This window comes from Lactuca saligna, chromosome 1 (genome assembly GCF_052625555.1).
Source record: "Lactuca saligna cultivar CGN05327 chromosome 1, ASM5262555v1, whole genome shotgun sequence".
Taxonomy (NCBI): domain Eukaryota; kingdom Viridiplantae; phylum Streptophyta; class Magnoliopsida; order Asterales; family Asteraceae; genus Lactuca; species Lactuca saligna.
Genome location: NC_136417.1, coordinates 11199890 through 11271978, shown reverse-complemented (window position 1 = coordinate 11271978; position 72089 = coordinate 11199890). Strand labels below are relative to the sequence as shown.

General features: G+C 32.5%; 3 protein-coding genes across 5 annotated transcripts; all 3 read left to right on the top strand.

Moving 5' to 3' along the window:
• Positions 1 to 25479: 25479 nt before the first annotated feature.
• LOC145004314 (replication protein A 70 kDa DNA-binding subunit B-like) lies at positions 25480 to 33926 on the top strand. 3 transcript variants are annotated; one of them, XM_078963377.1, is made up of 14 exons: positions 25480 to 25945; positions 26064 to 26172; positions 26399 to 26590; positions 31177 to 31328; positions 31449 to 31716; positions 31820 to 31913; positions 31986 to 32113; positions 32213 to 32297; positions 32389 to 32524; positions 32680 to 32888; positions 32970 to 33090; positions 33222 to 33406; positions 33495 to 33563; positions 33636 to 33926. In XM_078963377.1, the coding sequence occupies exons 4-13, from the start codon at positions 31182 to 31184 to the stop codon at positions 33517 to 33519; spliced, it is 1398 nt and encodes a 465-aa protein (XP_078819503.1). In that variant the 5' UTR covers positions 25480 to 25945; positions 26064 to 26172; positions 26399 to 26590; positions 31177 to 31181; the 3' UTR covers positions 33520 to 33563; positions 33636 to 33926. The 3 variants fall into 3 exon arrangements, with proteins under 3 accessions (XP_078819503.1, XP_078819365.1, XP_078819428.1); XM_078963239.1 differs by having other exon boundaries at positions 31820 to 32113; XM_078963302.1 differs by lacking the exon at positions 26399 to 26590 and having other exon boundaries at positions 31820 to 32113.
• A 3800-nt stretch (positions 33927 to 37726) lies between these two features.
• LOC145002594 (uncharacterized) lies at positions 37727 to 47234 on the top strand. The gene is made up of 15 exons (XM_078961838.1): positions 37727 to 37853; positions 37984 to 38145; positions 38235 to 38480; positions 38629 to 38778; positions 38942 to 39073; positions 39150 to 39407; positions 39511 to 39539; positions 39637 to 39944; positions 40037 to 40136; positions 40178 to 40964; positions 41082 to 41111; positions 41214 to 41395; positions 41509 to 42298; positions 42472 to 44021; positions 47118 to 47234. The coding sequence occupies exons 1-15, from the start codon at positions 37727 to 37729 to the stop codon at positions 47232 to 47234; spliced, it is 4968 nt and encodes a 1655-aa protein (XP_078817964.1).
• Positions 47235 to 53346: 6112 nt separating this feature from the next.
• On the top strand, positions 53347 to 55427 carry LOC145004218 (eukaryotic translation initiation factor 5A-like). Its single transcript, XM_078963141.1, has 5 exons — positions 53347 to 53612; positions 54481 to 54603; positions 54692 to 54748; positions 54833 to 54907; positions 55132 to 55427. The coding sequence occupies exons 1-5, from the start codon at positions 53490 to 53492 to the stop codon at positions 55231 to 55233; spliced, it is 480 nt and encodes a 159-aa protein (XP_078819267.1). The 5' UTR covers positions 53347 to 53489; the 3' UTR covers positions 55234 to 55427.
• The last annotated feature ends 16662 nt before the right edge of the window (positions 55428 to 72089 follow it).

Sequence of the window (72089 nt, the reverse complement as noted above, 5' to 3'; positions counted from 1 at the left end):
AACGATTAGGAATGCAATGAAAACTAATCTAATGACCCAATACACCACTGAAAAAAACCCATGTGAAACTAAAGATACAAAACTCTAAAGTTGATTTACCATTCAACAACTGTCCAACCTAGATCATGGATAGCAATTTATATAACGAGTTAACAAATCCCTCAATAACCTATACTCAACTTGAGCGACCCAAATGCCTGTTGACCTATTCATTGGCATTCCCAAAATGAACCACTGTCTACAACAAGCTCCTTGTCCACAGCCTCCTGTCATGAAGGCAACTTATGCATTCCTGAGCACATATATATGATAGCAACCTACTTTGTGTCCTCATATTCACCAAATCTTGAACCAAAAATGATGGGTTATTTGCATAACATCAATCCTATGGTGTACATGCAACCCTAATTGCTTTGATCTAGGTTTTTCTAAGTAACATACAACATTGAATACCAAAGCAATAAACCTAATTGACTAGCTTTCAAATCTGAAAAGCACATATGATTTAGGGTTTAGATCTTACCTTTGATTGTTATATAGCAATAACAATCACTATCCTTCTTGATCTTGACTATTGCAAGCTTAGTGCCCTAAGTGTTGCACCTCTAATGGAGTCACAAACATCATTAGCAACAAGGATGAACAAGAGAGAGAGGAGAGGCACCAAAATTCGTCCAAGGTATTCCAAGAAGAATTAGGGATGTTTTTGGAGGCCTAAGGGGTTCCTTTTATAGCTAGGCTTCTAGGGTTTTCAATTTGGAAACTCTAATCTAGTTGCTTAGTCCTTAAGCAGCCCAAATGATCTTCCAGAAGGCCCTTGGACGATTTCTATATGGACCCTCATATAGAATTCGTCCATTGCTTCCTTATGGATCCTAAGCCCAACTTTATAACTATCTTATAATTACAATATCAGTCCATTTTATTTAATTAATCTCTTTTAGCCACAAAATTAATTCTTAATTAAATCTTGACTAATATTAATTAAACAATATGATTTCTCTTTTAATATATTATTCATATAATATATTAATAAATCATAATTAATCCTCTTTTTCCTTAATCCATCCTATCAGTTGCTATGGTGAAGGCAACCTAAAAGGACCATCCTCATAATCAGGTCAAGTACATACCAAAATAGTTATGGGCTTGGACAGTGGACACCTAATCCAACAAAAACCTCACATACCCGAACCATAGATACTTTTGAGCCATCCTTTTGAAACCATAAACTCTAACATATCGATGATCCTCTAAGCAGAATACTCAGTTCTCCCCCACTTATGGTTCGAACTACCACCAACTGACATTGCAAACAAACCAAATCTTAAATCGGCTCAACCAGATACATAGCATCCTAAACCCTTGGAATATATAACATAACACAAGATGATCTTCTATATAAAGACCAATCAAACTCAAAGTGCTTCCGAATCTCATATGGAACCCTCAGAATCTCCCCAATCATAACTGACTCTAACATCAAGAATCTCATGCAGATGCACAAGCAATAATTATGTCCATTTATAACACTGATTATCTATCTAGAAACAAATGGACTACCACACACCTCGTCTACAATTCCCTAATCATCAATTCATTGTGAGAATCATTCCTAAATACAAGAAGCATCATTCTCGTAGTTGGGATACATCAGAGACAACAAAAGTTGTCGTTCCTGATTCACTTCCCAAATCACCTGAAACAATCAACTAGCACCGGACCTTGTTATACTCAAAGAAATCATGCCCTTGATCTCATCTCAAGGAAACCATACCATAATGATCCTCTTGTGCATTCCCACACTTCCATACTTGCTTCCTAAAAGAAGCCAACTATCTAGCCTACATTGGGTCAACATCCCAACACTGAAAATCACATGTCTGTTCTGTCTTTCCTCCGAACACAAAAATCTTGAAGAACATAACCCCCATCGTGGATAGTGACATCACAATCCATATGTCAATCACTCAACCTCCTTTTTAATCCTCGAGTCGATCATCACGATCACTTCCTTATTGAGTCTCACGACTTAACTGGCACTACCTCGAGCAAGGCCCTCGAGATCTCAAAGCGAACTAACTAACCTACGTACGCACCATTCAAACCCAAACTAATATGGCCAATAAGGCCCAAACAGTCACCAAACCCATCCTCAGCCTGAACAACCATACGTGATAAACCGAATCAGACAAGAACACATTACAAAGAATCATAGTGCCAAACCATACAATCTACCTTCGATCAGCTCCTTAGAATCCATGAAAGTTTTCATAGATTTGAGTATGGATCTAGTGCTTTCAGTTGTATGGTTCCAATACTACCTTCCATATATATCCATACTTTCATCAAAAATCATTTCAGATCCTCTAAGTAACTACTCATGTCTACTACCGTCTGATCCAATAACATATACCCACTTTCAAACGAATACACACCGCTAAACAATGCACCAATTCCTCCGAAGCACTTCCTAGGCTTTCCTAGGATTCCCACCTCACCCCGCCATCAGTTGTTGAAAACCCCCACTAATATCAGCTAAGTACTTCATGAATATAATTACATGCAACAAAACTTAAATAATCTTTTGAATAAAAGGCCCAACCCTACAACAATTGGACTCAGACAATATTTGTGCAATAGGGCCAAGTAAATCACTCAAAGATTATTTAACATTTACTGCATGTAACTTAACATATTCACTTAATAGTTAGATCACAACAATATGGGTCCGAAAATCATAAACCAAGCAACATTCGGGCAGTAACCCGCAAAAACATAAAGGCATCCTCCAACTCACTTGCTACTCTGATGCTAGGAACTTCCACTAACACTGTCAGGTGCCTTATGCATTTAAATTATACACAAAATGGGATCACATAGACTGACGAATGAATGATTCTACCCTAAGCTCACAACCAGATAAGGAACAGGAGATAAGGACAAATCAGTCCTTCTAGGGCTATATGATCCTAATCGTATACAATATTTAATGCATATACTTAGTAGTCCGTTCCACGAATATAGATTCCAAATCTAATATAGCATTCAATTCCTCATAGGCTACAAGGCATCATAAATCAGGACATTCTATCATGTAATTCCTAAAGGTAACCTTAGCTTTATCCTAGCATGCAAGCATTCCATATCATATAACATATCAACATATATGGGTATTCTGGGAATCACTTACTTGAGCTCAGCTGATTACATGCATCACACACCTTTTTCTTTATAAAAACCTTTTAGAAAACTTATTTTCTTTCAAAAACATTGCTAATTCTTCAGTTTGAGTTCAGACACACCTGATAGTGTGCCCAAATCCCTCAAACCATAGCTCTTATACCAACTTGTAACGTCCCAAAAATACCGAGTAAAATTTTCATTTTAATTAAGTAAAAACAATTCATTCATTATCCCAAAAGACGGTCAGAGTAAAAATATTCTTAAAACATCAGAGTAAATCTTAAACAATCATTGCGGAATAAATATTCAGGGGATGCAGTGAGTTCAAGTCAGACCCTTCCTTTTAAAATTAGAAGTACCTAAAACATTTTAAATATAAACCGTAAGCACAAAGCTTAGTGAGTTCCCAAAATACTACATACCATAAAAAATCAGTGGGACCAACCTTGGGGTATATTACAACCTAATATACAATCATAGGCCTAACCTTGGGGTGTATTTCATCCCAACATAAAATCATTGGCCCATGCCTGGGGTATGTTTCAACCAATACATATCAATAGTGGTTCCACACCACCAAACCAGAACGGCGGAAACGTTCGGGGGCGGAGGACGTCATGTACAGTATCACAACAATTTTATAATATGAATCAAACCAAACATAACTATTACATTAATAAAGTAGAATATTTACATATGTTTGATATATTGTTTGTATTAAATTAAAATGAGTAAAAAAATATAAAAGACGTGACTCTAGAAGGCTCCATCTTCTCAAAATCCTGCGGGTGTACCTGTCTTATCGATTCCCTAAGAATACAAGTGATTTTGAAAGTGTATTAACATTTAAGTTGGTGAGTTCATAAGTATGTTTTAGTGCTAGAAAAGTTATCTTTGTACTTTGAAAATACTAGTGTATTTCTCAAGAACATCCAATATTTTATATAGTGAAAGTACTGTTGTCATGTATGTTTCTTGTATTTGTGTATTGTACTAGTGTACTCTGTGTTAGAAAACAATGTATTGTATCTGTGTTTGTATGAAAAACCCTCGTATGTATTCCTGGATACCACTAGTTGTTGTAAAAGTAGTGTACTGTAATAGTGTATGTATAAAACCTTAGTATGAAGACATGGTATTTACCAATTGTAGAGTAAGGTAGTATACCATAGTAGTGTTTGCATGAAAACCATGTATGAATGCCTGGTTATTACCAGTTGTAGTGTAAAGTAGTGTAGCATAGTTTTATTAATGAAAATAAAACCATTGAAGTAGTGTTAATCCCGTAAACAAATGTTTTATTTATACTGTTGTGAGTTTCATATAACCATGCTAATATGACCTACGGGCCTCTACGACGTTCTTCAGGCGTCGGTATTATGACATATGTCACCCCCAGGCATGCCTGCCTAACTGTAGCTAGCAGTTTGGGTGTTGAATTGTCAGTCCCATATATATCTATACACAAACCTCATGCTCTCCATCCGGGAGACTCTGGTTATGATTTATAGGACTTGAACCTATACCCTGGTGGGTACCTGAAGTAGTGGCTCACAACCTTGTGTTAACTAGTTTACATATAGTGCAGTGTAGTGGTCCTTTTCTGGTATTGAATATGTATGTATAACCTTATAGTCATGTACGTGTAATATAAAATAATTATAATTAAATAATTGTTTAGTAGTATATTCTTGTACCAATTTGTTAGAGTAACGTTTCCCAAACTATATCTATTGTAGTTTGAATAAATGTTTTGATTATGTGTATTGTACTTAGCCCTACATAAGCTTCGTCCCTACATAAGATTCGTCCCTACAACCGTTAGACGGTTGTACCAACTAATCTAGTTTGGTTTTCGAAACATTGGTTTTAATTAGCTTATTAAAACTGATGAATATGTTATTCAATATTTTATATAATATTTTAGTACGTAATCCAACCTAAAGGTTCACCATGCAAAGCTTAATTTTTTTAGTAGTACCAATGGTACTGTCGGTACCTTTATCCCCACGATCTATAGTGTGGGTTCAGAATGGTGTGAGTTAGGTGGGTTCACTAAAATTTTAAATTGCTTCCTATTTCTCTCTATGTATGAATCAAAACTTGTAGCTTCATATGTTTTAGTATCATATATTAGAAAGATGAATTATTTGTGTTGTGAGTTGGAAAAGATAAAAATGAAAAATTAGAGAGAAAAACTAATGTAACACATGTGGAAAGAGTTTTGAGAGGGAATGACTGATCCGCTAGAATATAATTATTCTTCATTTATCTTGTCAAAACTTCTTGTAAATCCCATAATTTTTTCAAAAATATGTACATTTGTTTGAATATAAATTTTATCAAGAGGTTCAAGAATATTCTTCTACTAAATAGTTTTATTTATCATTCTATTCAATTGAACAATGATAAATATTATAATCAAAAGATGAGATGAGGGGAGAGAAATATTACATTGAACATGTCATTTATTAAATAGGTAGTTAGTTGAATAAAATAGAAAAAAAAAATTGTTTTCATTTAATCAAGCTACAAAGTTCTTTTTCTATCCCAAAAATATATCAACTTCTCAATTCTTTTATTAGAAGATAGTTATATTTTACGGGGAAACTGCAATAAAGTCCCTATGTATTGCCCGTATAATCGATTTAGCCCCTATATATATATTTTTTGCAATTAAGTCCTAAATACCTGTAAACGTAATCAAAACGGGAAATTTAATGGGTTAGCCGGTATCCCACCGGTACTATACGCATGTGGCACCTTACGTGTACAAGTGACTTTTACCCTTTCTACTGCATTTGACGTCTCGTAGATCGATTGAGAGAAAAATTTAGGGTTTTTACAGAGTGATACACGAAGGAAGTAGGGTTTTACTGAGAGAAACGAAGGTAAAACCCAATGGCTGTCGAATCAGAGGTTCACCATGAGTCATCTAAAGAATACGACTCTGAAGAATACGAAGATGATGAAGAGGTGCTCGATACTGAGCACATAGATGTGGAAATGGAAGAAGTTGATTTCAAGACACAAGGTAAAGAGAGATGCAAGGATGCTTTCCTTAACTTCAATTCTGATTATGAAGATAATGAAGCTGATGAAGACAATGACTTAGTTAATGAAGATGAAGAAGGGTTTGGTTCAGAAGAGGAAATCGATGACACTACAGGGGCTAATGATCTTGATTTGGGAGATGTGGTTGGTGCAGGCTTCCCCATTCACGACCCATCAGTTAAGTGGAATAAGATGAAGCCCCTTCTTGGTGAAGGGTATGAATCACCACATCAGTTGCAACAATGTCTCACTAATTATGCTATTAAGTCAGGGTATAACATTAAATTTGCGAAGTGTGACACTGTGAGATTAACTGCCAAATGTGGTTCTAAGATGAAGTCTCAACCCTGCCCATTCAGAGTTCATGCTTCCTGGATGACTCAAGAAAGGTCTTTTCAGATTAAAACCTTAGTGGATGAGCACAAATGTTTTAGAAATTTCAATATTTCAAATTTACTGAGTCCCAGATGGCTAGTAAGACACTTTTTGAAGGAGTTGATAATGAAACCTAACTTGAAGTGTAAGGAGATGCAATCAATAATTAGGACCAAATTTCATTGTGGTGTGTCTTGGTCTAAGGCTTACAGAACAAGGTGTAGAGCAATGACCATTATAGATGGTAAACTCACAGAACATTATGCTAGGGTGTGGGACTATTGTCATGAGTTACTAAGGTCAAATCCTGGTAGCACTGTCCAAGTTGGTGTCACTGTAAATCCAGATCAAACAACATACTTTCACAGGATGTATTTGTGTTTTAAAGCAATCAAGGAAGGTTGGAAAATAGGGTGTCGTAGGGTAATTGGTCTAGATGGATTTTTCTTGAAAGGGACATGTAAAGGAGAATTACTCACAACAATAGGGAGGGATGCAAACAACCAAGTTTATCCAATTGCTTGGGCAGTTGTTGACATTGAAAACAAAGCTAATTGGAAATGGTTTCTGGAACTGCTCACAGAGGATCTTAATCTGCTAGATGGAGGAGGGTTTACTGTAATTTCTGATCAACATAAGGTTTGTAATTTCTTAGCATATTTATGATTTTTCCTTAACATCATCTTATATGTTTATGTATTCATTAAATTGTAGGGATTGCTTGAAGCAACCAAGGAAGTCCTACCAAATGTGGAGCATAGACAGTGTGCAAGACACATATATGCTAACTTTAGGAAGACCTATTCTGGAGTGGAGTTCAAGAATATGTTCTGGGCAGCTTCCTTATCAACTGTAGAGAGTGAATTTCTAAGGAAAATGGATGATATAAAAGAGGTTAATCCAAATGCTTATGAACATTTGATTGCAAGACATCCTCACACATGGTGCAGGGCATTTTTTAGGACTGGTGTAGCATGTGAGGCAGTTGAAAATGGCATAGCAGAGTGCTTCAACGCCATCATATTGGATGCTAGAAAGAAACCCCTTCTAGAAATGTTTGAAGAAATTAGGTTGTACATGATGGATACAAAAGGCAGAAAAGTGGGAATCAGTGGTTTGTCCAGCTGCTATCAAGAAAATGAACAAGTTTGGAGAGGATTTGAGGTTTGTCTTAAAATTTTTATTGTTCCTTGTTATCATTAGTCTAATTTTATTGTTATGATTTCATTTAGTAATGCTATTGTAGGAATTGGAATGTGAATCCAAGTGGACCATCTATTTTTGAAGCCAAGAATGGATTAGAAGGGTACGTGGTTAACTTACAAAGCAGAGTGTGCAGTTGTAAGCTTTGGGATATCTCAGGAATTCCATGTGTACATGCACAGTGTGCAATACTATTCACTGGACAAGATCCTGTTCATTTCATAATTGAGTGGTTTAATGTGGATAGGTTCAAGGCCATATATGCAAACAATATACTGCCTGTGAATGGTAGAAATTTATGGCCCAGAACATCATACATAAAGCCTCTACCCCCTTTAGCTAGAAGAATGCCAGGGAGACCAACTCTGAAAAGAAAGAGGCATGTCACTGAATCTCAAGATAAATACTCCCAAAACAAGATGAAGGTTACTGGAATAGGAAGGACAATCCAATGCAAAAATTGTCTTCAAAGGGGTCATAACAAGGCATCCTGTAAGAATCCCAAGGTCACACCAGAACCCAAACCCAAGAAAAAAATGGGTAGACCAAGATTGGATCCTGATATCAGTCATTGGACTAGAGGTGGTGTAAGAGGTGGTGTCAGAGGTAGTAGAGGTGGTGCAATGGGTAGTAGAGGTGGTAGAGGGGGTAATAGAGGTGGTGTAGTGGGTAACATAGGTGGTGTAGTGGCTAACAGAGGTGGTAGGGGTAGTAAGAGAGGTGGTAGGGATAGTAAAAGAGGTGGTGGGGGCAGTAAGACATCTGTTAGAGTTGAAGGTGGTGGAGGTGTTGAAGTTGAAGGTGATACAATTGAAATTGAGGATGACACTATTCTTGAAAAATATTTAGTCCATTTATGGAAGTCAATGCAAGATTTGAAACAATCAGGGTATTCAATTGAAGAAATTAAAAATTCACTTAGTCTGACAGATTCACGTATGAAGCAACTTAATGATTACAATGACACTATTGAACAAGTTCTTCCTATGTCTATGGTAAACCCTCTATATTACCTTAATGTTTACATTCATTTATGTTATTAATTTCTTGATGTTTTATAGGAAGAGGAGTATCCACCTCAGACTGAGACACAAGATGGGGGTGAAGAAATTATCCCTGAGACACAACCAGAAAGTGAAGAAGAAGAAGGCATTAATGACACCCAGGAATTACCAGTACACCTTAGGATTGTGAAAAGAAGAAGGCCCTCTCAGAGGATTGTTAAAAACAAGCTGAAGAAGATGGGATGTGTTGGGACTTCTGCAAGTTCAGCATTGGAGTTGGATTAGGGTGTTAGGGTGTTAGGGTGTTAAGGGTAGTAAGGGTATTTTGGTACATCTTTTGTGAATGCTATTTTTTTGAATCTTTTGTGAATGCTACTTTTGTACATCTTTTGTGAATGCCCTTAAATTAGTGATAGCCATATTTTGTACATCTTTTGTAAACACATTGAAACATTGTGAATGCCCTTAACATGGTTGGTAATGACATATTGGAGTTTGTTGTTTAATTATTTTAGCCACAAGTGTGCATACTTCATTGGTTTGTTGTCAATGGTGATCATTCTAGCCCCAAATTCAACACCAATTGTTAAATCATGGTTATATTTCACTAGTGTACACCATTTATGTAAACCATAATAACATATTGCCATTTCATTAACCAAAATATTACATGATCCACAAGAACATTTATCTATTACAGTAAACCCTCCTCCATCTATTACATCATGATAACAAACCAAAAGACTACATCATTCCTACCATACCATAATACCTTACAACTTACACTAAACTAAGCATACATCATCCCTACAATGAAACAAACGAAACAAACCATCATCCACTTGCAGAATCCAAATTCATTACCAGGCACATGTGTATTATCACGCATTGTAATTTGATTATCAGGTTCAAGAGCATTCACAGGGGAAATAGGGACATCAACATTCATATGGGCAATAGGGCCATCAATAGGTATTTCACCTTCATTAACAGGGTTATTGAAAGAAATAGCTACACCCCCATTAGCAACAGCTCCTAATTCATACATTCTTTCTTTATACCACTTATTCAATAGTGGTGGGTCAATCCAACAAAAATACCCACAGTCCTTCTCTTCATCCTACATAACATAGCAAGATGCATGTTTTTAACACAGAAAAATGGGAATTTTAGAGGATTAGAAGAATTTGGGTGAGATTTGAAGATTCTATACCATGTAATTTGGGCAACCAAAAAACCTCCGACCTGGATTCTTTCGAGTCCATGATGTCCACATACCAGCCCTATCTCCACAATAGCACATTCTGATGTTGGTGCTTGACGAACTCGACATCGATTTCATGTTTCCAATTTGCCCTAATCGTTCGCTCATTTGACTGGAGAATGAAGAAGACGAGCTCGATTCAATGATTTAGCCCTCTATAATGGCACGTAGGATGTTATTTAACATGATGACTTTCGGGTAAGCTGCCACATCAGTTAGATACCGGCTAACCCATTAAATATCCGGTTTTGATTACGTTTACAGGTATTTAGGATTAAATTGCAAATATATATATATATATATATATAGGGGCTAAATCGATTATACGAACAATACATAGTGACTTTATTGTAGTTTTCCCTATTTTACGTGAACATCTTATATTTTTTGTGACAACGCATGTCATAATGTTGAGATTGAGACTAATATGAGTCGAACACACATAATGATACAAAATTTTCATTTTGAAAATTCGTTTATGATTCAAGTAGCTTGTTTTCTCAAATTAATAATAAAAACAATAACAAGAGCAACAAACTCCAAAAAAACGATTGAAATGAGATAAAGGAAAGTGGATATTAGAGATCGTACTTCCGAAGAAGATAAAACGACTCACATTTTGCTATAATAAAAGTAACATCTACCCTATTAGACAGTAAATTGATGTTATTTTGTTTAATAATAATAGTTTTATTTAACAAACATAAAAGCGTGCAGACACAAAAAACAAACATTGATTTGATTTGTAAGGAAGTAATAAAGAACCAATGGGAACAGGCTGACCAAATTAAGGATCCATTGATGGAATCTGGTCAAAGAAAGAGATATTTCTTCCAAATACTCGTCGGGGCCTCCCTTCCAATTAAGTACTCTTTAATTTCCAAAGAAACTGGTGGTTTATTCAACTATTGAGAAAATCGTAATCATTAAGATCGATTTTGAGATGCACCTAATTTTAAGATTGGGACAAAAATATTAAATTGTTGGTTTAAATAAAATTGAAGTAAATGGAAAAAGTTTCATATTATAAGAAATTATCATGGTGCTATAATCACTTGTACCATTCAATTTGGACCGAAAGATTCATAAAGAATCCACTTTGAAAAGACACCACTTGATGTTGAGCAATTTCAACCTCTCCGCTTGCCATCAATCTATGGTGCTTCTTCCTTCACATGATCAACAAAGCCTTGTGGTCCTCTAAATCTTTAAACCAATTCTAAATAATACTCATAATCTTGTCGAACTTATTTATTTAAGCAATTAGAGTAACTTGCATCAATGGTCCTAGTCATCTAGCGCAATCTGCGTGTTTGATTTCTAATTTTTTTTTTCTTTTTTTTAAATTCGGATCATCTCGTATTTTGATTTTGTTTTGCTTTTGTCCGTAATCAACATAGAATGACTATTTTGCCTTTGATGCAAATTTTAAAATATTTTTTTATTGTTTATAGTTTCATTATAAATTCAAATAGGTAAATCCATTTACATGATATTAGAAACATTATCACAACCATAGAATGTTAAAAATACAACTTTTGAAAACTGAGATCTCATTTGTTTTTGGAGAGTTGATGAAGATAATAAAAACTCAAAGAATAGTTTTTCTATAATGTATCCACCAATAAGATTAAGTCAACAAGAATACTAATTCTCTCTTGTAAAATATTTTTTAAGCCTTTAAGAACTTATCACTTGCATTTACAACCTCTTAACTTGCAAAATTTATTGTTCACAATTTATACGTTTATTTGCCTAGAAAATTTTAAAGGGAAATTAAATAATCTATAACTACAATTTGGTGTGTTTTTGAAGAAAATAACAAAAAAAATACAAAAATAACCATTTGATTTGGAATGGACATTGTTAATAAAGAAAAAACACTTTTTCTGACAAAAAAAACATTTTGAACCGAATTCTGAACAACATTCTGGATTATGGACCAACATTCCAAGTTTCGAATTGAAATTTCGGATTTCAAAAACAAATCTCTGAAATTTCTAGATCATGTCTGAAATCCGATAAATAATTCCATAATTTCGAGAAAAAAATTGCTTTTTACTTAAATCTAACACAATGTTAAACAAACATAGTATACTATGTGAACTATATACGTTATTAATTTACAAAATCAGACATTTTATTGAAAATAATAACATTAAAAAATTTGAAATATAGATTTCAGACATAAATAAAGATATTTCCTTTCAAAAAAATTGAAAAAATATCAATAAATAACTTTGAAATTTGAACATCAAATCTGAAATGGAGCATTAGAATGCCAACAAAAAAAAGATTTCTTTAAAAAAAATTAATTTAGAACAAAACTTCGGAATATGAACAATACACACAAATAATGGCATTCCGAAGAAAATAGTTATTTTTAATAAAATAAAAATAGGGATTATTTTCTATGAAAAAACCTTTTTAATGGTTAAATTACCTAATTTCTCAAATTTAAAGTTTCTACTAGCAATGGTTAGCAATCTTATCTTAGGTGCTAATAAATCAAAGATCATGTGTTCAATTCTTGATTCCGTGTTTTTTTTAGATACTTGCTTTATAATTATTAGACAAAACTGCACAAATGGTCCCTGTGATTAGCTGAAAATTATCATTTTGGTTCAAAAATGTTTGGACTAGCACCAGAGGTCCAAACTTTTCATTTTGTTGCGAGTTTGGAACAACTTTCTATAAACTTTTTCATAATGTTTATTTTGACCTTATATTTTTTTCTTTTTTAGTTTTTTTAATTATTTAAATACTTTCTTGATTAAAAATAAAAAAGAAAAATTGCATTTTGTATTTTATTTTTATAATTTTTTATAAGAAAATAAAAAATGAAATCTCTCTCTCTCTGTGAAAAAATCAACATTCGAGACAAGAATTTCTCCTTCTTTCTTCTTCATCCCCTGGAAACACACCACAAACACATACAAAAAATTCTTCATTTTCAGGGACGAGATCGGAGACGTGAGCCGATTTTGGAGACAAGCAATTCTACGGCGACTCTAGGGCTTGCTTTAACAAGCGGTTCCAACTCCATCGTGTGTGACTCGAAGGCAACACATCTGAGGAGGAACTCGTCGTCTGATGAGGATATCAGAGATGTGAAACCGAGAACCCCTTAACTCGATCTGAAAGCCCTTCATCAGATCTGATTTCGTGTGTTTGTGTTTATCATATTTGATTTCATGTGTGTGTGTGTTCATCAGATTTGATTTCGTGTGTTTGTGTGTGTGAGTGTGTTCATCAGATCTGCTTTCGTGTGTATGTGTGTGTTCATCATATTTGATTTCGTGTGTATGTGTGTGTTTGTCAGATCTGATTTCGTGCGTGTTTATGTTAATCAGATATGGGGTTCATAAATGTGTTGTTGAATGTAAGTGTGTGTGTTCTTGAACTCTTGATGAAGCTTCAGATTTGGCAATAATTTTTTGGGGGAGAGCTCAAGAACAAACCCAGATGTTGTGTATGTGTGTGTTTTTGTTTCAAGAATGATTTTTAGGTGGAGATAGAGGTGGTGGTAGTGGCGGACGGTGGTCGAATGGTGGTGATGGCTATGTTCTTGAGTGCTCGTGAATTTATGATGATGTTCTTGAGTGTTTATCAAAACAAACCCAGAGAGAGAGAGAGATGTTGTATATGAGATATATTTCATTTTTATTTTTTTTTATTTTGTTATAAAAAATATAAAAATAAAATTGAAAATGTAAATTTTCTTTTTTATTTTCTTATAAAAGTTATAAAAATAAAATACAAAATGCAATTTTTCTTTTTTATTTTATCTTTTAATCAAGAAAGTATTTAAATAATAAAAAAACTAAAAAAGAAAAAAATAATAAGGGCAAAATAATCATTATGAAAAAATTTATAGAAAATTAGACCAAACTCGCAACAAAAATAAAAGTTTAGACCTCTGGTGCTAGTCCAACCTTTTTTGATCATAGTGACAATTTTCAACTAACCATAAGGACCATTTGTGCAGTTTTGTCTAATTATTTCGTGCCCATATTATCAACTATTTGTAGAAATAATCATTGTTTAATTAGAAAATTAGAGAAACGGTTCATATCTATCTTAAAAAGTAGAGAAATGGTCTCTACATAATAACTGCCTTATAGCAAATATATATATATATATATATATATATATATATATATATATATATATATATATATATATATATATATATATATATATATATATATATATATATATATATATGGGAAAAGTGAATATATCCTTAAGAGTATATAAGCTTAGGTATCCAAACCCATTATAATACGTCATTTTATTTAATATATTCATTATATGTTCTTAAATTTCAATCCTTAACTTGATTTACTTTCAAAATTTTCGAAATTTCATTATTATCTTCCTCTTACATCACATCTTTTTGTCGAACACCTACTTAGGCTATATATATTATAGTTGAAAATGAAAATTATGTAACATGAATATAAATGTGAAATTGATAAAAATCTTGGAAGTAAATCAAGTTAGAAGTTGAATTATAAGAAAATTGGATAACTACAATGTATATATATGATAATAAGGATGTAGTATAGTGAGTTTGGGTATTTAAGCTTATATCCTTAAGGGTATATTCACTTTTCCATATATATATATATATATATATATATATATATATATATATATATATATATATATATATATATATATATATATATATATATAAAATAGTGCACGTGTTTTCATAAAATTACAAAAAACGGTCATTGTCTAATAGGAAATTTATAAAAATTCCTTACACACAAAGTTACAAAATTTGTCCATGTCAAATGGCAAAAATAATATAAATGGTCCATGTTTAGAATAAAATTATGGAAACTTTCCCTGCCTAATAGCGAAGTGATCGACATGGTCCTTATGTTTCATAGAAATTACAGAAAATAGACCTTAGGTAACATGTTATTATAAAAAAAAATGTTTAAAATGAAGGATTAAAATGATCACCCATGTCCATATTTGTATTTGTTTTTTTATCTTTTATATTTAGATCATCTTACATGTAACATCATTGATGAGTCTTGTATTATTTGTTAACATCATGATAATTATTAATTTATTTATATTTATGGCAAAAAAAATTTAGTTTAGAAAGATTATCAAGCATCGCATCAAGTCATAATATAACTTGAAAAACGATTAGGTCCTCGTCGAAACTTGAAGGCAAACACCGATTAGAGGAGAATACCAAAACCAATGTTATTATATGGGTGTGTGCATATGACCTTTTATTATGATGATATTGTGTCAATGATGTGGACTAAGATACTAAACTTTTTGGGTTCTAAAGTTGGTTCAAAGTGGTCCAATAACTGGTTTTCTGGCCCCGAAACCAATACCAAACATGCTTACGTGGTCCAGTATTCGGTCCACTGTTTGGTCTACGAAAAATCATATTTGACTCTAGATATACAACTTTGAACCCAATCATATCATATCATCTACTTCTAGGATTAGCCTTTTACCCATATCGAAGGAGCCTTGAATTGGATGCCCTTTAATGTTTTCTAACATATTCGCGAACATTGATTGAAAATTGAGTACATTTTGAAATGGACTAATATCACTAAAGTCTCATGTTTTTTGCACTAAATTGGGAAAAGCCCTGAATTTAATTTTTTTCGTTTACTGTGACCACGATATTTTCGTGGAATTATCATTTGAGAGCGTATACCTAGTCACCAGCAAGTAACCTGTTCTATCCGGTCACCACTAAGTTATTCCCCAGCCATCACCTTTCACGAACCATCACTGATAAAGGGTTTCATGCATTCGAGAAGGGTTTGACGTTAAGAAGGGTTTCACAATCCCCAATTTCATAATTTGAAGCTCCAAAATCATTGGTGAAGTAAGGTGGAGTAGAAAGGTACATGTATGTAAACAAGAAATTGATGATTCTGAGGGTGGTTATCTTCGTCTATGGTGTATGGAGTTCCAAGTTTGAACTATCAAGTTTTTTTTAATGAAACATGTGGCTTATACTTCTAGAACTAAGAAGCGTAAAGGGCCTAATCTCCATGAGAAGACATACCTTCCAAACTTTAACTCCGATGATGATGCATTTGACTTTAGCTTCTTAGATTTTTCTGAAAAAACTTTCAAAGCCCCTACAAAACTATGTGATGGTCATTTTATTAACTTATTGTTTGACGAAAACATATTAAGGAGGAGTATTGATGGAATGGTAGATGATGGAGACATTCCTGGTGTCCAACAAAATGATCATGCACACTTAGATGAGGACAATGAAGATGTTGGTGTGGTGTATAAGGTGTATGATCCTAATGTTGTCTGGAAAGAGATGAGGCCCCAATTAGGAGACTGTTATGAACCACCTGCTCATCTCAGGTTTTCGTTAACTAACTATACAGTCCATGGAGGATACCAGCTTTATTTTGAAAAAGTGATAGAGTGAGTGTTATAGCTAAGTGTGGTAGTGGAAGCAGTGACAATAAAAAAATGCAGTGTCCATTTAGGGTTGTAGCTGGATGGAAGTACTATGAAAGGACATTCCAAATTAAATTTTGTAATGAAATTCATCTGTGTGCTAGGAATTATCATTTTGGTTCCCTAGTTACTAGCAATTGGTTAGCCAAACACTACCTGAAAGATGTAATCATGAAGCCCAAGATGACAATGCTAGAGATGCAAGCAGATGTGCTACAAAGGTTTTCAGTAAATATATCAGTTGGACAATGCCAAAGAGAAAGGGCTACTTCAATGGGGATGATAAAAGGGAAGTTAGAAGACCATTATGCCAAGGTTTGGTACTATGCAGCTGCAATTAGGTTGAGTAATCCGGGTACAACTTGCTTGGATGGTGTAGAAAGTAATTTGGGGTGTAACTATTTCAAAAGGTTTTATGTTGGCTTCAGGCTTTCAGGGATGGATGGAACAGAGGATGTAGAATGGTAATCGGACTAGATGGTAGTTTCTTGAAGGGCCAGGAAAAGGGGAGATTTTAACTGCTATTGGGAGGGATGCAAACAACCATGTCTACCTAATAACATGGGCAATTATGAATGTTGAGAATAAGGACAATTGGACCTGGTTCATTGAGAATTTGGTTGCTGATTTGGATCTTGGTGCTAGAAATGAACTGGTTGTTATCTCAGACCAACACAAGGTACCAACAACATATATTAGTTTACAATATATATTTCTATGTTACACTCATTAATTTCTACATGTGTTGTGTTTGTTTGTTAATTATAGGGAATTCTACAGGCTGTGATAGACTTACTCCCCCATGTTAAGCACAAACAATGTGCTCGACACATTTTTGCAAACTTTAGGAAGAAATTCACAGGATTGGAGCTAAAGAATTTGTTTTGGGAAGCTGTTATGAGTACAGTGGAAGGGGACTTTCTTGCTACAATGGAGAAGATAAAGAAGATAACAGAAAGAGGATACACTTATCTTATGGCAAGGAAACCTGAAACCTGGTGCAGAGCCTTCTTTTCTCATGCGTATACTTGTGAAGCAGTAGAGAATGGGGTTGCAAAATGTTTTAATGGCATGATCAAAGAAATAAGGAAGAACCTCTACTTACAATGCTTGAGGAAATAAGGATTCTCCTTATGAAAAGGTTTTTTCATCAAAGTCAAGAGGTAGCCAAATAGAGGGGTAATTGTGGGCCTAACATACAACCAAAGATTGATGAATTTGGGAAAGATGTGAGGTAATATAAGTTTTTATGGACATGTATCAAAATATATTATGTATTTATTGTTTATGTGTGTACTTTGTTTGTTTTGTGTGTTGGTTATGGATAGTGGTGCCAAGTGGTAGTGATGTGTTTGAGACTAGGTATGGCTACAATGTATACAAGGTTTATTTAGCTACTGACACTTGCATGTGCAGCTTGTGGATGTTGTCGGGCATACCATATGTGCATAGTCAAGCTGCAATATAGTTCAAGTCAATTCCTTTCTACTTGGTTCCATAAGGACAAATATGTTGCAACATACAGTCAGAACATACAACCTGTAGGTGGAAGAAACTTGGGGCCAATGACTAACTTTATTAAACCATTACCACCCCTATGTAGAAGGATGCCTGGAAAACCCAAACTAAAAAGAGTGAAACATGCATCTAAATCACAAGATGCCAAATACCCCTCACAAAGGTTAAAGGTTCCTAGGACTGTGAGGTGTGGAAAGTTCCAACAACTTGGGCGTAATAAGATTTCATGCACAAATGATGAGGTACCTAAACCTCCATGTCCCAAAAAGGAAGATTGGAAGACCTAGGAAATATGGGGGAGGCCAACCTATCTTTGACTAATTCCCTCCGGTTGGTCCTGCTATACCAAGAAATGATGTTGCTCCTCCCCAGGTTTCAGAATCAGGTGATCAAGATGGTGGTCCTGCTGTTAGTACTATTAAAAGGACTAAGATTATGGAAAGGAGAGGGGGGAAACTAAAGTGTCTGGATCAAGGAACAAAACACCAAAGAAAACACCTAATGGTAAGCAACATAAGAGTTAATCAAAGGAGGACGTGTCCCTAACCTGTGATGAGGATTTTGATGATATTTTTACCCATAAACCTAATGGTAAGCAACCTATGATTCAAGAAAAGGAGGATGTTCAAGAGAATGACAATGAGGTGAAGGTGAATGAAATGGTTACTTTAAAGGAGTTGCTGCTGTCTGGATATACACATGCTGATGCAGTGGCTACTATGAAAGAGGTATGCATTGTTACACAATTTTTGGCTTTCATATTGTAGCTTTACTAACTAGCTTGCCATATTGTAGGTTTATGGAGAATTTGAGGAAACAGATGTTGATGAAAAAGATGTTCAGAAAAGAGATGTTTAGGAAAAATAGATTGAAGAAAGAGAGGCTCAGGAAGAAGTTGAAGAGAGAGAGAGAGAGAGAGAGAGAGAGAGAGAGAGGTTAAGGAAGAAAAAGTTGAAGGCAGAGAGGTTGAGGAAAAAGAAGTTGAAGAAATAGAGGTTGGGGAAGAAGAAGTTGAAGAGAGAGAGGTTGGAGCAAGAGTGATGCCCTTGGGTCCTGGTTCTTAAAATTTTCATTGGGAAAAAAAGAGGACTGAATTAGGAAACTGAAGCTCAGGAAATGGTTGAAGATGTTGGTGGTTGTAGTTCTTACAAAACCCCTTGGCTTTTAAATTAAGAAGTTGTATTCAATGGTTGAATGGGTAGAATGGGAATTAGTTAATAGGTTGCCATTTTTGTAAACATCTAATTTTGATACACTTGTCTTTTGGTAACAAGCTTCCAATTCATGTCAATGTTTGGTAGAATTGGAAGTTTGGTTCTAATTAGGTTACATGATATGGTAGTAGTTTGTGGGAAGCTTTGTAAAGTACATTCCCCTTTTGGGGCTGTTAACTGACATTGATATTTAGGAAGCATTGTAAACGACCTTGTATGATTGTTATGTTATCAATATATATGCCTTGATCAATATTATTGTTGTTACCTTCCATGTTTTGGTTAGTTTGGTAAGTAGGTTGTTAAATTTTCAAGATTTGGTTATTTTCATACATATGTATGTGTTAAAGGACTTAATACATTGTTATCATTAAGACATAATAAGTTGTTATCATTGTCATCTCTTACAAAACCAAAATATTACCACACATAACACATGCATCTACTTACTACCTAACTTGACCAAAATACCCTTACACCTAAACTACTACTACCATTCTACTTGAACCTAACTAAAGCCCACAACTTCACAATGCTTTAACCACGACATTATGAACCATAAACCCCATCACAATCACCACCACCAAAAGCATGACCATCATAAGTAGCTCCACCTTCAACATATTTAAACTATCTACTTGAACTGCTTTGTTGTTCTTGGCCTCCTCCAAAAGCTTCAAAATCTCCATTCCAAATGCTTTATTGTTCTTAGCCTCCTTCAAATCCATATGGAACTTCCACATAGTTTCATTGTAGTAAGTGTTTGGCAGTGGTGGATCAAGCCATAAAAAAATTCGCATATTTTTTAGTCTTGCACAACAACCACTTCTTCATATTGGTTCAACAAGACCACAAAAAGTAGGAAACTTAATATTACCTGATAGTTTGGACACCCTCTGAATTCCCTCCATGGATTATTGACGGTTTTGGAGATCGAGAATGTCGTAGGTTCATCGCATACGCATCTCAAATCTTCAGACCAACGATTCCTTAAAGCCTATTCTATGTACCCTTGTGTGTGCGTGTTGGAGGAGCTTACCATCTTTTTGGTTTGACGTTGGAGAGAAGAATCTAACAAAACCTAGCTAACAACTACTTCTAACGTTCGACTAAGCTTTGTAACCTACTGAAACCGTTGAGACCGACACTTTGTCCTTTTGCCATAATTTCACGAAAATATCGTGGTCACAGTAAACGAAAAATTAAATTCAAAGTTTTTCCTAATTTAGTGCCAAAAACATAGAACTTTATTGATATTAGTCCTTTTGAAATTGATAATTTAATAGCAATAAATGTGTGATATTTCTCAATGAACTGCAACTTTCATATAAATACCTTTTTTTTTTTTTTTTTGCAAAAAATTAATCTCATGCAAACGGTTTTGCAAAACATATCCTTAAAGGTTTTAGCGAAAAATTTTGATTTTAGTTCCAATAAAATCACTAAATTTTGACAAAAATCTTTTATTTTGATCACTTTAACTTGCAAGTCAAAGTTGTCGACATAGAAAATATTGTCAAACTTACTATAATAATTATTTATGAAACCAAAATTAGTTGTACTATAAAAATGGCCAGTATAGTACCTGTTAATGCAATTTGCCTTCTTTTATTTGTAGCACTTACTATAATGTTTCCAAATTTGTTTATTTATTATCGGAGATTCCAAAAGCATGGGCGGATATAGTATGTGGCACGGAACAACACGGGCTACCTCACAAATTTTCTCGTTAAATGTAAATATAGAAAAAATCATCGAAAATCCGTTACAAATCTGTTGGAAATCCGTCACAAATTTTCTCGTTAAATGTAAATATAGAAAAAATCATCGAAAATCCGTTACAAATCTGTTGGAAATCTATCACAAAGTTTGATAATTGCGATTTAGTGTAATTTCATTGGTTTCATGATGATTTTGCGATAGAAACTGGCTTTTGAAATGAGTTTTTTGTTTTTTTTTCCTAGTAGTGCAATCCCTAAAAAGTTTGTGCAACCCCTGATAGTTCAAAAGAATTGATATTTACTAGTGACCTCTTCTTAATAACTGGTTTATTACAATAATTTTGAAGGTGGGAAAATTTGGATGTACTCGTATTGGTTGATCACTTGATTGTGAGGGACCTTGTGATTTTCAAAGACGAATTAGATGGCTGTTATTATAATTGTTTTATGTTAGTCATTAAGCAATTGGATTAAAAAGAAACTTTAAATGATGAAAGACATATTGGGATGATGATTTTCCATTTTGGGCAGAATAACATGAAAAAGTAAATGGGCCAATGGGGTGGTTATAAGGTGGGCTGATAATGATTGTGGGCTGCAAATATCGTTTAGACTTTAGAACGACAAAAATATCCAAACCTTAATAAAAATAAAAATTGAATCTGATTTTTAGGAGATAACTGTTGTTTTTATGTGTTTTTATTGCATATTATGAGTGACGGTCAATTGAACCAATATAACATATTAGAGCTTCCTCCGTTGTCATATGTACAAGATAATTTTTTAAGTTAAGGAACAAAAATTAGTAAAAAAACTAGATTATATAATACTGTGGAAGATAAAAGATCGAAAGCTTAGAAAATAAAAGTGATAATTGGTAAGGGTGAGATTTTAAAAAGTGGAAAGTTAAGGATGTCAAAGTAAATGTGGTTAAACATGAATTTTTAGAAAATAAAAAGGTGAATGTGATATTTTAAAAAGTAAAAGGATAAAAAATATTATTTTATAAAATATAAGTGCTAAAAGTGACAAATTATGGAAAGTTAAGGGATTGAAACCTTAACTTAATATGCATTACCATACATATACATTGCGCATCATAAATTGTAAGTTTATATATATATATATATATATATATATATATATATATATATATATATATATATATATATATATATATATATATATATATATATATATAATAGGTGAATACCCGCGCGTTGCGGAGAAACACCTATATAGTTGAAGTCTTTTCAAATATATGTTTTTTAAATATAACAATAACATTGTTGTTAAATTTGATATAATAATTTCTATATATATTAAATTGATATAATATATTGATTATTTTGAATTATATGATAATATATACATTTACTTAAATTTCATAATCTCAATCGTTTTCCGCGAGTTATACATAAATAAAATTAAATATAATATATGATTTGATGTTGTTTATAGTTGTTTTTATTCTATTTAATTTTTTAAAATTTATTTGCTTAATGTTTTAATTTCTATCATTATAATAATTTAAAACATCAATTGTTTTTTTATTGTAAAACTAACAATATAATCATTTATATAAAGTTGTTTTTAACTATTGCTATTGTAAGTTATTTTAAGCTACTTATTTGAAAACTTTTAACGATTATAAAAATATATTTAAGAAATGTTTTAGTTAAATTGAGATTACAATTTAGTTTTTGCTTTTATCACTACAATTTATCATTTTTAACTATTTACAAAATATTCTTTAGTTTTTTAAATGGAACTTAAATTTATATTTGAGTTGACATTGTAATGCGCAGAAACACATATATAGTTGAAGTCTTTACAAATATATATATTTTTAAATATAACTTTAACGTTGTTGTTAAATTTGATATAATAATTCATATATTAATTTGATATAATATATTGATTATATTGAATTATATGATAATATATACATCTATTATAATGACATAATCTCAATCGTTTGAATGATTTCTACTCGCGAGTTACACATCAATAAAATTAAATATTATATATGGTTTAATATTATTTATAGTTGTTGTTATTGTTAACTAATTTTTTAAAATTTATTTGCTTAATGTTTTAATTTATATCATTATAATTATTTAAAACATCAAACATTATTTTTTGATTTTAAAGGTAACAATATAATCATTTATATAGAGTTATATTTAACTGTTGTTATTATAAATTATTTGAAGCTACTTATTTGAAAATTTTTAACGATTATAAAAATATATTTAGGAAATATTTTAGTTAAACTGATATTACAATTTAGTTTTTACATTTATCACTATAATTTATCACTTTTAACTAATTACAAAATATTATTTGTTTTTTTAGTGGAACTGAAATTTATATTTAAGTTGACACTATAATGTTATATTTAAATTAACAATTTAAGTATTTTTTCAAAACTGTTTAAAAGTTGTAACTTTAAATTGATAATGATTTACATGCAACATCATTTTAAATTTAATAAATTAAGTATAATATGTTAAAATTTAAAGACATAACTTTATAAATAGAAGTAAAGATATTATTTTAAAATTGAAATTTAGTATATTTATGATTACACTTTAGGTTTGATACTTATTTAACATTATTAACCAATTTACAATCATTATTAGAAAGACACTACAATTTATCACTTTTAACTATTTATAAAATAATCTTTGGGTTGTTTGAGTTAAATAAAATTTATATTTAAGTTGAATCTATAATGTTGTATTTTAATTAATAATTTAAGTATTTTATACAAATTGTTCAAAAATTATACCTTTAAAATGATAATGGTTTACATCCAACAATATATTACAACTAGTAAATTAAGTATAATATGTTAAAAGTCAAAAGAACATAATTTTATAAGTAGAAGTAAAGATATTATTTTAATATTTAAATTTAGATTATATATGATTACACTTTAGATTTGATATTTATTTAACCTAATTACCAAATTATAATTATTATTATAAAGAAATTGAAAAGTCATGGGAGTTTCAAATGAATGTGGTAAAAGAAAAAAAGAATGAGGGTTTCAAATGCATTAGATTCAAGAAAAAATGCTAGTTTTATAAGTATGTATGATATATATATATATATATATATATATATATATATATATATATAATTATTATTATTATAGTACCTTTTTTCTTTTTCTTAAAAAAAAGATGTGGTTTTGTATAATTATGATATGAAGGTTACACCCTTCCGATAACCCTAATTTCAGTTACCCGACCTCGAACAATTTATACTTGTAAATTTATAATTAAAATATATGATTTTAAAATGATATATGAATACAATATGTTATATCATAGATAAGATATTTTGACTTAGATACTAATCCATAATATTACCTAAAATAACTAATACATATTGATGATACCCTATGTTTTAATCAGTTATATTATGATTTGAATTTGTTTATTATGATATTCAAATATTTAAGGTTTTGTATGGTGATGATTATAGGTATATAAAAGGGAAATTAAATATCCTTCTACATTTTATTCTTACTTTTATTCCTATCTATTTAAGATGATGTCAAGTATATAAATTTAACATCTTAATCAAATTTAAATTAAATTAAATAACACTTGTTACCATTTAAAATAGATAGGAAGATAATAAACACAAAAAATAGGACAATATTTAATTTCTCTTTTGGGGAAATTAAATATCCTTCTACCTTTTATTCATATTTATTTAAGATGATGACAAATATACAAATTTAACATCTCAAAAAAAATTATATATATACTTTAATTTTAAACCCTCTTAGTGAAAAATATTCTATTCTTACTTGTGGGATTTTTTTTTTCTTATACTGCTTTAGTTTTGTTATATATATTTAATGAGTGTTGTTCCTTGCTCACACCTCAAACTGCTGCCAATTAGATACAGACAACAAAACCACCAGTATATCTAATAAAAATGAGATTGGTGTGAGTCCACCGTTTCATTCCATGGAATCCTCTAGAGTTCTTTTTTCTTGTACGTCCCTTTTAACGTTATTCATACCTTATTCTTCTTTCTGCTTCCACCGCTCTTCCTTCCACCGTCTTGATCCATTTAGATAACCGATCCATTGTTGCCCTTGAGATCTGCTCCACCTACTACTAAGTCGTTGTAACTCCACTAAGGTAACCACCATTGTCGATTAATCGGTGTCACCGCCTTCGGTTCCTTCAGTGACGTTAGGTTTTCTCAATAAACTCGAATGCAGCTACGATATAAATACAAATAAGAGAGATGGGGATAATTGATTGTAGGCTCTTCTGCCTGGAGAAGATTCACGGGACTTCAAAGCATGAAATAGAGATAAGGATGGAGGCAGAGTGAAAGCAACAAATAGAGACCTTCTTCTTTTACACCCTCGATTCAAGGTTTGATTTTCGTCTCCCACCTTTTGGAACATGCGTACATAACCATTTTTCTTTCATCACTTTCTCTTTAATCCACCTTTTGGAACTCAGATGCAGTCTACATCTTTGACATGTGTTTTAATTGGGACGTGTAAGATGTTGTTATGTCAAATTTTATACCACTATTGTTTGCCTCTAGGTGTAGAAGGAGTTTGGTATGGAACTAGGGTATCATTTGGGATTTGAAAGTAAGCTGCAGTGGGATTTGGGTACGATTTGGGTTCTATTTTTTCCTTTTCATTTGGATTTCCATCATCTTCTTCTCTAACTCCAATACATGTATATGGTTTTGTTGTTTCCTTTCTTTTCCATTTGGGCCCACATGCTGCTACAATAACACCTGGAATAATGAGCTCGAAGAGAAACAACAAGGGTGGAGGTGGAAGTCGGTTTGGCGCATCCTCTATAAAGTTTTCCCTTCATCATCAACACCTCTTGAAATTACTGTTGATCATGCTGTTTTTGAAAACTCCGGAATGTATGTATCATTCCTTGCATCTGTTTTTTTTAAATATATTTGATTAATCAGATTGTAACTGAAAGTGCATTGTTATTTGATTCATATATTGATGATGTATATGTATTTTCGTGTATAGATTTGGTAAAACTCCATTCAGAAAAAGTTTGGAATCACCTTATGTATGGAAGTCACCTTGGTTCTCTTTTGTGCCTGATCCAAGAGTTGATACAGATATAACAATTGAGGTAATAACAATTCTACTGGAATTGGAATCCGAGATTCCATTCTGTGGCCAAATAAATATAATTCAATTCTGTCACAAACCTTTAAAAATCCATGTTTGATAGATTTCATTCGCCATTCCTATGGAAAGGTGGAAAGAAGGAAGGAATTTAATTCCATTTTTTTTCCTTTTTATTTACCAAAAAGACCAAAATATACTTTGTTTTATGTTTTGTGTAATGTTTGTAGGATATGCGTTACTTTATGAGACCAGGTGAAAGAAGTTATGATGCTCTTGGGTTAATGAAACAATTAAGTAAACATACAACTTCAACATATGCAAATGCTTGAAATGTTTTGGGAGATGGAACTCCTAATACCATTCTAAAGAAAAGATTTTCAGAAAAAGGCGAAAAGACTCGCGAAGAATCAAATCTTCCAGTATGTTTATTTTCTTTGCTTTTTTTTTTTGTAACAACCAAAAATTTTCAACCAAATTCTCATTTTTAATTTCATAAAATCAAATGTTATATCATTAATTCTCAAAAACTAATCAATAAGTTTTCAAAACAATTATTCAATCCAGGACCACCACTTTATCTCTATGCATGTGTACAATCATGTCAGAGCATTCCCACGATCCTCGGAAGTACCTGAAACACATAACACATAACACAGTAAGCATAAATGCTTAGTGAGTTCCCCAAAATACCACATACACATACTAGCCACCTTATGGTACAATACCTACCGGTCACTGTGTCTCAGTGGGATCTTCCGATCCCATAATCTTTGTAGACCTTCCGGTCCTACCATGTTAACCTTCTTGTCCTAACCCTGTTGACCTTCCGGTCCAATCCTGTTTGACCTTTCGGTCCAACCCTGCTTGACCTTCCGGTCCAACCCATACAACATATACATATCATATCAAATCATATAACTCATACAAGCACATAAGACCTTCCGGTCACACATAGTTACCATTCCAGGTAAAGTATAGCGAGAAGACTGACCTTGTAACTAGAAGATAACATACAAGCTCTCGGGATCCTGAACCCGCCTCAGCCTATCATAATAGACAAACATCTTAATCATTTTCCATCCTTTTATCCTTTTTACTCATAAAGCCCTCTCGTTCTCTTTTTATCTCTCGGAATTGGGTAAAAGACCATTTTACCCCTCTATGGTCTCATATACCCCTTATTGACCCATCCCATAAACCAACATAAGTCAACATAATTCAAACTGTCCATGCCGACCTGACTCATCGAGTGCACTCCCATGACTTGCCGAGACCAGTCGCATTTCTTCGAGTTTCGCCATAGGGTCTACTCAACTCGTCGAGTTTCCCCTCAACTCGATAAGTTCATATTGGGTCAAAGATATCAGGAAAAACCCGCTACGACTCGTCGAGTCATCCAACAGACTCGGCGAGTTCATCCCAATCGAATTCTCATTCAGCCATCTGTGACTCTAACTCATAGATCCAACCTCCTAACATCCAATAATCACGTAAAGGTTCGATTTTTACGTCCATGCATCGCACATCTAGCTCTTATTTGTCAATATAACCCTCATAATGGTGTTTTAGGCTCAATACTCTTATGTGATTGCATAAATCTTTAATCATGGGACTCTTTGGACCTCTCAAGGTCTCATGGGACTCTTTGGACCTCTCAAGGTCCATATATGTAGTCTAAGCCTCGAGGGGACTTCTTATACTCAATATCTTCACTAAAAGAGGGTAAAGAAACCCTAATTTCATGAGATCTACTAATCATACGAAAATAGGTAAAGATTTATACCTTAAACAGTAGCCTAGAATGGGATAAAAGTATATCTGAGCTCCTCTGGTTGATTTAGCTTGAATAATCTCCCCTTCCTTGCAAGAATGCACCAAGATGATGAAAATGGCTCCCTCTTTCTCTCTAAGCTCTCTGGATCGATTACGGTCTCTCAAAGGGAAGTGTGGGCGCAAATGAAGGCCATAAGGGCCTTTAAATAGGTCATAAACCCGAAAAATTAGGGTTTTCCTCAGCAGCACTGACTCGACGAGTTAGCCCCCAACTCGTCGAGTCCAGTCATTAAAACACATCACCAAGCGCGATCCTACTCGACGAGTTGAGGCACCAACTCATCGAATCCCTCTCTGAAATTCCATATATTTATATAAAATAAAATACTTGGAAATCCAAATGTTACATTTTTGCAACTATTATTATATCTGTAAAAAAAGTGAGCCCAATCCACATTAGAATTATGCAACATATTTTGGTTCTTGGTTTGCATATTTCACTTTTTTTTTGTTTTAATAATTTGAGGTTTATATATGTTGGGGGTTTTTTAATTTTTTTGCAAAGTGAAAGAAGGGTGTTGGATTTTAGTGAATGTGGGAGTCCAAGAAAGGGTGGTGGTGGTGGTGGTGAAAGTTTGACAAGCCCATCTTCATACCTCTTAAAAAGTTGCAGGTAGAGATTGTGGAGTGGCGGTCAATGTGTAAAACAAACATCCTAATTTTTATAAATTTTATATTTTTTTATATAAAATTGCCATTTGTTGTGTGAACATATGGATTTTCTTCCCTTCTCCGCCCAACCCATATCCTATTTTGAATTAATATAAACTTAATTAAAGTCATTGTATATCTATATCTATATCTTATCTATGAATTTGAGTATTTGAGTAGTTAGTGTTCTTTGTTTGGGCATATCAATATGTTTAATAATCAGGTTGAGAAATCTCAAATCAGCACAATGTTTAAATGTAGTGTATGTTCAATAAATAAGTTGAAATTGGGTTAGACTTATTTAATTTTTAAATGGGTTGTATTTTCAATAAATAAGTTGAAATTCTTTGCAGGTATACCTACTACTAAATATGCCATGTGTTAGGAAATATTTCCTAAACTAATGCCTTGAAAAACGAGGGCTTCACAATAGAAAAGGAAGGTGTGTCAAATGAATTTCCAATTCTGTGATAACAAGTCATAATAAATTAGTTGACCTTCATAGTAACAAAACTGAGGGTCGTCCAATCATTTTTTCTTGAGGAAAATGAATAAGAAAGTATATATATATATATATATATATATATATATATATATATATATATATCTTCTCTACTAATAAAACAGTACTAGAAATGCCACCTGGCATTCCCTTAGCCACTCACCCTTGCATTTTCCCGCTCAAAAATTATAAGTGAAGTTCCCACTTCGCCCTTCTATTCTCAAAAATAAAACTATACACATCAGGAAACATAAATCGTCAATCAGTAAATATATAAATCAGGAAATTTCAAATTTAATTAAGTGGAATATTGAAGATCAAATCAATCCCAATAAATCAGGTAATCAATTTAAATTCCATTTTATATCAATCCCAAAAAATCAGGAAATCAGTTTAGGAAGAGATGATATATTTCAATACAATTTCAGAAGTCAATACGATTTTAAGGGTCACGTATTCATCATCAGGTCAACAAAACTACATTGCTCTTTACCTTTTAGATGTTCTATTTCATCTACATTCTTAATCGATTTCATCACTTTTCCCTCTATTTTTTTACCTGTTATGTATAACAGTTTGATACATTGGTATTTCTTTATGTATATTCTGGTACATATAGTCACGATCTGTGTATGTCGATTTTTGGTTTTCTTAATATATGTATCTTATATAACTGTATGTGACACATTAGAGTCATAGGACCATTCAATTTCTTCTACACCTATTTGCTTCCTCCAATGATTTGGTCCATCTAAATACTTAATCGTAATTAGGGTATTTGGATGGTTAGACCAATAATTCTTCCATAATGATTTTTCTTACATGACACGTTTTCTGAAAACTTGAAAATACTTTTATCAGTTGGTGGTTTCTTTTAACATCATATTCATATAAACTACAAACATGTTGAAAAAGTAACTCAAATTATCAATTCATGTGATTTATCAAACCCGTTTAAATAATAAACAAAAAAATTACAAATTTCATTTTAAACTTCCTGTTACACTATATCCTATGTTTAGGAATCTACTCTCAAAGTACAATACTATATTTTGGAATTGATCATCTTTTAGTTTATTTTTCTAAATATATGTTTTATTGTCTATATGTACGTATATGTTTATATCTGTTTTTGAAAAGTATGTTTGCAAGTGATACAATTAAATATATAAATCAATCAGTGCTTTACGATTTTCCTGTTTATATCCTAATTTTTTTGTTAAATATACAGGTTTTTTCTGTTTAGTTTTCGATTTTTAGTTTTTTTCTCATTATATACCCTTAAGGGTATATCAGTAAATATGTAATTTTCTCATTGTTTTCTTGGTAACATCTACACTTAAATGATAAACAAAAGAATTGATTATTTCGCATTCTACTGTGAAATACTTCGCATCTTCATTCTTACACCCTTCGCATCCCTTCGCATTAATCACCTTCCATTTTAACCTAATTAATCAAATGCGAACCACAAAATTTTCATTCCAGATACGAACACAGTTTAGTTCTTGAACTCTAAACTTGCGAAATCAAAAATTCATATGTTGAACCCATATGCGAATATTAACCCAATTGACTTCAAATTGATTCACAGATGCAAACACTCGATTGTTTTACTTTCGCAAAATGAGCATCAACAACTCCACAATCGAGTTTTTAAATTCTTGCAAACAACAATTTCACAGTCCTTGACTTCGCGTTTTTCTTCACGAATCATCCCTCAATCATCAATCCAATTGCGAATCAAAACTCATATGTTCTTGCTTTATCGGTTCATCGACTACACTCATAAAAAAAGTTATGCAGATTGGAAAAATAAATAAACATATATCTTTTGTTGTTTTAATTAAGGAAATAAATATTTTATATGAATACTCACCTGGAAAAACGCATATTATAATTGTCTAATTTAATCGTAACAGCCTACCAATGTACTTTCTTCTTGACTGTTTGATTGTTTTTTTCTGTGTGCTGATTATAATTGTCTAATTTAATGTAATTTTTTTTTTAACTTGCAAGGTACAATGGAACATATTACTCCTATAAAGGAAATTGACTCAATCAAGGACGATTTCACAATTAAAGTTCGGATCATACGTCTTTGGACTCAAAAGTCAAGATTTGATGCGAACGACACATACTCGATAGAAATGATTTTGATGGATGAGGAGGTATAAGATGGATGTATTCAATTATTATTTTTATAAAAAATTATTCATACTCATAAGCAATTATATTATTCATACTCATAAGCAATTATATTTAAATATTTATTATTTCTTTTATTTTAGGGAAGGAAAATTCATGCATCATGTCTGAAGAAATGGTTTCCTAAATTCAAGCGCTATTTAAAAGATGATAGTTCAATTTACGTCAAGAAACCTAACGTCGCACCAAATACTTCAAAATTTAAGTTTGCTCATCCGGAATCAAAACTAAATTTTTATCACGATACAATTGTAAAAGATTGTGAAAACTTTTCTGGATCTGCACATGGCTTTCATTTTGTTGACTTCAATACTATCGTTTCTAACAACATCCTAGAGTCAAACTCTTTTGGTTGGTTTATTTAATATTAACTTTTGCTATATAACATCCTAAATTCTTTCTTCGTATTACAATTTGATATTTTATATTAAATTATATTTCCTTGCTTTTGTAGATATTATTGGACACATTTTTGAGTATGGGCATATGGATACCTCAGAACAAGATAAATCAAAACACAAGATGCTCTTGCATCTTCAAGATATAGAGTATTCACCATTATTACAAACAAGTAATATAGCTTCATTTATATTATTTACAATATTTGTTTATTATTTCAGGGATACTAAGCTTAAGATAACTTTGTGGGGTCATAATGCATACTACATGCATGATTTTCTTGCTAACAATAACAACCTTGCTCCAGTTGTTGTTATTGTTCAATTTGCCAGGGTGAAGTTTATTAATGGTTTGTAACTATTTTTAACAAGCATAATCTAATATATATATATATATATATATATATATATATATATATATTATTGAATAATCAAATTTATTTTGGCAGGTCGTCCTTTTTCATCCACCTACTTTGATGTTAGTAGGGTTTTCATAAACAATGATATCGATGAAATTACAATCTACAAAAACAAGTATTTTCATTTAGAATTTCCTATGTATTATCAGATTTATTTATTTCATACTATAATAAATTTAAATCATTTCTTTGTTGTAAATGAACAGATTGGTCTCTGAAAATGGACAACAACTGTCATCAAGTGGAATTAAAATGATTGCATCAAAACAAGACACAGAACATGATGACTTTCTGAAAAATCATTTGTTTTCTAACATTGAAGACTTGTTTGAACCTTTGGAGGTACTTTACATTATTTTTAAAATTGTTAGTTTAATGCACTTATGTTTTTAAATTTTAAATGTTTTTTCATATTTAGAGTATATTGTTATAACTAAACTAAAATACACTTTCGCAAAATAACATTTATTAACAATGAGCATTATTTTAATATCCAGGAAAAGACAGTCATTATTGTTGGTACTGTTAAGGGAATACGTCAAAATATACGTTGGTATTACCTTGCTTGTAGCAACTGCAAAAAGTCAGCAAAAGAAAAAGAGTCTTCAACTGATAAGGTTGATGGTTCTCATGAAGTGGCCAAAATCGTTACTTATGAATGTGCTAATCTTAAATGCAAAAATATCAAAATTTCGGTTATTCCAAGGTATTAGATATTAATTTTATATAATAATAATATATGTTTATCATAATTGTCTAATATAATATAATTTTATACTTTATTTAGATTTAAAATCCCACTTCGGGTTCAAGACAACACAGGAACATTGACTTTAACTTTATTTGACCAAGAAGCAAAGAAGTTGTTCAAATACACAGCTAAAGAGTTGTATGATAAAAACAAGAAGGTATTATTTTATATTTTAACTTGGCATCAGTTTGGATTTTTTTCAAAAGGTGTTTACAATTGTGTTGGCTTAAAACTTGCCATTATATATTTTACATACAAATTTTCTAATGATATTTATTTACATTTTAGCTTGGCAACAATTTGGAATTGTATCCAATGGAGTTGAAAGTTGTGTTGGATAGAAAGTTGGCAATTAAGATTGATATAACACGTTACAATGTCGATAATAAAAGTAATCTTTATGGGATATCAAGATTAACCGAGAATGCAGACATAATTGATGAATTGGAAAAAAAAATAATCTTACTCCACAGGTTTTTTTCAACAATTATATTTTGTTTTTTAACACATTGACCCAACAATATCTCACTCAATATCATTTGTTTTCATCTTGTGATGCAGCCTGCTAATTCTGATTCATTCTTGATTGGTTCTTCAGATGTTGGTTCTCATGACACCAAAGTTCTCAAGGTTTTAGTTTTTAAAATATATTTCTCAAATATTTTGTTTTAATTTATAACAACTAAGTAAATATTTTTTTAGGATTCTTTTTCACAGACCGGTGAAAATTTAACTCCATGTGCTAGGGACAAGTCAACTGCAACAAGTCCTATAAAATTCATTTCTACACCAATTGAGTTGAAAAGAAACCTTGCTACATGCATAGATATTGATGAAATGGAGAATTTGTCTACTTCTAAATATCCTAGACTGTCACCACCAGATGAACAACCAACTCCTCTTTTGGTACCCAAGAAAGAAAAGTAAATGCATTTTACTTCGACAAACAATCTTACTTCGTGTTTAATTTTGATTTCGCATCATAGACTCCTAAGCCGTTTACGTTTTTTATCTTTCTTGGTTTTGAATGTTTTTTTTTGGGATTTCATGGTTGTCATTTTTGTTTCTTGAAAGTACATTCGGACCATTGGGTTTTTTTGTAGTCCTATAATTTGGTTTGCCATGTTATTTTGTTTTTCCTACAACTTATTTTAAACTACATTGCTTTATTCCCACAAAATCTTGAAGAATTACATTCATATGTGTAATTATGCAGTTAATTATATGTTTCATTTTACATATCAATTTATTTGACATACCACTTTATTTTACCTAAATGTACTTCTGTATTTACACTATCTCTGTAATTAACTAACTTATTTACCCATAATCAACTTAAACACATAATAACACGTGAACTGCATTTGACTCCAATATTGAACAAATCACATTTCACAAAACTACATTGCTCTTTACCTTTTAGATGTTCTATTTCATCTACATTCTTAATCGATTTCATCACTTTTCCCTCTATTTTTTTACCTGTTATGTATAACAGTTTGATACATTGGTATTTCTTTATGTATATTCTGGTACATATAGTCACGATCTGTGTATGTCGATTTTTGGTTTTCTTAATATGTGTATCTTATATAACTGTATGTGATACATTAGAGTCATAGGACCATTCAATTTCTTCTACACCTATTTGCTTCCTCCAATGATTTGGTCCATCTAAATACTTAATCGTAATTAGGGTATTTGGATGGTTAGACCAATAATTCTTCCATAATGATTTTTCTTACATGACACGTTTTCTGAAAACTTGAAAATACTTTTATCAGTTGGTGGTTTCTTTTAACATCATATTCATATAAACTACAAACCTGTTGAAAAGTTAACTCAAATTATCAATTCATGTGATTTATCAAACCCGTTTAAATAATAAACAAAAAAATTACAAATTTCATTTTAAACTTCCTGTTACACTATATCCTATGTTTAGGAATCTACTCTCAAAGTACAATACTATATTTTGGAATTGATCATCTTTTAGTTTATTTTTCTAAATATATGTTTTATTGTCTATATGTACGTATATGTTTATATCTGTTTTTGAAAAGTATGTTTGCAAGTGATACAATTAAATATATAAATCAATCAGTGCTTTACGATTTTCCTGTTTATATCCTAATTTTTTTGTTAAACATACAGGTTTTTTCTGTTTAGTTTTCAATTTTTAGTTTTTTTCTCATTATATACCCTTAAGGGTATATCAGTAAATATGTCATTTTCTCATTGTTTTCTTGGTAACATCTACACTTAAATGATAAACAAAAGAATTGATTATTTCGCATTCTACTGTGAAATACTTCGCATCTTCATTCTTACACCCTTCGCATCCCTTCGCATTAATCACCTTCCATTTTAACCTAATTAATCAAATGCGAACCACAAAATTTTCATTCCAGATGCGAACACAGTTTAGTTCTTGAACTCTAAACTTGCGAAATCAAAAATTCATATGTTGAACCCATATGCGAATATTAACCCAATTGACTTCAAATTGATTCACAGATGCAAACACTCGATTGTTTTACTTTCGCAAAATGAGCATCAACAACTCCACAATCGAGTTTTTAAATTCTTGCAAACAACAATTTCACAGTCCTTGACTTCGCGTTTTTCTTCACGAATCATCCCTCAATCATCAATCCAATTGCGAATCAAAACTCCAAATCGTTCGATTATTCGCCCCAATTCCAAAATCAAATAACAGATCCTTCGTATGATTCATTTAATAACCAAGGCTTCTTTTACTTCAAAATGACCGTATTGCCCCTAACTTGATAAGTATTTCATATATCGCGATTAACAATTAAGAAAAATCAATCAATCAATCAATTTGTATAAGAAAAATGCGAAATTCTTAGCTTTCTTCCCCAATTCGCATTCTACTGTAAAATTCACATTCTTCATTCACCCTCTTTCTTCGCATGTTCCAGTCATTTTTTTTTAGTTCATTCGCATTTCAGTTGTTTGTCTCACCAAATACGAAATGAATATTAACCATAATCACCTTCGTATCTTTAACCCCAATCCATACAACCTCATATGCGAAACCCAATTTTGATTTGTATTACCAAATGCGAACATTTTTGCTTTTACACGTGAACTGCATTTCACTCCAATATTGAACAAATCACATTTCACAGTCCTTCTTGACTTCGCATTTTTCTTCACGAATCGTCCCTCAATCAATAAACCAATTAACCCAATTGCTAATCCAAAATCAAAACTTCTGTTTTATATGCGAACCCAACTGATTGGCTTTTCAAAATCAAATTCGCAACTCCAAATGGTTCGATTATTCGCCCCAATTCCAAAATCAAATAACAGATCCTTCGTATGATTCATTTAATAACCAAGGCTTATTTTACTTCAAAATGACGATATTGCCCCTAAATTGATAAGTATTTCATATATCGCAATTAACAATTAAGACAAATCAATCAATCAATCAATTTGTATAATAAAAATGCGAAATTCTTAGCTTTCTTCCCCAATTCGCATTCTACTGTAAAATTCACATTCTTCATTCACCCTCTTTCTTCGCATGTTCCAGTCATTTTTTTTTACTTCATTCGCATTTGAGTTGTTTGTCTCACCAAATACGAAAGGAATATTAACCATAATCACTTTCGAATCTTTAACCCCAATCCATACAACCTCATATGCGAAACCCAATTTTGACTTGTATTACCAAATGCGAACATTTTTGCTTTTACACGTGAACTGCATTTGACTCCAATAATGAATATTAACCATAATCACCTTCGCATCTTTATGTTGATTATTTTAAACATGGAACATTTATGTCTATTATTTATAATAACTATTATTTTTGTCACGATAAATATGTTATTTTTAATAAATAATCAATAACAAATTGTAAACAAAATTTATATCTTTCGTTCTCTAAAATTAATTCATACATTTTTGTAATGGTTGCAGCATATTTACTTATCTTCTGTAAATAACCTATATTCAACCAACTATTTCCTAATATTCTATACTCCTTTTTTAGATGAAATTTGAATATTAAACTAATTTTTAGTTGTAATCTTTTAAATTCCGAAAAATCAGGAAGAAAATTATATCTAATAAAGATCCAACAACAATAAAATCATATAATCGTAATCTTTTTCCAATATTCAAGCATATAACTTTAACTCAAAACGTGAAATCCAAAATTTTGAAACACCTCATTCGTCTTCTTAATGTTCAATTGTTTCTGCGATTTTTTTTTCATTAAGCTTACATCAAACTGCTTCGTTAAAGTTGTAATCCTCATTCCAGTTCTACCTGCAAGATTTACATATCCATATGTCAGGTTAGTATTATCAGTTTAGATCACTTTGTTTTATCTATGAATTTATGGTTGAAATTTACAACAATAATCAATATGCTGGAATAGATGTTTTTCTAATTGTAAAAATATAATCTTGAATAGATACATAAGATCAATAAGCAATTTATAATCATCACGATTATCGTGTATCACACAATTTTACCTTCATTGATTCCATGGAGATCTAGGGTTTTAACCCCTGATATCATCCGAACCCACGATTGGTTGAAATTGGGGAAACAGTAGATTTAAATCTAATAAACCCTAGGTTGGAAATGAGGATGATGAGTCATGATGCTAACATTTTAATAAACGATATCTTAATAAAGGTAACTTTTTAAATACATTTACTTTATTATCATTATTTATTTAATTCTAACTAACTTCAATTGTATTATATAAACATATTATGTACATAATTTCACATTTCATTTCCTAACCTATGTCTTCTTATGCAGAAAACAACAGTAACATGTACCACATGCAGGCCAAAGAGAAAAGAAGACAAAGAAAAATATATTTGGAAAATAAAAGATCGAAGAAAATAGAAACAATACCAAACGTTCCAAGTATATCATTACAGCATCTCTTCAAAAAAACCATTAACTATAACCGTATTAGTATTTTATATTCCATCTTTTACTATTATATAGTTGAATACATATATTTACAAGTTTTATAAGTTATTTCTATTTGCAGATCAATCAACCAACATTGTTCGTCAAACTCAAAATGTCAATTCATTTACAACACCTGCAAAGCATAACACAACCATACAATACTGTCCTTCCTTTACAGATGTTAGAACTCCATTTTCTAACATTACAAATGTTATAAATCCGTTATCTAACATTACGAATGGTAATTATTTTTGGTTTTTAAAATATACTATTATCCATTATGTAAATATTTATTTATTTAGTTAACTATTTTATTTTTATTTTATTCAGATAACATTGGTTTCGATAAATATATCACTTCCAAGTTAGCAAAGAAAAGACAGTACCATGTACTTTCAAATGATATGACATCAAAAAATGCATCTACAGTAACAACTTCTTCATCATCAATCAAGTTAAATCCAGGATGTCATAAATTAAAAACGAAGACAAGACATTTATCCCCTATCCCATTGATTGATTTGACAGAAGATGTAGAAAATATACATCAAGTGAACAATGAAAATCGTATAGTTGGTATCTCAAATGGTAATGAAAAAATAAAATCCATTTTACATTTCAGATACTATGTTCTATATAATTATAAAATTCATTGATATTTTATTCAACGTTTTTATTTTACAGAATATTTGGATCATGGTGATAACTTTTATTCTTTATGCAGGAACAAACAATAATATGTACTACTTGCAAGCAAGAGAGAACAGAAGACATAGAAAATTATATTTGGATAATAAGAGATCGAAGAAAAGGAATACAAAATACACTGTTCAAAATCCGTCTACACCACATGTCTTGAAAAACACGGATAACTGTAATTTTTTTTTTTAAAATTTTTAAACTTCATTAACCTATATAAAAAATACATACATTCTCATCATTTTATATTATTCCCCTGTAGTAATATAAATTTTGAAATTGTAATTTTTAATTTATAATATATGTCTTCAATTTTTATAACATGTTCTTTTTTACAGATCAATCAAAAAACGTTGTTCAACAAAATGAAAATGTCTTTTTCTATAGATCACGTGGAAACCAAAGTACACCCCTACAATCTTCTCCTTCATGTATAAATGTTAGAACTCCATTATCTAACATTTCAAACGGTAATAATATTTGTTTTTGAAATTTACTTTTAACCACTTTCTAATATATTTATATATATTTACTACTTTTTTCCAGCTAATATTAGTTTCAATAACTATGTTACTTCAACGTTACAAAATAAAATACATTACTCTGGACTTCGTAATGGCATGACTTCAAGAAATGCATCTACAATAACTGCTTCTTCATCATCAATCAAGTTAAATCCAGGATGTCATAAATTAAAAAGGAAGTTGGAACATTTATCTCCTATTCCATTGATTGACTTGACAACAGATCTAGAAGATGTACATGAAGTCAATAATGAAAACCTAATAGTAGGTATTTCCAAAGGTAATACATATATATACCCATTTTTTATCTTACACCTGAAATATCATATTGTATATACTTATAAAATTAAATATTTTACTAAAACAACTTTATTTTCTTACAGAATATTTGGATCATGGTGATCAAATTGTTGTATGTCAAACATGTCATGCAAAATTATGGACAAATGAATCCATAAGAGGAAAAAAAAGGGAACACAAATTATTCATTATGTTGTGGTTATGGCAAGGTTCAACTACCAGATTTAAAGAATGCACCACCAACTTATGAAAGAATGTTCAGAGCAACGGATTCTAAAAGCAAAAACTTCATGAAAAACATTCGACGTTACAATTCAATGTTTTCTTTTACGTCAATGGGTGGTAAAATTGATTATTCAATCAATAGAGGAAATGCTCCATATATTTTCAGACTTGGTGGTCAAAATTATCATACTATTGGAAGCCTTTTACCACCAAATGGATCCCAACCAAAATTCTCTCAGTTATACATTTATGATACTGAGAACGAAATTTCAAATAGACAAACATGCTTTGGGTATATTTTCAAACTTCTTATTCATACTTAACTTTAATCTTTTTTTATTTTTATTTTTTTACTAATATTATGTATATTTTCAATTATTATAGTGGGGAAAAGCATCAATCTACATCAATCGATAATGATATTATTCAATATTTGAAGGTGATGTTAGATTCAAATAATGTCTTGGTTAGCTCTTATAGGATGGTAAGAGATACTTTAAAAAAAATCCTGAAGTTGATATGAAGTTAAGAATTATCGGGAAAAGGGATCGAGATGGAAGGACATATAACCTACCAACTGCTTCTGAGGTTGCCGCTTTAATTGTAGGTGACAATTTTGATTCGGTTGAAAATAGATATATTGTTGTTCAGACAAAATCGGGATTTCTACAGCGTATCAGTGAATTGCATCCTTCTTACCTTCCTCTCCAATATCCGCTACTATTTCCATATGGGGATGATGGTTACAACGTTGATATTCTTCATAGAGGTGTTGAATCTACAACCAACAACAAGCGCTCGAAATGTACAATGAGAGAATTTTTCGCTTTCAGAATTCAAGACAGAGATCATTCGTTCTCACTGATTCTTAATTCAAAAAGGTTGTTTCAACAATTTTTGGTAGATGCGTATACGATGATTGAAAGTGAAAGAATGTATTTCATACGTAGCCAACAACATGTTCTTAGATGCGAGTCTTACGAGAATTTAAGTAAACAAAAAGCTCAAGGAACTACAAATATCTCCAACATCGGCCAACGTGTGATATTACCTTCATCTTTCACAGGTGGTGCGCGTTATATGCTGCAAAACTATTTGGATGCCATGTCGCTATGTAAATGGTTTGGATATCCTGATTTCTTCATAACCTTTACGTGTAATCCCAAATGGCCAGAGGTTAAAAGGTTCCTTAAGGATACTTCACTTCAACCAGAAGACAGACCTGATATACTATGTAGGTTGTTCAAGATCAAGCTTGATGCATTTATTAAAGACCTAAGGGAGAATCACATTTTCGGCATAGTTCAAGCAGGTATTTGAAATTATGTTTCTTCATAATTGATAAAAGTTATAATTTTTATTACATAATTTTTATATTTTTCCTTACGGTATAATCATTTTTTATTTTTTTTTCCAAAATATTTTGCAGTTGTTTATACAATTGAATTTCAAAAAAGAGGTTTGCCGCATAGTCATATATGTTTATTTATGCATTCTGACTACAAGTTACCCACTGTTGAATTGATCGATACGATAATTTTCGCTGAGATACCAAACATAGATGAAGATCCAGAGTTGTATAAACTTGTGCAAGAGTTCATGATTCATGGTCCATGTGGAGCTGAAAACATCAATTGTCCATGCATGGTCGACAACAAGTGTTCGAAAAACTTCCAAAACAATTCTGTAATCATAACGCTGTTGATCAGAATGGTTTTCCATTATATAGGAGAAGAAATGATGGTCATTTTGTTGAAAAATCGGGTGTGAAATTGGATAATAGAAATGTTGTCCCATACAACAAATATCTATTGAAAAGATATCAGGCACATATTAATGTTGAATGGTGCAATCAGGGTTCTTCTATAAAGTATTTATTCAAATACATAAACAAGGGACCTGATAGAGCTACAGTTGCCGTTGTACGAAGCAATAATGAAACTGATAGTAATGATGTAGTCGATGAAATAAATGAGTATTACGACTGTAGATATTTATCTGCATGTGAAGCATCATGGAGAATTTTTAAATATGATGTTCATTACAGATATCCTTCTGTGGTTAGACTTCCTTTTCATCTTCCTGGTCAACAACAAATCGTATATGGGGAAGACGATGATATTCACGATGTTCTCGACAAACCCTCCGTTGCTTCTTCAATGTTCACAGCTTGGATGGAGTGTAATGCAGTTAATGGTGATGCACGGAAACTTACGTATGTTGAATTTCCTACAAAGTTTGTTTGGAATCGTGGTGATAGGATTTGGAAGCCAAGGGAAGTAGGAAAGTGCATTGGTAGAATTCATTCGGTTTCACCTAAACTAGGGGAAGCTTATTTCCTAAGGATTTTGTTAAATAAAGTGAAAGGTCCGAAATCATTTGAAGAAATTCGCACAGTAAATGGTGAAGAATATTCTTCTTTTAGAGATGCTTGTTATGCTCTTGGGCTCTTGGATGATGACAATGAATACATCGATGCAATCAAAGAAGCAAGTCATTCTGGATCTGATTTTTACCTACGATTCTTATTTGCTACATTGTTGATGTGTAACAGTATGTCTAAACCGGAGGTTGTTTGGGAAAACACATGGGAATATTTGGCAGATGGAATTCTTTATAACCAACGACATAGATTCAAGTCTCCAGGTATTAAAGATTATTATTATTATTATTATTATTATTATTATTATTATTATTATTATTATTATTATTATTATTATTATTATTATTTAAGTAGTCATTTATTTATTTTTAAACATACATTAAATAATACTTTTAATTATAAATAAATATTGTTAATAATATTTCTAATTACTTAGCTCTTTGTCCTCCAGACTTATCACTCAATGAAGATCAGCTTAAGAACTTAACTTTGTTCGAGATAGAACAAGTTTTACTTCGGAATAACTCGAGTCTAAAAAATTATAAAAACATGCCTATCCCGGATCTTGATTCTGTTTCTTCTTCAAACAATCGACTTATCACCGAGGAGCTAGAATATGACATTACCGCTATGAAGATCGAGTTTGATCGTATGTTTCTTGCATTGACAAATGAGCAGCGTCACATTTTCCTTGATATCATGAGTGCAGTTAAAGAAAATAAAGGAGGTGTCTTCTTTGTTTATGGTTATGGTGGAACTGGTAAAACTTTTTTATGGAAGACAATATCTGCCGCTATTAGAAAAGATGGTCATATTGTTCTAAATGTTGCTTCAAGTGGGATTGCTTCATTATTATTGCCCGGAGGTAGAACAGCACACTCCCGATTTATAATTCCATTTGAACTAACAGAGGATTCTGTTTGTAGAATAAATCCAGATAGTGACCTTGCAAGCTTATTGAGAAAAACCTCATTGATAATTTGGGATGAAGCTCCTATGGTCCACAAGCACGCATTTGAAGCTTTAGATCGAAGTTTGAAAGATGTATTCAAGTCTGAAAATTCTAGCAACTCAGATATTCCGTTTGGAGGGAAAGTTATTGTTTTTGGAGGAGATTTTAGACAGATCTTACCTGTTATTCCAGGTGGAAGTAGACAAAACATTGTTAATGCTTCGTTAAGTTCTTCATATTTATGGCAACATTGCAAGATCCATAAATTAACAAAAAACATGAGACTAAGTGTTGGAAGGGATCAATCTGATATAGAAAAAATCGGAGATTTTGCAAATTGGTTGTTGGATATAGGAGAAGGCAAACTTGGTGGTATCAACGATGGAGAAACGGTTATTGATATTCCAGATGATATTCTCATTAATGATGCACATGATCCTATAGGTTCATTAATCGAGTTTGTATATCCTTCGATTTTGGAAAAGTACAACAATACAAGCTATTTTCAAGAAAGAGCAATACTTGCTCCAAAGAACGAAGTGGTTCAAGAAATAAACGATCGTTTGCTATTGAAATTTCCAGGAGATGAGGTTGAATACTTAAGTTCAGATAGTATATGCCAATCTGAATTTCTCCATGATCAATTTGATGCAAATTTATATTCACCTGATGTTTTAAATGGTCTGAAAGTATCAGGTTTACCAAACCATAAGTTAGTTTTAAAAATCGGTGTTCCAGTTATGTTGTTGAGAAATATTTTAAAAATCGGTGTTCCAGTTATGTTGTTGAGAAATATTGATCAGAAAAACGGCTTGTGTAATGGAACAAGACTCCAGGTGATTTCATTGGGCAAACGTGTTATTGAGGCACGTATCATATCTGGAACTAATATTGGAAACCACACTTTTATTCCAAGAATGTCTCTAACTCCATCAGAAAAGAAAATTTCATTCAAATTTCGAAGAAGACAGTTTCCATTGGCTGTATGTTTTGCAATGACCATTAATAAGAGTCAGGGACAGTCATTATCCAAGGTTGGTTTGTTTCTCAAACATCCCGTGTTTTCACATGGCCAATTGTATGTTGCTTTATCTAGAGTCCAAAGTAGGGACGGATTAAAATTGTTAATTTTAGATAAGGATGGTAGTCTCACAAATAAAACTTCCAATGTCGTTTATAAGGAAGTTTTTGGGAATTTATAAACAATGCTTTTCTACCATCTTTTATTTACTTTTCTACCATCTTTTATTTACTTTTCTTGTATCGTACTTCATCTATCATATTAATTAATTAATTTTTACAATTTTTTTGTATTTGACTTATTTATATTAATGCTAATATCACTATTCTTCATTTTTTCTAAACTTTCATATCTTTTTTTTGTTACAAATTAAAAACTATAATTATATTTCAATTTATCACCCGTGGATTTCCACGGGTTTAAACCTAGTATATATATATAATAAAAGAGACTTTTTGGCACGTGGCATCTCCTAAACCTAGAATTTTCCAAAGTGAAGTGTCTATTTTGCCATTCTCTCCTTTAATCCGTTCGTTCATTCATTCCCAGAAATCAGGAAGCAGGAATTCAAAATATCCAATTTGTTTCTCCTCTGATTCACCCGCATCCCCTAAATCTCGGTCATTCCTCTTATGGATTCAAACTTCAAGATTTGATGCCTTCAATTTAAGGTATCCATCTTCCTTCTTCCCCCCACACACAACCACTTTCCTCCTTCAACCCCTCAAAATTCTCACACTTCAAGGGTTTTTGGTTCTTGTCGTTGTATCTAAAGATAGTCATCAAAAAACATCCACGACTGAGAAATTAAACCTACTTGCCCTTTGCTCACACTGGACCTTCTTTCTTCACTTTCCAAACGCAACGCCCTTTGACGAGACATCACACAATGCCTCCCTCCTACAGCTCCAGCACATTTCTCCTCCGGTGCTGCCTTCCTACTATTTCGCCCTCCTCCAATGCCTATCTGATTTCCATATCGATCTTTAATTCTTGACGACATCTCCAAACGATAAACTTTTTTTCTCCCTTTGTGAAATTGTTGTTCTCCTTGAAATTAAAGTCGATTATCTATAAGTATGTAATCGATATCTCTAACCAAATCACAACCATCACTTAATCCAATGATGAATTAACTACAAAGCATCCCTTCTTCTGACAACGATTCTGTTTATGTGTTTGAAATATTTTACTTCTGTATGCGTATTTGCATTAATGCCATAATTGCCACCGTTACTTAATCCATTGTTTTGATAATCAATATTAATTCCAAAATGCAAGTAAAAGTCACATAAGTGGATATAATGGTAATTCAATGGCAATGGGGCCAGGTTTTGAAGTCTCGCTATATGCGATTAGTGTTTTATTCTTTGGGGGCAAATAGGTCTTTTGGGTTGTTGCTTTTGCTAATGCTTTTGGTTTGTAGCTTTTAGTTGATCAAATAAGTATATTAGGATTTATGAGTGCCAAATAGAGTTTGTTGTAGTCAAACACATGTAATAGTTGAGTCCAGATGCATAATGGTATCATCTTCGTAGAACCATCATGCTTTGCTTAGTATATAACAGTTTGATGGATTAATTCTATGCATTCTCGATTTACTTATTTTTCACTCTACAATAATACATGGTCTTCCTTCTGTCTTGGTTCTCATTATCTTTACATATGATAAGTTAAAAGTGTAATAAATTTAATTAGATCATATACTTTAATATGTTCACTGGATCATATATTTAAATCTTATGTGTGAGTCTTAAATTTGGTTTGTTAGACTTTCTTTATCAATATTGAATGTTAGATTGAGATTGTCCTCATTTTTTATTCATGTTTCTTCAATTGTTATTCATATTCATATAAGTTTGGTTGTTTTTATGAGCATTGGTAATTGTCTTTAGTTGTTTCTTGAAGTATAGTACTATAGTGCAATGAATAATGTGTAGTTGTGTGTGTATGTGCATATAATTGTACTTCCCAGAGGAAAAGTCGTAAAATGTTTTACACCAAGGAGAATACATAATTTACAATTTTCCTTCTCTCTTTTATACGACTTACCACCGTTTAAAAGAAGGAACTTGTTTGGTTTACCCTTGTGTGAAATGAAAATGACATGTGTTAACATAATCTTTTAAGTGAAGGCCAATTCGGAGATTAGAAAGTGATGAAATTACATTTTAGAATGATTTTTTTTGGTATATTAATGTTAGTTCTTCTAAAACAAAATGACTCTAAAAGATAATATACAAATTATGCAGCATTATTAAATCATCGATTTCTGTTTCCTTGCTAACATCATCAATGTTTTGTGATATTCAATCATTTTTTATTTCGATTTATGTAAAGCTAATTTGATTCGTTTATAATAATAATAATGTTAAATAACTTATTAAGTAGATTGGTTTTGTTGTTTCTTCCTAAGTGTTTGATATATTGCTATTGTTTCTGGCTTGTGATTTAATATCTCTTATAAAATGGTGTTTGTGCTAAGTCTCCACTCCAGTTTACATATTCAAGAAAGGGTAAGAAGGTCAAACACAATGAGGAGTAAGAAGGTCTCGGTGGCTGAATAAATGCGTTGGGTGTGAAATTTTCCTAAAAACAAATTTTGCAAATAAAATAAATTTCATACGTGAAATGGAGGATTATAAATTTTGAGACTTTGAAACTTCATTTTTTTAATAAAAATAAAAAATATATGTGATTTTTTTTAATGTAGATGATTACTTTTGGAAGTTTTTAATTTTTTATATTAAAATAACTAATTGCAAAATTTTAATTATTTACTTTGTTTTTATATTATCTATGTTAATTTACTTACTATCCCCGTGTATTACACGGGTTGTAACCTAGTATATACATCAATTATAAGAACCTAGTGATAGTACATGATAGTGAGTATCCTGTATTTTTTAAAGTGATCAATAAACATTTTTCATTATTTTACTGTTTGGCATTTGTTCATATTTCATTCCATCAAAACATATTACTTTTCTAACTTAATTTTCGACGACTTAACCCTTTTAAGTCATGCTCCTTAGATTAAGTTAAACAAAAATAGTCGCTAAATGACAACATGTGAAATTGTTCCTATTAGTATGTTTGTTTGTTGCAGGAAAGTAACAGTAATTGGATCACAAAGGGTAATCCGTGTGACACAGGCAATGATAATACACAAGGCTGCCTCTACTTCAACTCCACCACCACCACCACTTGTAGATATGAATCCTGACCATCTATTTGTCTATCAGTGGTGCATTAATTTGTTTTCATGTTTGGAAGTTAGGTTTTGCAAGAGGGTGTTGTGGTCGTTTTTTTATTTTTTTATTTCTTATTTTTTATGCTTAACTAGTTTTGTTGCTTATTTATATTAAATGTTTATGAGAGGAATTAAAGGTTTGATTATTATTGCCAATTTCATTGCAAGGATGGGTAAATGAATACAAAACAAATTTTATCTTTTGCTTTCAAACTCAATCATCAAGTGATTAAATATATGCAAAGATTACTCTGTCCTGTCTCGTTTTTGGATGAATTGGTTAAATGTATGCATAAGTATTACAGACCAATTATTTATGGTTGTATAGATATGGAACTCGAAAGATGGTTTGGTGACTTTATTCTTTAGAGTGATCTCTGATACATTTGTACATGTGTTTTTTCTTTGGCGTATCCAATCCTGCAAAGCGGAAATCTTCCATAGTTTAAATTAAATTAAATAACATTTGTCAATATCTAAAATAGATAGAAAAATAATAGACACAAAAAAATAGGAGAGAATATTTAATTTATCTTTTGGGAAATTAAATATCACCTTATCTTTTATTCTTATCTATTTAGGATGATGATAAATGTATAAATTTAACATTTCAATCAAATTTAAATTAAATTAAACTAGGGAAGAATTTCGCGTTGCGGGTGTCGGAGTTGTGGGGTTTGGAGTGTATTTCATAGTCTTTTATTAGAAAACATGAAATAGCAACAAACTCTACAGTACTTTACAGTTGGCTAAATATTAGAGCTCTAATGGAATCCTATACTAACACATTGTGTATCGTTATTGTAAACATCAAAGGTACCGATACAAAATGACAAATGAAGTTTAAATTTCAACACAAAAACAAATAACTTTGGTTCTCTTTTAGTCGGGCCATTAGGCCATATTCGTTGAGAATTGTATACAATATATACATTTTTCTTAACCACAAAACCAACACAATAACATCTTAAATATAAAGAAAAATTTTAAAAACTAATTTAAGGTTGAAAGATACACTAAAGTTAAAGAAAACCTGCCCCAGAGCAATTTCCATATGATTTTCCGGTTTTACCCTCAGAAGATGGGGTCTTATATAAAATGCCATACCCATCATCCTATTGCAATACAAAATCGTTTAACATCATTAACACCAAGAATCATGTAGCAATTGCTTTGCTGCAAATATTTGTACTCATGAGCATTCCTCAAGATTGATTTCTTTGTACAAAAACATAAATGATAAATCGACTAAAAACAATCAGAATAGGCAATCCATTATCTATGAGAACACGCTCCTTAGTTGCAATCACTGTATGAAAATCAATTTAAATGGTTGTCCTAGTTGTGGTTGATTAAGATACATCTTTCTAAAAAAATCATAAAACTTATTGTTAAATTGTTAAATAGTTATATGAAGCGTTAAAATATAAAAGTGGCATGGTATAGATTTTTTTTTTGTTTATTATAAACAATTTCAATAAATGTATCAACTATAGGTGATAAAAAAGTTGCATGGTTCTTACATACGAGTTCTATAATTTTTACTAGACCAAATCGAGACCACATGTGTCCAGGACACGCAACATATATTAATGAATTGAGAACAAATTCCAAATGACTATAGTTTACAAACTATCTTGAATTTTTTGCATTCATTTCTTTATACAATTCATTGAAGTTATTTCATGGTTTATATAAGTGTATATATGTATATAGATACATATCCATATCCATATACATACATATGTTCATATAAATGATTGTTGTTTGTAAATGGGGAGAGAGAGATAGATAGATAGATAGATAGATAGATAGAGAGAGAGAGAGAGAGAGATAGAGAGAGAGAGAGACCTCCACTACTATGAGCTGCAACAACATGATCATTGATATCAGAGAGTGACTACAGTAAAGCAAAGATTTAGTATATAGGAAGCAAGGTTTTGCAAACATATAACAAAACTGAGAAGAAAATTAAAAGGAAAGATGAAGCACAACCTCACAAAGAGCACTTTTGCGTTCTTCAATTAGAAAAACATCTACTAAACCATATGATGTGTCACACAAGGATTGAACAAACTCAAGGGACTCATTATATGTCCCTTTACGAAATTATGAAGGATTTGTATCTGGCAATGGAGGTTTAGGATTGGATCTATCATGCTTTTGCTTTGGTGAACCAGGTTACTTCTGACAAAAGAAACATTACATATATCAAATGCATATTCAAGTGTAGTAGTCAAGAAACCAATTGCTTCTAAGTAGCTATGTCAAGTAATTACTTAAAAAAAGAAAATAAATTTGCAAGAAGATAATGACAGACCTGTGTAGATAGTATTAAAAGATTCAAAGGAGCAAAAACCTCAAATTATGCATATACCACCTTGTATTCCTCATCATCATTAGCAACAATATCTTTCTGCTTGTCTTCAAATATCTCTTTAATAAACTTATTAAAATACCCTTCTTTATCATCATCACATTCTACAGACTCCAAATCGCCTTTGCTAAATATTCTTTTTATAAAACTATATGAGTTTGATGTCACCTCATTCTCATCTTTACTATCTTTTAAAAACCTAATGAAAAATCCATATTTCTCCTTGTCTTCATCATCCCTTTCCATGAATGTCCCTACATCCTCTTATTTAGAGTCTTCATAAACCAACTAACTTCAAGCAAGAACATTGCTCTTAAACATTTCATCAAGCAACTGGTATGCCAAATTACATGTATATACGAACCAACATCTAGGAAATCTTTAAAAACTTAATTTAAAAAAGATCAACTATGGTGTTTATACACACAAAATATCTGACCACTCTATTGTGAGATTCCCTTTGCATAATTTACACATGTAAAACCATTTACCTATAATACATGACAGGAGTTTTTTATTCCTTTTTTTGATAAATGATGATGACGATGAACCTAATTGACTCTGCAAGCATATCAGAAAATCAAACGCAAAGGACAAAGTTATAATAATTATTTCAACTAATCTTTCGTCATGATTGATTTCTTAAAAGGGAAAAGTAACAATTTAAGAATCAAAAGGTTCTAGGGTATTTGCGTTCACCTGTTTGTGTTGTGTGAATAATGTAGTTGCAGTGGTGGAGATGGTGATGGAGAAGATCCTAGCGACAGATAAGAACATGTAAAAAGTCCATTGCAAACTTAATTCAGGATATCATAATAACCATCGATTCAATGGTTCTTGTTGATGGCGGTCCATCAGAAGTGAGGATGGACGATTAAAACCAGAAAATCTACTCAGCTAAACTTGCAAGACAAAACAAAACCATCATGAAATTTTAAATATTTGCGTAACGAAAAGTAATACATAAATTTTATCAATACCTGTGCATTCATGTTTGCTCCATCCATGTAAACCTGACCTCCATTGTCATGAATAATTTTGCAAATTTCATTAATACCCTCCTCATAAACTCCATGTGTCGAAGGATATGTAACTTGAAATTGAAAATCTTTATTCCCGACATTTTTACATGATAGAGATTGACCGGTCCAATATCTATCACCCATAACTCCTCAACAGAACACCTCAATCGATGTTTATTCCCGACATTTTTCATGTTTATTCCCGACATTTTTCATGTTTATTCCCGACATTTTTACATGATAGAGATTGACCGGTCCAATACTTGTTACCGTCTAAAATAGATAGAAAGATAATAAGCAAATATATATATATATATATATATATATATATATATATATATATATATATATATATATAGGAAAAGTGAATATGTGACTGTCATGTATGTACTATTAGGTATAGAACCATCAAAATTGACTTTAATTTTGATCAAAAAATACAATTTATTTCACTGTTAGTTTCTTCCTATTGCTTTTGAGCTCATATTATTTCTTATTTCATAATTTATCTCCAACATCAACGTATTTCGAATGTGTTGTTTATATTAGACCTCTAGTAGGCTTCATAACTTTCTTTGACACCTACCATATATATACTTCGATGGTTCTTTTTGATTTGTTATGGGAATAAGTTTATTTGGTTTTTTATTAACAATTTCAATCTTTCACTATAGTTTTCTATATTAAATTTAAATATGAAGATTTATAGGTAGTTGATAATGTACTTTTATACATAGTTTGTGGTGCAAAATTAAATATTTAAAACTCCATAAAAATATGTACAAAGTCTATCATCTAGTCTAATAGAGAATAGAAGAAAGATGGTAGAGAGATTTGATTGCATTTTTTTAAAAGTATGTAGTTTTTGATGGTTCTATACCTAATATTTAGTACATAACAGCCACATATTCCCTAAACCTTATATACATACATATATATATATATATATATATATATATATATATATATATATATATATATATATATATAAAAATTTTCTGAGTTTTTGACCAGGAAGGTGTTTTTGAAAAAAATAATTACCCAATAGGTACAGTTTTCAACATATTTACCAAAAGAGGTGATCTAGCTATTTAATTAAAAAAAACCTATCGTGCCTAATACTCTCTTACTTAACGACGGAACGCGCCTCATCTTTGGCCGCACCTCCATCTACGGCTACTGCTCCAGCCGGCCACTCCACCTCCGGCCACACCATACGGAGGCGATGCCAGCGAGTCAACCTTTAGCCACATTAATGTCGGCACTCCACCTTCGGCCACAGGGTTGAATTTCTGATTTTAGGTTCGATTTTTTACTTTTCAGGTTCGATTTTTGAAGTTTATATATATTCTGACTTGATTAGGTTTATTGAATACGAATTTTGGAACTTTCATCTTCAATCCATCTGAATACGAGTTTCTGATTATAACGGATTTCTGAATACGAAATTCTGATCGGGTTAGTTACTTAATCTTTAACTTCGTGTTTTTGCTTGGATCATGAGAATGTGATTTTGAATGGCCTTCTGGAGTCGAAGAACAGCCTTGGAACACTTCTTATTGCTACATTTTGCAATGGTTTTTTTGCTAAAATTTACATCGTTTTTTTATGCTAAAATTAGGTCATGAGAATGTGCCTTCCATACAAAAAGGAAATCAAAGTGGGGTTGTTTGAAACTTAGTTTGGTTCATGTATTAGAGCTGAGGATTTGGATGAGAAGTGGAAATACTCCGAAGTCTATTATTGTGATTTTTGTTTTGGCGAGTCTGTTAATAGCAAAAGAAGAAGAAGATTGAATCACTTTGATTCAGTGGTTGTATGGATTTGTTATGGATCACACTGGTCTTTGATGCCTACAATCACTTCTGAAATCTTTAGGGTGAAGCATATGGGAAGTAACACGATTGTTGCAGCTAATCCTGTTGGATCATATATATTTTATGTGTGAGTGATTAGAATGTCTTGAGGTTATATGATGAATGCATTATAGTATTGTATAAGAGTTTTGAGTGTTTGTACAATTGTTTATAGATTTGTATCAAGTGCAAAATATGAATAAAATGTATGAGTTTTATGATTTATAGTAAAAAGAATGTAATAAAAAAACATGTCATTATTTTTTCTTTGTTTCTGGAAATCTATATGGATTTTGAACTTTTTAGATAAACAATCTATTTGTAACTTGTATGCCTATATATATTATGATAAACGATCCGGTAGAACGGTGATTATAATGACAAACAGACATGGTAGAATGGTGGTTATTATAATACGAGAAGAGACTTAAAAGATAAGAATATTGGTGTTTGTAAAAATATTTGATAATCAATAATAGCAAAATGTTTTAAAAAATTAAAAAATATATGTATTAAAACAAAACAGTAAAAACTGAATAATTAAAAAAATATAAAATTTTAAAAATATACCCATTTGGTAAATATTTTTGAAAATATAGCTATTTGGTAAATAAAATTTTAAAAAACACAATTTAAGTCAAAAAAAAACTCTAATTTTTCTTATAAATAATCTCAAAAGATAGCATCAAAACATCCGTTATTTTATATTTGATGAATATTAAACAACAAATATGGAAAACGTGCAAGGTTTAAAGATGTGATAAGCGATAAGCGAATAGGAACCTAAAAAAGGGGTCAATCGGCGTAATTTCAAAGCTAATATCCACGGCCCAACACTTCTTCCTCCCTACGTAGCAAACCCTATGGACACAGATATATAATCGGTTTCAATCCATCTGCACACACTCCTGCTGCGTTGCAGTTTGATCGAGTTTAACTACTTATACCATTGAATTGAATCAAGCGATCAAAAATGTCTGACGAAGAGCATCAGTTTGAGTCCAAGGCCGATGCCGGAGCCTCCAAGACTTACCCTCAGCAAGCCGGTACCATTCGCAAGAATGGTTATATCGTCATCAAGAATCGTGCTTGCAAGGTTAACATCTTTCTTCAATCTCAGTTTTGTTTTGGAAAATCCTTGTGTTGCGTTGTTATATACTTTATTTAATTGTTTTAATTTTTATACGGTATTCTTTATCATGTTCTATTGGTTATGTGTTTTGCTGCTTTGCGTCGAATTGCCTTTTCAATTATGCTGTTAGGGTTAGGGTTTTTGTTGCTTTTCGTCTGTTTTGAGTCAACATGCTTGTATGTCTTGATTTTGCGTAATACGAAATGCTTCGTATGAATGTATCGAGCTGTATATAAATATTATTATGTGATGTTCTATGATTGCGTGTGTGGGTGCTTTCAGGATTCTTGTTGCATTTTGGGTTTTCTTTTATTGTTCTTGCTATAGGCTTAGATTTTTGTTTGCTATTGGGATTTGTTTAAAAGATCCATCAAATGTAGCAATCAAAATTTCCAACAGATTTAGCAAACCCTAAACTGCCATAGTTGCGTGAGAAGCTACTCTTCCTTTTAGATCACATTAGATTCTTGTGGTTTCTTTTTGTTTGTGTATCATTCAAGCTTGATTTTCCTAGCCTTGAGATATTGACATACTTAAGTATATATACGTGTCTACTTGTGTACATATATGAATGTGCCTGATGTACATCATACATAAGCTTCTTTTCTATCATCGTACCACATCAGCAATCCATATTCCATAACCCTTTTTCTTTTACAACCTATCTCCACTATACATGAGCCTTTCAAATGTTTATAGATGGGTCCCTTACTTAAATTGTTTATTTTTCTTTACTATCACAATTCAGACATATTATTTATTTATATTTATAAATTTATATATTGAAGATATATTAATCACTAATGTATTGTGAAATCTTACATGGCAATAGGTTGTGGAAGTTTCCACCTCCAAGACTGGCAAGCATGGTCATGCCAAGTGTCACTTTGTTGCAATCGACATTTTTAACGGGAAAAAGCTTGAAGATATTGTTCCATCATCCCATAATTGTGATGTATGTAATATCACCCCTTTTACTCATTTTAATTCTTCTCTTCATTTTTCTAATCAAACTATTTTTTTTTTTTTTTTTCTCTTTACAGGTCCCCCATGTCAATCGTACCGATTACCAGCTAATTGATATTTCTGAAGATGGATTTGTATGATACTCTCTACTCTGGCCTCTGAATATTTTTTTATAAAATTGTCATTATATTTTGATAATAATATATATGTTATTTCAGGTGAGTTTGCTGACTGAAAATGGTAACACCAAAGATGACCTCAAACTCCCCACCGATGATACTCTCCTCACTCAGGTATTATTTTATTTATTTTCTGAAAAAGTGAAGTAGAAATGTAGAAGGTTCTACTGTGTTTGGTGTGCATTAGACTGGAACTTGTAATAGAATACGCCTGATGTCCAAGAATGTAGAATACAGGGCGGGGGTCATGATTGTGCAAAAAGACATGAATACCCTTTTGTGGGTCTTATCTTTTATTGCGATTAATTTTGAAAGAGATTGATTGATGTTGATTGCAGATAAAGGATGGATTTGGAGAGGGGAAGGACCTGGTTGTGACTGTTATGTCAGCAATGGGAGAGGAACAGATTTGTGCTCTCAAGGACATTGGCCCCAAATAACTTTTCAAAAAATCCACAAACACCACACTATATTGTATTGTGGTAATTAATTAATTATCAGTAGACCATATTTTTTATATTTTGTCACAATATATTATAACATTTGGAGAAAACAGAAAAAGGAGTTATGTTTTTATTTTGTTTTATCATGTAACAGATGCTATGGAATTATTATTCAATTTGGTTTGTGAGTCTGATATCCATATTCGAATATTGGAAAACATGTCTGCAAAAAGAAACAGTTTGATAAGCAATTAATTGAACCAAATAAGCTATTTTCCAAATTGGTACTAGAAATGTCATTTCTGAAACTAGAATCATCAAGTACTTGAAAATTGAAATGAAGCAAGTCATGGGTGTCGTTAAGAATGGGTAATCCTTAACTTTAGTTGGTAACATCATTTAATGTCATCAATGATGTGTTTCCTACCTTTTTTGAATTTTTTTCATTATTATATACCAACTAAATTATACCACACCAATTTCTTTTTTTCCCATATTTGGTTTAAAAACCCATCGTGCCTGTTTGAAAGTAAGTTGTATAAAGTTGAAATATGGGCATTAAATCATTCACCTGTCCTTTGAAATAGACACTTTTTTTTTTTTTTTTTTTTTGCATTTTATGGTGCCACAAAATAATTGAAATATTTATGGCTAATTAATGGAAGTCTCAAAACATGTTCTAGGTTTTGGGTTTAAACCTCTCTCTCTCACTCCTTTTTTTTTTTTTTTTTTTTTTTTTTTTTTTTTTTTTGTATTGCTAAAAAAAACCCAAGGATGAAACATGTGTGTTCATTGGGGCTCATTTAAATTATTATTATTATTATTTTTTTCCGGCTTAAACCTAATTGCTATTATATGACGAGTTAATGGTGATCATGATGTTTGATGCTTTGATGATGCGTTTATAGTGACAATGATATGATACTTTATATGTTTAAATGGTAATTTTCATTTTATGATATTGCATGCTGAATGACATTAAAGATGCTAAATTATCGTATATATGTTTCATTTCATGCCTTAGATAACTTTATATGATCTAGACATTTATTTAGGTTTTTGAAGTTCGTAATTTATACACTTAGCATGTTTCATCATTTATGCCTTTTACATGTTTTTGGTTAGTTTGTGTGGTCTGGATATTCTAATGAGGTTTTTGAAGTTTATCGAGGGTGTTAACTATATATTCTAGGTGCAAGAGGCGTGATGTATTAAACAAGTCAAACATGTCACAACTCATAGTACTCATATCTATGTATGCATTATCTAATCTAATGTGTCCACATACATAAACCGGAGTTTATTGTTGTCATAAGGCTTTGCTTTGTCACTCATGTACCATGTGTTTGCTTTTATCTTCCATATTCTTGTTGGTCCAAGGGAATGTTTCATCCTCATAATCACCACAAACTCATTATTAAATCATCACAGAATAACAATTAGGTTCAAACCAGAAAAATGCCAAATTGTTAAAGATAGGAGTTAACTTGAAAACGAGCTTAATTTGCCAACCAAAAAGGTACGTACCCTCTTGAGATTTTTCTTGGAAATGAACAAAAAATTTAGGTTTAAATCAGAAATAGAAAAGTATTGGGTCATTATTTGTAATTTATGCTAGAATTTAATAGGTGTATGTTAGGTGTTAGTTATTTATTATTTATTTATTTATTTTTTCTTTTTGGCGTGTTTTCATTAATTGGTATCCCTCCATATACATTGTAGCTTTCTCCCGTCTTTTTCTAAATTCAAAACTTCAAGAGGCATGGAGACAATACATACACCTCAACGGCTCAACCCATGCATGTCACCTTTTTCTACTATTCATTATTTTTTTTTTCTTTTAATTTTGTACATTTCAAGATGACTTTATTTCTAAATAATTAGTTGTTGACTATTGATAGATAATAATAAAAAAAAAACCATACAAAGATTTGACTTGATTTGATTACAATTTATAATTCGTTTATGATAATCATGATCAAGATAAGTCATCAAACGTGTCACCCTCGAATTAATTCCTAAGGACCCATGTCGTTAAATTCATCATTATTCATAAATACTAAGGTATTTCCATAATTTATTTTAAGAATCTAGAACCGATGAATCCCGATCGGAGATCAGAGGCTGAAGACGTTGTTCTCCATTATCACCAACCAAGAGAGACGTGTATCTTTTTATACTACTAACACTTATAAAATTGATAGTAATTATAGAATCTAACATAAGATTATAAATAAAAAATTATTCATTTTCATGTACTAATGGGAGGCAACAATGATAGGTTCGTAATAAAGAAAGTAGCTAGGAGTGCAAATGGAGCACACCACATGCCTTTTGTTTCATCGGGAAATGATTATTGTTATTGCAAAGCTACCAATAAAAGAAACTCTTCTAAAGTGTTACGAAAATGGTCATAAGTAATACTCATGACTTTTGAAATGGTGGATCCTTTTAGTTCATCTCCACTTCCATGGCCTTTTTTCATAACGAAAAAAATAGTAAACTGTAACTTTAGTCATAGGTTATAAGTTCTCATGCAATTGATTATATATATATATATATATATATATATATATATATATATATATATATATATATATATATATATATATATATATATATATATATATATATATATATATATATATATATATTGAAATGAATGAAATACCACACCAATAGGCATGAGAGTTATCTTATATAAATACTAGAAAAATGATACAGTATACACCCCTCAAGTATACAATAAATCTAATAGTTTACATAAATATAAGCTAGACTAATATCCCCCCTCAAGCAAGAGGCGGTGACCCAAGGCGCAACATGCGACGAAACTGCTCAAACTGCGGTCGAGGAAAACTTTTGGTGAAGATGTCAGTGACTTGAAGCTTGGTAGGAACAAACATGGTGACTAGTTTTCCGGATGCAACTAGTTCGCGAACAAAATGATAGTCAAGGTCAATGTTTTTAGCATGTTTGTGAGCGACTGGATTTTGAGTGAGAAATAATGCACTCTGATTATCACAAAGAAGTGTAGGACGACCGGTGGGCAAAGCATATAACTCTTGTAACAGATGAGTAATCCAAATAATTTCAGCTGCCGTGTTCGCCATGGCTCGATATTCAGACTCACAACTGGAGCGGGAAACTGTGGGCTGTTTCTTAGCACTCCATGATACAAGATTACTCCCCAGGAATATCGAGTACCCATAAGTAGAGCGGCGAGTTTCAAGACACCGGGCCCAATCGGCATCAGAATAACCAATAATGGCAACAGACCCAGGGCGTGTGAAGGTGAGGCCAAACGGTAGAGTACCCTTGGCATAGCGAATAAGGCGTTTAACCGCCTGAAAATGAGCCTTGGTCGGAGCAGCAAGAAACTGGCTAAGTTGGTTAACCGCATAGGAAATGTCGGGGCGAGTAATGGTCAAATATTTTAGAGCGCCAACCAACGAGCGGAAGAGGGTGAGATCGACAAAGGCAGGACCGTCACGAACCAAAACGGTATTGGCAGCAAGAGGAGTAGGCACCGGTTTGGCATGAAGAAGACCGACACGTGAGATAATGTCATGAGCATACTTGGCCTGACACAGAAACAGGCCACTAGAATGATGCACAGCTTCGAGGCCAAGAAAGTAATTTAGCCACCCAAGATCTTTAATACGAAACTCAGCATGAAGACGAGAAATAAACGAGGATATGATAGCATCATCGGAGGTGGTGACAATCAAGTCATCAACATAGACCAACAAATAAATAATGCAGGAGTATCGGCGAAACACAAATAGAGACGGATCAGCACGGCTACAAGTAAAACCATGCTGAACTAAAAACGAATTGAGATGATGAAACCATGCACGCGGTGCCTGTTTTAGACCATAAATAGCTTTATTAAGTTTGCACACATAGTCGGGATGACGAGCATCCGCAAAGCTCGGGGGTTGGTGCATGAACACCGTGTCATCCAAGGTTCCGTGAAGGAAGGCATTGTTCACATCGAGTTGACGCAACCGCCAACCATTAACAACGGCAAGAGTGATAACAACACGAACGGTAGCCGCCTTGACCACCGGACTAAACGTATGAGAGAAATCAAGACCCGGAACTTGACTAAATCCTTGCGCAACAAGGCAAGTTTTGTGGTGCTCAACTGTCCCATCCGCACGATACTTGGTGCGAAACAACCACCGGCAACCGATAATATTGGCATGAGACGGATGAGGAACGAGAGTCCACGTCTTATTTTGATGAAGAGCCGCAACCTTAGCATGCATGGCATCATGCCAATGAGAAATACACAAGGCATCCGCATAAGACGAAGGCACCGGGGCAGAAAAAACCTGCGTAAACAAAGAGTGAGAATGTAAGTGTGCCAAATCAACCCGGTAACGCGGCTTGAAGATCCCAGATTTCGCCCGTGTGGTCATCGAATGAGAGGGAGGTGGCATGCGAGGCGACGGAGGAGAATCCGACTCGGAATCAGGGCCCGATTCAGCACCAGTATCAGGATCGGAGTCAGACCCAGACGACGAAGCATCGGAGGCGGATGATGGATCAGAGGCGGCACCCTGCGACGAGTCGGAATCAGACGGGAAAGCTGCCGGCGTCTGGGGCGGTAGCGGATCAGTACACATGGCGCAGGGGCGCAAAATAGTCGGGTTGGAGACCTTGGGAGGAGGAGCAGGAACAACGGCAGGAGGAACCGCGGGGTCGACGTTTTCGGAACCAACGACAAAGTACTGCAGCGGAAGAGACCCAATATGGACGGTAGTATGTGTGTCTCGAAACGGAAAACAGGATTCATCAAACTGGGCATGGCGGGTGACAAACACACGATTAGAAACCGAATCGAGACAAAGAAACCCCTTGTATTGTGAGTGATACCCAATAAAAACACACGGAATGCTCCGTGATGATAGTTTATGATCCGCATAGTCCCGCAAATATGGATAAACCCGACAACCTAGAATACGAAAATTGGCATAAATGGGGGAGCGATCAAATAAAACCTCAAATGGAGAGCGCATGACCAACACCTTAGTGGGAAGACGATTAATTATGTGCACCGCGGTACTAAAAGCATGCGTCCAATAAGAGACCGAAAGATAGACATGAAACATCATAGCAAGACCCGTTTCCACAATATGGCGGTGTTTATGTTCGACCCGCCCGTTTTGTTGAGGCGTGTAAGGGCAAGAGATACGGTGAAAAATGCCATGGCTTTGTAACAAAGCCTTTACTTTATTGTTTAAAAATTCCGTACCCCCATCAGTTTGAAAAGTCTTGATTTTTGTAGAAAATTGTGTCTCAACAAAGGCCATAAATGTCGCAAAAACTCCATAAAAATCAGATTTATTTTTAAGTGGATAGAACCACGTGAAACGCGAAAAGTCATCCACAAATGTAACATAATATCGATAGGAGGCAACCGAAACAACAGGAGATGGACCCCAAAGGTCACAATGAATTAAATCCAAGACCTTTGAGGCACGTTGGTCATTAATCTCAAAGGGCATACGATGAGACTTGGCAAGTTGACAAGGAGAAAATACAACGGGTTTTGGTAAAATAGAAGAAACCATTACATGACCATCTTTATTCAATTTAGAAATAACATCAAAATTCACGTGCCCTAAACGGGAGTGCCATAATTCAAAAGATGCGGTGGGACGTTTAGTAGCAAACAACGAACAAGCCACCGGTTTATTGGGGAGAACATAGAGCCCGCGATCATGCCTTCCTTGTGCTAGAATTTTCTTCGTGACCGGATCCTGAATAGAACATGAATTTTTCGAGAAAAGGACATCGACATCATTATCAAAAGTCAACTTGCTAACAGATAATAATCTTTTAGTAAGTTTTGGGACAACTAAAACATCTCGCAATTTAATACGATTTGTGAGAGTAAAAGTCGCAATAGAGGTAGTTGGAAGAGTTGTACCATTAACAAAAATGAACCGAACCGTCGCCATGGAAAGGCTCGGATTGAGTGACCGAGCCCGAGGAGGAGACCATATGGTCCGAGGCTCCGGAGTCAACATACCAATCCGGAGCGGGTGGAGTGACGCGACAATTCACTAAAAACGCCTTCGTCAAGTCCCTTTCATTTGGAATAGAGTTAGATGCAAAAATGGAAAGTCAAGGGCAAGCACTAGCAAAATTCCCATTTAGTCTACATAGTTGGCAATGAGGAGGCCGACGGCCGCGACCACGACCGTCACGAAAAGCACCACGACCACCGGAGCCACCACCGCGACCCCGACCAACATAAAACGCGGGAGCAGCCCCGCTAGGCGTTGAAACAGTGGAAAAGGCGACAGCAGGGGTGGGCTGCCCATGGATCGATTTGATGAACAATTCATGGCTTTCAGCTTGCGCAAGGAGATCCTAGAATGAGTGAGTGATACGTGAGATGTGAACCCCAATGGAAAAAGCTTCAAAACTGCCGTCGTGGCCACATAAAAACCAATGACATTTGTCGGATTCATCAACGGCTTGACCAATAGCCGCTAGTTGGTCACAAATGGCCTTGAACTTGCGACCATAATCAGAAACGGGAGAGTCACCCTTGGAGAGAAGCCGAAGTTGGTCGGGTAGATTTTGAACCCGTTCCATGGAGGAGTTTCCATAGGCGGATTCGAGAGCAGTCCAGATGGCACGGGCGGAGGAAAGACCCACGATTTCAGAAAAAGCTTCCTCCGTGAGGGAGGCTTGGAGGAGAAGAACCGTGCGTTGATCGGCGGCTTGCCATTCTGCAAAGGCCAGATTCTCAACTTGCTTGGCGTCCACGGTATGATGAGTGGGTGGAGCTTCCGAGGAGCCATCGACATATGTAAGGAGATGTTGATAATTTAGGAGGGGAACCATTTGATTTACCCACAAAAGATAATTGGAAGAAGAGAGACGAATGGTGATGAGATGAATGAGGGTGTTCATCGGGAGGATGGAGTCATTGGAGGAGCCGGCCATGGTGAGATCGCCGGAAACAATGGAGGAGTCGGTTATGAGGAAAAAGAGGAAGGGAGGGGTTGAAGGGCTCTTGATACCATGAAATGAATGGAATACCACACCAACAGGCATGGGAGTTATCTTATATAAATACTAGAAAAATGATACAATATACACCCCTCAAGTATACAATAAATCTATTAGTTTACATAAATATAAGCTAGGCTAATATATATATATATATATATATATATATATATATATATATATATATATATATATATATATATATATTCGATCTTTTGTTTAAACTAAAAAAATCAAATATAAGGACTTTTATGAGGAGAAGAAAAGGTAAAACTAAACCTAAAGGGTTTAATGAACCACAAATACACCATAGAATAAAAAAATGCAAATATCTTGTATTAATGAACCTAAAATTCTTGATAAAAAGGTAAATTCATATATTTCTACAAAACTTAATGGTTTTTATGTCATTATCTATTTTTGATAGATATGAACCCTAAAAGTCAACTATTTACACATATTTGATTGTTATAAGGTCATCTTCAATGGATTAAACCCATGGAAAGTTGTATGTATTGCCAACTAGGAAAAAGAATATACGCATTCACTTTAATTCTTACAAAATTAATAAGTTTTCAATTACAACTCCATTCCACTTTCAATGGTCATTCAACTCCACACTCTCTCTCCTCTATATTATATTCACATTTATTCCATTAAACCCTCATACAACTCCCATTCTGGATGGCGTAAGGATAATGACATAAAACCAAAAATGTAAGGATCTAATCTTTTGTGGATTTTAGATTCACTAATAGATACTTGTATTTTTTTACTTTACATTTTTTTGGAGATTTACCCGGTAAACCCGAAAATTTCTGCCAAAACATCGACCCCGTAGGACCCCGTTTCCGTATGGGGGTAATTTTATAATTTTTTTGGGTTGGGGGGGGGGGGGGGTTCTGTCTTGAATACCCTGCGGGGGGGCCCAAAATAATTGCATTATATTTAACTATTTTATTAAAATATTAAATTTAAGGGTTGCTTGGCAAGATCTGAATTTTTAAAAGATTTGAATTTTTAAGGGGATCATAAATTTTAAGATCTAAATGTTTAACATGTTGTTTGGTTGGAACATCTGCATTGTTGTGCTGAATTATAAAAATGACAACTTTACCATTTTATTTTATTTTTTTTAGTGAATTTAAGTGTTTATTTATAAAATAATCGAATCAATTTCTTAAATAATTATAAAAAATATAAACACTATTTAAAATCTAAATTGAGCATAAATCAAGATTAAACACAAATCCAAATCAACCATAAATATTTTTAAATCCACAAACTCATACTGAAGTCAAAATAAAATACTACAAATTTAATTTGAAGCATTTGACGCTCACCGATTTGCAATTTGGTTACAAAAATTTGTTATGTATCCGTTGCCTTCTGAACCCTATTTCATGTCGTGTATGTTTTGGCAATCACTCCCCCCCCCCCCCCCCCCCCCCCTTGTTCTTGACCAGTGTTCTCCCCAAACACCATAAATAATTCATCATGAATATTGCATTTCCTTATGAAATTATGAACTGCAAAATAAGCAATGACTATGTCTTTCTGCATTGAAAAGGAAAATGAGTCATTTGCTTTAGGATTGTGAATCTCGCTTCAAAAAACCAGAAGTGTGTTCAATAACATTTCTGAGTTATACGTGTGCATAACTAAATTTTTTTTCCTTACTTAACACACGTCGTCGTCAATAATCAGATAACCAATGCACCGTGTTACGATAAGGATTTATAAATCCACGAGCATTCGTGTATGCATCATCACAAATGTAATATTTATTTATACAAATGAGTGAAGGAAGTATTATTTATAGAAATTTAAAATCATATTTCATAATAAATTTAAAAAGTATTATAAACCTGGGAGAGGGAATGGAAAGCCGAAAGTCGAGTTAAATGCAACTTTTTTTAAAGCTAGTGAATCATGTGTTATGCCTTCTCAATTGACCCGTACAAATGTGAATATCATATCAAGTTCCCAAATTCTTAATACATTTTGAAAGCATTCATCTTTACTCTGCCCTTATAGTGAGTTTGTTGATCAACAAACATGAATGCATGTACAAGAGTTCCATCTAACACACCTATTGTTTCGGGAAATATTTATTTTAGCCTTCGATGTCGTTCTGAGGAATTTACGGTTGAATTAGAATGTGTTGGCACGATAATCTTTTGCAGAAATTATCATTGCATTTAGAACCTCATGAAAGCATCTATTAATCCTTTTTGTGGAGTGTTGAAACCTTCATTTGATCATCCCGAACCTTTTATTATGTATTATAGTTGTCAATAACATATACATCTTTTCTTCAATGCTTATATGCCTACTACTTTGCAACCAATTATTTAGTCTAAAATGATTGCATAAAAGTACATACGCTTCACGTGAAAGACACATCATCTCATGACATTGTGTAGAAGCTCCTTGTGACAATTTTTTTGCGTATATTGATGACCTCTCCAATCTGAATCGTTATCAATTGACCTTCCAAGTTTATTGGATGATAGATTCAACCAGTAGTAATATAGTAAAATGAAAAATCAATTTCTCCATCCGAATCCACAAGCAAACTGTTAATTTGAAAATTCATAACAATTATATTAACAACATATAACATATAACATATAAAAATTCATCCAAAACATCAAGTCATTCAAGTCATATAAAAATGTAGTTCAATCCATTCAAGGCATTCAAAACATCTAGTTATCCAAAACATCAAATACTTCATAACATCTAGTTATCCAAAACATCAAGTCATTCAAAACATATAGTTATCCAAAAAAAACTCTAATCATTCAAAACATCTACTTAACCAAACATTCCATAACATGCTCCAGCGGCCTGACTCAATTCTCACAAATAGTTTGATCAATGGTTAACCAAACTTGCATCTTATCCGCATGTTCATCAACAATTGTAGTGTATCTTGGAATATTCCCCATTCTAACTTCTCAAACTTTTCCACACAGGCACCAATATTTAAAGAAACATGCTTTTCCAAAAATATCTTAGCAAATGTGGCAATATCCTCTCTAATTTCAAGCAATCTTGAGTTCGATGCATCTTTACCTTTATCTTTACCCTTATCTTTACTCCTTGTCGTATCTATAGTCTTTCATTTTTTTATTGAGTCGAAGACTCCTCACTGAGACCTATAGGTTCTTGTTGAGTTCAATCATTGTCATCAAAGTTGATAGCTTCATTTTATTTACTTATTTTTATAGGTTTTTTTAGCACATTTCATTCGCATTTTAGTTAATTTCCATGCATATTTTCCTTTTTGTTATTTTTATGACCATTTCGGGTACTTTCTAGTTTCGTGAGCATTATCGCAGATTTTCTGGAGACTAGTGGAGCGGGATTTTTGGGAGGCGATTGGACTTGAAGAGCAATGGGGATTTCATGCTTGATGGCTGTGGAGGTGATTCATGGAGTGGGCTTGTCAATTACTTGAAGGTGTGGAAGTGTTGAACTTTAAATTTGAAAGGGCACGAGAGAATTCTTGAGTGTGCAAGATCGATGTTTAGGAGTTTGCGGAAGTTTTGAGTGATGTGGAGAGACAAATTAGGCTCAAATTGAAGAAATATTGAAGAAAAATGGGCTAGAAGCTGACTGGACTCGAACTGGGCCAATGGACTAGCTGTTAGGGCCCAAGACATGAAGGAACCCAAAAACCCGTCGAAATCACGCGACCCGCGTAACATTCCCCGCGGCCCACGTGGATTCCTGACAAGGGTAATTTCGGGATTTTACTTAGAGCTCTATACTGGGAAGGTTGGTGTGCCTCTTCAGCCTTATCTTTGACATCCGATTTGGAGGCTTTCTCTCTGGAGTTTAGAGCACTTTTGAAGGCCAAGAACACCTCAAGAACATCTTCTTTTCATCTCTTGATTCTTGTCAAATGTTTGGTACAATCTTATCTAACCTTGTTTACTTGAGTTTAGCTATGCTTGGCTAAACAAATCATGGTCGACTTTTGTTGAATCCTTTGAACTTTTGTTGAATATTGAAGAATCCATGAACTTGTTCTTAAATCTTGATGGAAATGTTTGTGTTTTGACATATTATCACTACTTGTATGTTTTAGTTCATGAGTTCAAATGTATTTGTGGTGATTAGTGGGCTAATTTCTTGATTAAGTAAAGGATCCTCAAATTAGCAAACAACAAATTATTTTTGTGTTGTTTTTTCTTCACACAATCATAAAAACATTTCCTCCAACATGGTGGTGAAAGCAATTGACCCCTCTTGGATTTGGTGACTTTTTTTTTGGTTCTTAATGCTAGTTGACTTTCACTAATTACATGCTTAATGGAAATTGTGACTTTGACTAAGGAAATTGTTATGAGCTTCTCTAACCATTTTAACAACTAAGAAAAGTCTAGGTAATCTCAAGCTTCTTGGATTACTATAGCCAAATTAAGGATTTAAATCAAGTATTACACCATTGGATTCTAGTGATATGTTCATCAAAAGTCAAAGTGAGGAAACCTTAAGTCAACCATCCTTCTCTTATTGATTTTACATAGAACTCTTATTTTTGTTGAAATTGTTTATTTAAATCTTAGTTTAATTCTATTTTATTTCAAGTATTTCAAAAGACCAAACCCCCCATATTTAATTTATTGTCGTTTTTAAGTATTTTTACAAAGAGAATTTTTTTCATAGAGTTATAAAATTGAACTAAACTCCATGGATTCGATCCCTTTACCACTATACACTATTTTAGTGTGTAATATTTAGTGTTATTGTTTTTGTTGGCCTCGACAAACACCAAAAGTCATTCAAACTATAGCGGGTTGAATTTTGAGTAGGACGAGGAAAAGTAGAACTTGGCCCTAACCCGTAATGCATGTGAAATTCGCGCCTTCAAACAATTGTGTGCAAAGGTCGGGGAACGGTAGTGTCGTATGTCTCAAAGAATCAACATGTTTGTTTGACCGTTTGGAAAAAAAACATCATATTATTTTAACATGATGATATTGTTTTTATAAGTAAACAAAATACGTTTGTTTCTAGTTCTCATTCTTCTTTGGAAAGATAGTTGGTTGTTAGAATATAAACATTGTCGGTTTTGTTTTTCAACTTCAAAAAAGCACCAAACTTTGACTTTAGATAGTCATAGCAGTTCTTCATTTGTTTTTGGTCGGCAATGAAATTAAGTTCACTTCCTAATTTTTCAGCCACATTCCTCCAAGATAGTGCTTTCAAACTAGTATCTTCCCGCCCATTGACCGTAACTTCATGTAGACAAACCTTTAGAAAACTTTTCTCTACACCTTCAACCTTCCAACTAATCCTATCATTCTTTTCTCCTATGTATTTGATCAATTCAACAAAAAAATGCATATTTCAACAACATTTAAGCAAAAGAAATGCTCATTTCAGCAACAATTCAACAAAACAAATGAACAATTCATCAAAACAAATGCATATTTCAACAACATTTAAGCAAAAGAAAAGCATGTTTTAATCAACATTTAACATAACATCAGATTCATACCAAAAGAAAAGCATATATTCGGCAACAACATTTAACATCATATTTCATAGCATTATAACATCAATTTTTTGATTTCACCATTACAAAAGTTTGATTTTAGAAAGAAAAACATTTAATTTCAGAAAAAAAAGAAAAAAAATAAATTTTCTATGAAATCAGATTTCAAAAGTTGTTTAAGAAGAAAATCAGATTTAGAAGAAAGTCATTGGGTGAGAACATGTATTGGTTTTAGCATCGATTTCATAAGAAAAGGAAAGGAGTTGGCTCGATCGCAGCGCATCACACTATGTTTCCGCATATGAGATCTTTGGGATTACACTCTGATATTGTTTTATGATAACATGTTTTAATTATTGACACTTTGGTTTTTACATGAGATGTTATAATGGATGTTTTATATTTATGGTTTTATAATAACTTATTTAAACAAAAATGAAATTTCTGGCCTTGAATTTTGGGATGTTACAATATTGGAATCACTTTTTTATAAAAGAAAAGGCTTTTATAAAAGGATGATGTGTGTGTGTATATGTGTATATATATATATATACATGTCTAGTCATGGGAATATAATATTTTACACACCATACTCTCTCTTTTTTACCATCATGGGCCGAAAATAGCTAGGGCATAGCTAGGTGATGGTGTTTTGATTATTATATTCAAGCATGCTTGTCCTTTGAGACCATGCTTTGATTAGATAGAAAGTATGGCCCTTTCTTGATTTTTGTCTATATAAATAATCATGGGAATGAAGATTTAGTGTGGGAGTTCTTAGACTTCAAGCAAAGCTTCTTTTTCTTCTTCTTTTGGCCATAAAACCGAGAGCATCAAGTACTCTAGAGGGCTGCCAAAATTTTGAGTTTTGGCTCTCTTCTTCTCCTCCATTCTCTTGCATTTTGATGTTGAAGAAAGTCCTTTTGTTGCTTCACCTTTGAACATATATTTGGTACATATTTCAAAGGCTTATGAACAACAAATTACAAGTGAATACCAGCATGTTTTGATAGTTCTACTCTTGCTTGGTGGATACTTGTAGAGAACTCTTGCTTTAGAGTTTCATGCCACACTTCATCAACTTCCAACCTCCCATGAGGATCAAAGTCTTCAAAGGTTGTTATAATTTCCTATCTATGGTTGTTTTAATCATTCTAACTCTTGCAAAATGATCATTGGTGGGTAAAATAGTTTTTTTATTCAACAATTTTAAAGCTTCCATTGTCAATTTTACCAGTTTTTAAACCAGATTTATGAATAAAAACCCAACAATTGGTATCAGAGCAATTTTTGCAAGATTAGTTAAATTATTTGTTAAGTTGATGAAATCTTTGTTTTTGGAAAACGTGGATGGTTTTCTTTTTGTAAGAAAAATACATACATATTTTCTATGACAACTTTAAAATGTTTATAATTGTTATTTTTGACCAAAAGTTTACATGCATCTTTTTGGTCATAAAAGTTGTCTTAGAAAAACAAAGAGTTTTTTTATATAATTTTGAGTATATAAGTATATATGATGTGCATAAACTAGTCATGGACCTTTGTGTTGTTGCATGTGTTGATTTATTTAAAATGGTTGTAACTATTTATTTATTGATATGGTATGTAATAGTTAGATAATTAGTTTTTCTTTTGTTAATTTTAGTAAGTAATATATTAGTTTTAGAAATAGTTTATTTTTGTAAAAATGTAAGAAGAGTGAAGATGGTGGTCATTTTGAAGATCAAAAGTTTATAAAGTTGATTTTATTAAAGTTTCTCAAACTTTATAAAATTATTTTTATAAGCTTGCTACAAGGTGTTCAAGCAAGTGGAAGCTGTGACAACCCAAAATTTTCAGTCGGTCAAACCCTAAAAGTCAATCACTTCATATTATAAGTCAATTTCATTTCTATTCGTTTTTAACAAATTTAAAGTTTGTTTGACTATTATAATAATTATTCTTTAAACGAACGGGTGAAAGGATGTGTCGTCTCGAGTCTTGAAATTTCAAAACCGCGAATACCACGTAGCTTAGAAGTTCACGACCAAACTTTTATGTTTGGGCCTTAAACTACCCCAAAAATCATAAACTCATGCTTAAGCATGAGTTTACTCCCCAAAAACACTTCACTTCTCATTTCCACCCTCAAGAGTAAACTCCAAACTCTCTCAAGTATCGTCTCGGTTTTCGCTCGATTTCCCGAAAACGTAAGTACTTCTCGACTTGATTAGTTGATATAACATAACAACTAGTGATTTCACATCTTTTCATCCATCCATTGTTGTGTTTTGATTAGATTTCCAAAAACACCAAGAACACCAAGAATACACACTAGTGTTCTTGGGCCCTTAACACCTTTTCAAGCTTCTAACTAGTAAGTACTCCAACCCTAGTGTATTGAACTTATGACCTTATCATACACCAAGAAAACGTCCCAACAACACCAAGAGTATGGTGTTTACAGCCCAAGAAGTTCTTGGACCGTGAACACCAATTAAAGGTGCCAAAGTGTGCTTTAAATTCTTCCTAAGCCTTAGACACTAGCCTAGATTCATTCCTAGTTAAGTTAGGGACTAGAAAACATCAAAATACCATAACCCTAAAGGGTTTATGGCAGTAAACCCAAAATAATATGGTCTTAGGGCCTTGAACTCTCCAAAGGGAGGGAATTGTGCCCTAATCTCTTCCAAAGGCTTAACCATCAAGTAGAAATGCTTCTTAGGGTCTTGTAAAGCCTCAAAACATCAAATGGTCATGGAATTATGAGATTACGGCTGTAAACCCATGAGTTTACGACCGTAAACTCATTTGTTGAGGACCTTAGGGCCGTGAACTCCCTTAGGGAGTTTTCCTTGAACCCTACACCCACTAGCCATACTCTACAACACTTGGATGCAACCATTGTGATCTTTAACACTTGAAACAAAGTGTTACCATGTTCTAGAGTGTCTTAACTTAAATTATTCAAGATAAAGTGCCTAATTAGTTATTTATATATTGATTATATGATAACTAGGCTCGTTGTGTGTGTACAAGTCTCTACTTGTCACCTAGCATCGTATCTGACACTTCAATCCAATCCACTCACTACAGGTAAGTTCATACCCTGTAATGAGTCTTTTAACTATTTTAACTGTTTTAGGGGGGAATACAGGTTGAACACAATGATAATTGTGTAAATGTTTGTTGTTAAACATCTTTCAAAATGTTACTTATGTTATTTATAAGTTCTCAAAACATTTCAAAACTCTTTTAAAGTTATGTTACTTTATAGTTATACAAAACTCTGTTTTTAAAGTATAAGCATAAATTAGTAGAGAAATGAGTATTTTCAGTAACAGTATAGGTAGAACATTAGTAAACTATTATAGGTATAGTTTAGGAGAACGCTATTCATTACTTCTAGTACAATGAAGCACATAAAGAAATAGTACCATAACAGAACAAACAGTGAAGAGAATCAAACAATACCATAACAGAACAAACAATGAAGAGAATCAAATAGTACCAAAACAGAACATAACAAACGGGTTAAGTTGCTATAGCATGAGAACACACAAACAGGATCTAATTATATTAATGAATCACTAATGCAATAGTGATAGCTATTTTGGGTATACATGATCATATAACTTTAATGTGAATTACACGGCTTGCAAGAAATTATTGGGGTCACGTTTGGTTCCCTAAATCTCTTTACATTGAGAGAGTTTAGTAAGGGTTCTAGCTTTCACATTATGACCGTAATAAAACAAATATGTTTTTAGGTTATTAGTACATCCGCATGCTATTATAAACGACATCTGTGTACTTACTTTTCCCATTACTTTCATAAAGTGACAGTACCACTTGAAAGTTGATCTATTTTCTAGTCAAGATAGTTATAAACTTGGGAGAATATACTTTTACATTTGACAAAGGAACAGTCGGGTTAACACAGATCATAAGATGCCTTGGTAGAAGGCTACGATTAAAGGTTAGGATCATAATGTTAGCTTTATGATTCCTTAATGTATACACTATAGGATACATATATACTAATAGATTCCGACAGTTAATAGGATGTGTGCTCTTCGCTTCACTTCCTGTTCCCGTTGGATGTGGGCTTGGAATGAGGTCACTCAATCTATTATCTACCCGAATATATATATATATATATATATATATATATATATATATATATATATATATATATATATATATATGCTTAATATCCATTAAGTCATCATAAGGGTACCAGGTATGGATCAGGTTATAGGTCACAGAGTCAACGCACAACTTTTCTAGTACAAAACTTACTTTTCAAAGTCAGTACTTTTGG

What these genes read in the sequence shown, in the direction of transcription:
- LOC145004314 (XM_078963302.1), top strand. Translation starts at nt 31,182, where the DNA reads ATGGAACATATTACTCCTATAAAGGAAATTGACTCAATCAAGGACGAT. An exon ending in TGATTTTGATGGATGAGGAG is followed by an intron (nt 31,329 to 31,448) that starts GTATAAGATGGA and finishes CTTTTATTTTAG; the next exon opens with GGAAGGAAAATTCATGCATC. An exon ending in ACTTGTTTGAACCTTTGGAG is followed by an intron (nt 32,525 to 32,679) that starts GTACTTTACATT and finishes TTTAATATCCAG; the next exon opens with GAAAAGACAGTCATTATTGT.
- LOC145002594 (XM_078961838.1), top strand. Translation starts at nt 37,727, where the DNA reads ATGTCTTCTTATGCAGAAAACAACAGTAACATGTACCACATGCAGGCC. An exon ending in ATATAGGAGAAGAAATGATG is followed by an intron (nt 41,396 to 41,508) that starts GTCATTTTGTTG and finishes TGGTGCAATCAG; the next exon opens with GGTTCTTCTATAAAGTATTT. An exon ending in AGGGACAGTCATTATCCAAG is followed by an intron (nt 44,022 to 47,117) that starts GTTGGTTTGTTT and finishes TGTTTGTTGCAG; the next exon opens with GAAAGTAACAGTAATTGGAT.
- LOC145004218 (XM_078963141.1), top strand. Translation starts at nt 53,490, where the DNA reads ATGTCTGACGAAGAGCATCAGTTTGAGTCCAAGGCCGATGCCGGAGCC. An exon ending in CATCATCCCATAATTGTGAT is followed by an intron (nt 54,604 to 54,691) that starts GTATGTAATATC and finishes TTCTCTTTACAG; the next exon opens with GTCCCCCATGTCAATCGTAC. An exon ending in ATGATACTCTCCTCACTCAG is followed by an intron (nt 54,908 to 55,131) that starts GTATTATTTTAT and finishes TGTTGATTGCAG; the next exon opens with ATAAAGGATGGATTTGGAGA.